Genomic DNA, 68,185 nt, shown 5'->3' with positions numbered 1-68,185 from the left:
CATTTAATTGATCAATCAAATATTTCAGACAGCCAAAAAAGGAGTTTGTACTGTTAAATTTAGTTACAAAATTGATCAATGAATATCTAAACGGGATAACTCGTTAAATCGTATCAACTAATCAAGACGTGCGGAGAGTGCCAAAATTTCAATCGAACGTTGTGCGATCTTTGGGGAACACTTGGAAAATCCCATTGCTCTGACTCTCATTAAATTTCAATCGAACTTTGTACGAGCAATCAGCAGTTGCAGGAATAAAGGGCAAAAAACTGCAGAAGACCGCAAGAGGTGCGCCTTAGCGGCGTTAATGCTCGCTTTTCCTGAACACTGGTGACTTATTTTGATGCCCAAAGTCCCAATTTAACACGACCTACATTGCTTTCCGAGAGGAGCGGTCAACTGAACCAATGTCGATATCTTTCGTATATATGTTCGTGAGAGCAAAGAGCAAAAGCACAAAGACAACTTGAGCACTCATGATTCCGAAGTGGCTGATGCTGTTACCAATTTCCATCCGGCTTCCTGTATTCCGGACCTAATAACGATAAAAACTGTCAGTAGGGTTTGCTAGAAAAGATTGTTCTGATGAGCAGTAAAATTATCAAAAAGACTGGGCAATGTATATCAGTAAATTTCTCCAACAATCCGATAAATATTTTCCAAAAAGAAAAGAGAAAGGACTTACAAAGATTAACGGAATTCTCACGTCGGACAGCTGTAAGTATATACCATCAAGTATGATACTTGACAACCTTTTCACCTTACTTGAGTAAATAAGTGTGTTTTCAACTAGTATCCAAGAGATGTGGAAAAGGATCGTAGCGATCCCGCACGATCGTAACCGTTCATCATATATTAAAAATTATTTTAAAATTTAAAATTTAAAATTAAATATAAATAGTAATTAACGAAAACGGATGTATGAATAATGGTTACGATCTCTACGATCCCAGGAATCCAAGAAATGTGGGAGCAAAACCGAGAAATGTGGAAGTAAGCCGGAACAAGAGACCATTCGCTTAAATAATGGAAGTATAAATATTAACCTAATAGGGAAGAGTTAAAACGCATACTAGGGATGGACCAATTTATGATCTGGTGCACAGCGAGTAGTTCCTGCTTCTCTGTTCTATGAGAGGTTGATATCGACACCTGTGCCTAATCTCTCCCCGCCTTCCGGTCTGAATCCCTAACACGCCGAGCTTCTCCTTCGCCTTGTTGAAGGGGGTGGAGGAGAGGAGGATGGAGGCGTCGCAGCCGTTGGCGAGGCAGTCGTGGAAGAAGAGGCGGGGAGTGGCGGCGGCGGTGGTGGGATTCATGATCTGCTTATTGGTGACGGTGTCTTGGACGATTTGGGCGAATCTCGGGCACGATTTTTGGTAGTAGTTGGTGTAGAGTCGGGATTCGGCGGCGGGGAGAGTGGTGAGAGCTAGTAGAGATGTGAGGAGGACAATGAGGAATGCCGCCATGCTTAGCTTCTCTCTGCGGCTGCTGCTGCTTCTGCAACTGCTTCAACTGGCGGGCGGTGGCTCGAAGGAAGAAATGAGCTTTTTGGAAGCTCGGAGGAGGAGGAAGACAGAGAGAGAGAGAGAGAGAGAGAGAAATAGAGAGTGAGGTCTCGTAGCAGAAGAGATGGATTTACCGGGGGGGAGTGACCACGCGGCACTCTATCCACCGTCAATCACGGGAATCGTGCTTAGGAGTAATCGACGGCCCACTTAAATTTTGGGTTGAACTTCGGATCAAGGCACATGGAATGACGGAAATGCCCCTATCTTATGGAGGTGAGTGAGGAGGACGACTTTTCTGCCCTTGAATACCCAACTGGGTCCTCTCCAGATGGTGCGAGAATTTTAGAGATATGTAAATCGTGTACGTTTATCGTATATTATGTGATCAATTATCAAGTACTGTTTGTATTTAATTTTAAATAAAAATATTTAAAATAATTTCTAACCGCACGATATACGATGAACGAATATAATTCACGAATCTCCGAGAATCTGATAAAGAAGATCCCGCCAGATTCAGATTTCTTCAATACCACTATGACTGTGACATTGTATAAAGTCAATCATACGTGGACCGAACCTAGTAGTGTAGACATCACTTGTAATTAAGTAAAGTATTAAATTAGTTATATAATTGACGAGTTAAGTGGGAAAGTAATTTATTATCACTTCATGTTATAGTTCAATTAATCACACCTAAACCCTAAAGTTATCTAACTGCATAAAAAAGATTATGCATTGCAATGTGAAAAGGTTCAATTTCAGGATTGTCACATGGTAGTGCTATTCACATACTTATTTTTAGTTTTTACACACTCTTCTTAATTTTTGGTTATCTCATCGAATGAATTGAAAAAAAAAAATCAATAGCCAAAACTTAACCAGGTATGTAGAAAGTAAAACTAGGTGTTAATAACATTATCCATATCACGGTACATATTGAGTGTAGCTAAGTGTTCTTTAAACTTGAGAGTAATGAGTATTTTTTGGTTTGAATGTCACATTGCCATGTGGTGTAATTATGTCGCTTTTGGTCTAACTCTATACCATATTTTATGAATCTGGATCCTCTTTGTGGGGATTCCAGGAATCCGTGAATCGTGTCCGTTCATCGTACCTCGTGTGATTAGTTTTTGTCAAATACTGTTTGTGTTCAATTTTAAATAATAAAATTTAAAATGATTTCTGACTGCATGATGTACAATAAATAGACACGATACACGGATCATCGGGATCCTCCCAAAGAGGATCCGGAGATGATCCTTATTCCTATTTTATGACTATCAGGCTTATGAGAGAAGACGATATGAAATGTCAAACTTTCGTCATTATTTGGTTAAGGGTAAAGGTGGAGATCAACACATTGAGTTGTTAATGAGTGCCCGTTAAGACTCGTTTAATTTGATATCATCATAATATAAAGGTGGGGTTTGTAATGGTGATAATGGTGTAAGGTGAAATCAAACTAAATGAGTCTTAATGAGTACCCATTAACAACCCAACGTGTTGATTTGCCACCTCTAGTTAAGAGTGTTGCTAACCTCTTTTTACCTTTCACACACAACTCTTAATTTTTTGTCATCGAATCGAATGAATTAAAGATGATCATATGACATAAATTAACAAAGAGTGTGTGATACTTAAAAGAAGGTGTGTAGACAATATCACTCTTTGGTTAATTCGAGTATTGAATCGACCGCACCTTCATCCCCCTCGACAAGGTCGAGCGTGACACCAATATCAACCTTTCCTTCCCTTAGCGAGGACTGACTTCCTCTAGTCTCTTACAACTTTGGTTCAACAACACGAAATCTTTTTTAAATCTGATTAAAATTATTTGACAGTGTGACAATCACACATAGATTTGTCCAGAATCACCTAAGTGTGGTCCATTTGGGAATATTTCTCAGAGTTCAGTCATCATTGTACGATTGTGGTTAATCCTGCACAGTTTTGTACACATTATAGAGTCGCAGATAACTTAGTTAAGAAAACCCCCCAACTATTAGCAAAAGATTGTAGATATTAAATTGACATTAAATGGAGGCTGAGATAATTAGGTGGATACTGGGTAGAAAGGTTAAAAGGTGCAACGTTGTATCTGGCACATATATTGTCCGTCGTGTGATGGATCATGCAGCGTTAAAGTTAAACAGCGCGCTGAAAGCTCATCACTATCACCAATCCAACAGTCCAACATCAACTTGGCTGTTTTATTAGGAAGGAAATGGGCCCCGTCCAACTCGGACTAGCGTTCCATTAAATCGTATAAATGGCGGTGATCCAGTTGTATTTTCAAATCCAGGGGCTAATTGTGTGCTATACCTGACTTAAAAAAGGACGATGTCGAGTTAATTTTAGAGAGCAATTTATATATAATGGTTTTGTTGTCATGTAGCACGGATTTGAATTCTATCTAAATCCAAATTGTAGGGATCTTACGGATCTTCATATCTTTCATTCATCGTGTATTATGCGGTTAAAAATCATTTGACTTTTTTCTATTTAAAATTAAAACACAAATAGTACTTGACGAAAACTGATCACATAATGTACGATGAACGATTATGATGTAGGGATCCCTAGGATCCCCACAAAATGGATCCAGAGAGGATCCTCTTCCGCGTAGCACCGTGATCAATTTAACTATATAATGTCACGTATTGAAAAATGTAAACATGTCATTGTTTGTTTGATTGGAACATTACGGTAGCTATAAATTTGTACCATATTATTAAGGGATGTTCGAAATTATTACAATAATTTAGAAAATTGGAGAGTTTTGAACACGGAACGCATAGGTAAAAACCTAATACTCTATTCATTAAAATATTGAACCACATACAAAAATTTAGATTTTTTCTCGATTTAGACGTGCTCCTCCTTGTTCATGCACACGTTAATGTATTTTGACCGTATAAACATTATAAGATTCATTTGAAAACCAAAAATTGAAAAGAAAATTCTGAAACCAATTTTAATTTTCGAAATAATAATAATAATAATAATAATGGGCAGTTAAACTCATAAAGTAAAGAGAAAAAACTGCTCCTTGCCCACCAAGCAAAAAGCACGAAAGTGGGAAACTGTTTGAATCAAAACATAAAGGTTTGTTGAAAATTATTGAGATTGATGACAACTGCATTTGCATTTGCATGTGCATGTGGGTCCCATATCTAAGCTGGGTTTTCTTCCCGTGTCCACACTCTACTTTTCTAATATTTGGCATGGCAAATTGACAATTACTTTAGTCTAAAGAAAGCATGGGAAATGGCACTGTAGAAATGAACAGTGAATTGAGAGTTATTTACAAAATTGCCACCGCCTCTTTATTCTTCGTTCGGTGAGCCGTGCTTCAGCCAAAACAGGTGCTCTCTCCATTTTTCATCTCTTCCATACTCAAACCCTAGCCGCTCCACTTCTCTCTCTCATCTCCCTTCGTTAGCTCTACCTACAACTCAAAACCTCGACAAAACACAATTCCCCTTCTGCAAAAGCTTTCTCTCTCGCTTTGTTGTCTATGTAAACCCGAGAGAAATTCCATGGAAACATCACGCCTGCAAACGAAGTTGCAGGCCCACACACAAGCAAACTCCATCTGAAAGCCGAAGAATCCAAAGGTAAATCCCTTCGAACTCTTCGATTATGAACGTCCATCGTCTTCCTCCTCATCTTCTTCTTCTGCTACTGCTTCGACCAGTAGGGATACTTGAGGCCCGAATCGAACGGTCAGGGTTTTGATGGAGGGTTTGGCGGGTCCGACGATCCCATTTTGCCAGCGCCGTCGGAGATGCTGCCTGAGGAGGGCTTCGCTCTCAGAGAATGGAGGAGGTAGGGTCTCGAATTCTGATTGTTTTCGATTGAACCGATAGTTCTGTATAGCAATTAAATTTTGACTCTTTTGTGCAATTTAGTTGAAAGTTGTTGGTTTTGATTTGGTTCTACTCTTTTAGTTGAAAGTAGTCATTTAAGAACATTTTAAATATTTTTCGGGTGGAGCAAAGGTCCAATTCGTACTAGAGGGTTGAGCAGGACTTTGGGGGTAGGGTTCTGAGGGAATGGGCCGCGGTGACAGGGAGAGTGCAATTCGAGGGACAGAAAGAGAGAGGGTTGTGTGGTCATCAGTCCTCTTTTACCTCCATGATCCATTAGCTTTTTCTCTTTTGTGCTTTTTTCATTGTCATAGACTCTAATCTCTCTCTAAATTGGTAAAAATAACTTCCATTTTTGTATTCATTGAACAAAACCCAGGGAGAATTTCTCTCTCAAATCAGTGTTCTTTGATTCATTTGGTAAAAACCCTTTTGGATTTAGAGGCAGATTAAGGGTTTTGAATTGGGCAGAAGCCATGGCAGCTCCAAAACCAGAAGAGATAAGCCATCCAGCAATGGACCAACTCCAAGGCTTAGGGTAAGGCATTGACTCAAATCCCTCTTAGGGTATGTTTATTTTTCACCTTTTCTCATTTATTATTCATCTTTTCTCAAACCCAAATCTCGACTTTTTTGTTGGGTTTTAAAATTTCCCCAATTTGGTTCTCATTTTTTGTTTTGAAAACAGGGGAAACAATTGCTTTGGGTTTCCAGCACTACATTTTGGCCTTGGGAACTGCTGTGATGATCCCCACATTCCGTGTTCCTTTGATGGGTGGTGATGATGTGAGTTGATTTTGTATACCACTTTCATTCAATTCTTATATCGTTGTGGCCTTTGTTCAATTGGAGACTAAATTCAAGTAAATTTTGTGTACTATTATGCTAATTTCTTAAAAAAGAATTAAGCGTCAGTTTCGCATAGCAAAAATGGTCAAGATTGAATTTTTTTTTTAATGTTTGCGTATTTTATATGGACTGATATGGATGATGAATGTGCTCCTTATTTGACCTAATTGATTAGGGTGACAAAGTGAGAATAGTGCAGACTCTGCTTTTTATTCAAGGAATCAGCACACTTCTACAAACATTATTTTGAACCCGATTACCAACCGTAATTGGAGGGTTTACACATTCGTGGTCTGAATAATATCCATAATTCATGATTCACGGTTGATGAAGATTGAGGACTATCATGCGGTATGTTCAATTTTTATGTCACTTATGCATTTAATTTGGCTTTGTGCAACTTGAATTGTGTTCTTTTGTTGACACTTGATAGAAACCAGGCTGAGTCCATTCTTTCCCTTGCACGAATGCATGAATAAATGTTTTAGATTTTAATCATTGTGACTGGGAACATGTGCGTCTGTATAGATGATTTATTGATGAATTTCATAGAGTTACTTTGTAAATCCTTGCCAAAATTTCGTTCAGCTACCAATTACTTAGTTTGCATTCCTTCATAATATTGTAGACGAAAGTTTCTCAAACAGCTTTAACAATCTACCTTACAACTAATCTGGTGGTTTCTGAGATATATGTTGGCAATATGCTGATTAGTATCTTTTGTTCTCTCCCCTTCCATCTCTAAGAATGAATGTTCATATATCTCAATTTCAATTTTCATTGTTCATATATCTCAATTTCAATTTTCATTTGTTTTTTTTTTACCCACACTTCATTTCATCTTCAAGTGCTTTCTTCAATTTTTATTTGCACTTTGTATCGAGTAACACAATTATTCATATTCCCATTAGATAAATTGTCAGCCATCACACTGAACAAAAAGGCTGGTTTCTTCAATTTTTCGTTTCTTTTTCCTTCGCTTTAGAACGGGAAATTGCATTGTCACTTGGGGTTCGCATTGTTAGTACTCAAAGACACACTGCAAACAATTTTACTTTTTATTGTAAGAAACTTGAGTTATTTTCAAATGTGAAAATAATATACATTCCCTTATATTCCAACGGGCAACAAGAGAATAATCTTTCTTACAGGAAAAAAATAAATCCTATGTTAGGAAGATACAAAGCTGGAGTATTTGCTAGACAAAATTGTGAGCATTCTTTTTTTTTTTTTTAATTTTCTGAGGGAGAATTCTTACCACTTCTTTTTATTCATAGAAAATTGTTGCTTATTTATTCTATGGAAATTATTTTTAAAGCCGAGTAAAGAAGAATGGCAGACAATAGTCAGTGAGTGAAAATTTTAAGCATTGAAGAAGCAGAAGAGGAAAGATTTAGACTTCAAAAACTCAAAGGGTTGCAAAATGTGGTGTCTTCCTTTCTCCTCCTTTTCTTTTGCTGTTTGGTACTTTTCTAGGTGATGGGTTGGTTTCGAATTTCTGAGTTTAAAGCGGAACAAATTTTATTTCTTGGGCCAATATAAATTTTAAATTTGATTTGAAGTTGTATTTTGGGTCAATGTTGATTTTAAATTTCAGTTTGAAGCTCAATTTTCTTGGGTTAATGTGAATAGGAACTATGAGCCTAGAACTGCATTGGTTGCTTTACTGAATGGAACAATACAATTAGTGGATGGTAACAACATCCTTTCCTACTTTCTAAAGCTCAGTATCTTTATTTTTGCTCAGACCGGCTCACTCCACTCTCTCTCTCTCTCTGTGTGATTCTCTCTTATTCTGGGTTCCATAATGCCATTTTTGCTTCTGAAGAAGCCTAATTGCAGGTTCCTTTTCCATTTCCAAGTTTCTGTTATGCTTTGTGCTGCTGTATTTTCTGTTGTTAATGAGGCTCGATTGAAATATGCATCATATTTTTGAAACTCTTTATCTCATTGTCTTTTGAGTAATTTTCTGGAAGTGAGGTTGAATACCAATTGTTGCTTCTTTTGGCTTGCATTGTATATAAATTAAGTTTATTCTGACTGTTGTCTTAGGTAAGGGGAAAAATAGTCTTGAGTAGATTGCTGAAAAGTAACCCACTGATAGCTTTCTTTTTTGTAAATTAGTTTGTGAGACTCAGTTAAAACTCATTTCAAAAAAGAGAGATTTTCTGCGCTACATATTTTCTTTGAATATGCATGTTGGATATGGTGTGCATTGTCTTGCTGTATATTGGTTTAGGTCGTGATGTCATTCCACGAGTGTGGAGGCGATGTCGGGGATGATGTACTTATCCCTCTTTCTCACTGGGTGACAGAAATGGGCCAAAAGAATCCTGATATATATATTTTACTAATAAAGAAGGGAAACGCAACACTGAATGTCTCACTTGGGGAATTGATAAAGAGCGGGTTTTAAGAGGCCGCACTGCTGTTGAGGTATAGTATTCTAGAATTACTTAGTTATGTTGGTCTTTTATTTCTATGGATTGTCATATCTCCTTTCCTATATTTGTCTTTTTTTACATGTTCCACTCATGTTTTAAAAGAAACTATTGCTAAACCTATTCCAACTTATATGTTCTATATTTCTAAGAATTTGTATGCTCTAAGAATCAGACCCTATGCATTCTTATTGTTTAATGCTGAGAGTTTCTATTTTGTTATATTATAATGGAACCAATGCAGGTTTACTTCGACCACTTGAGGAGCTTCAGAGTTGAATTTGATGAGTTTTTTGAGGAAGGAATAATATCAGAAATTGAAGTTGGATTAGGTCCGTGTGGAGAGCTACAATATCCTTCTTATCCTGAACAGCATGGTTGGAAATATCCTGGTATTGGTGAATTCCAGGTACCTTAATAAATGGTGATCCCTCCTTTCATTAGTGGCATGCATAATAGCTAGGGACTGACGGTTATTTCTAAATATTAAGTTAATAGCCCTTCATTCATCTGTGGTTATATTTTATTACGGAAATCTACTGGTTTATATTATTTGTAGTAGTCCCACAAGATCTGCTTGCAGTCAAATATTAGTATTGATTTTTCTTTTCTTTTATGCCAGAATGTGTGGTATAAATTCATTCTCGATTGGTTTGTATTGAAAGTTTGTAACTTTGATTTTTGTGTTTTAGGGTTTACTCATGTGTATTATGACCTAATAAATGGCCACTGTGCAGACGCAAATGTGCTTAAGTGTGTGGTTAACTGTTTTTTATATGCTTTGTGTTCTTAGGACTGGCATGTTTGGGGTTCTTGGGGTCAATCACTTTCATCGTTATTAGACTCCGGGGGGGGGGGGTTTATTTCATTGGAGAAAAAGAATACATGTGACTGCATGTACAAATTTAGAAATACATAAATTTTTTTATTGAGTGTAAGAAAACGGTGTTATTTGATTGAATAATGAACCCCTAACCGTAGGTTATCCTGTATTTTTCTTATCAATATTGTTCTCATGGCTTTATGTATTCTTGATATTATAGTGAAAAATTAAAGATATTGGATTGGGGGGAGGATAGCCGAAACTGCTGCTCTTCGGGCGTCGTTTCAGCAAGAGGTTGATGTTTGGCATAAGCTTGACCACCCAAATATCCCAAAGGTATAATTAATATATATTGGTTCTTCATCTCAGTGTGCATAAAGTCAAAATAGCTTCAGATGAAAACTTTGATACCGTTTGTTGTCCTAACAATATTTTGGTTATCAGCACTGCTAGGACATGCAATTGCATTTTAATTGTTCATGATGCAATAAAGCCAATAACTCACAAGCGTCTAATTGAAAAAGAGCTCGAGGGATTTGGCATAAGGTCAGTCAGCTATAGCTTTGTTTCTGGTCTGTAATTTGTATAGTTTTGTCATTTTGTTACTTCAGTTTAGCAGATCTTAAGGCAATTTATGCATTGTGTTGAATTTATTCAACTTAAATGTGATTCATTCATCCAAGGTGTTGGCTTCTGTTAGGGTTCTTCGAGATCTGATTTTAGAGAGCGATTCACCTCATATCATCATGACCATGCACGAACCACAGTTAATGAATTAGGTTCAATTCCGCTATTAAAATTTCATTGGCGTCTGTCAGGTTTTTTGATACAGAATGTAAGTGACCCCACTTCACGTACTCTGAAAGTATCTAAGCTTGGTAATGATTTTGACGGGCATGTCTGATGCCTTCTCAAACATGAATAGCCTGTGGGGTTTAAGATTGATATCAATTCCCAATTGTGGAATTGATATCAAAGGCAGATTGTAAAACTGATATCAAAGCCAATAGTAAGTGTCTGGGGGCTTCTTGGTATGATAGTTATGTCTGTTATGTGTTTGTTTTATTTCCGTCTGTTCTTAGAGCGTACTCCTTATCCTTTGATATGTAATTTGTGTTAGCTTAAATGAAAGGTTTGTCTCTTCTCAAAAAATGATGAATCCAACATGTTACTCTATGGTCTTTAAATCCCACGGTGTGTTCGAAGTGCTGGATGAGTTGTGCTTTTACAAACCCTAATAAAATTATATTTGAATCATGCTGTCTGATAACTCTGTTTTTCCTTTTTTCCTGTTTGTGGTTTTTAGTCTGTCATTTAATTGGTGTAGCTTTGCTAGGATCTCTGTTCCAACAGTGTGTGATTAGTGCTAATGGAATTTTAGCACTGTTTCTGAGCTATTGTTCGAATTATTGTATTATACATTCAATTGAGCCAATGAAGCATGTGTGCCAACGAATTTTTAAGAGTTTGGCTTCGTTTTCTCCCTTTGGTCTTTAATATTTAAGTGTGAGGCACCTGGTTGTTGACTAATTGAGTCCCTTCTCTAAGTTTTTTAGTAGATATTGTGTAATTTGCTTTTATGAGCACTTCTTTAAGCCGTCAAGTTCCCAAAATGTACAAGGAGATATCAAGTTTAACAAGTCACGAACTGTGATCAATCCAAATGCAGTGAAATTAGAGATTTTACATTTAAAAACTCAGTTAGCTTTAGACCATAGGATTAGCATTTTGCACATGTGAGTATCATTGACCTGCTCATTTTATTTTTCTAGATAAGAAACAAACTGTCATTCAAGGGAGAAGAAAGTGTACAAAAACAAAGTTTCTGTAAGCTTGCATTTATATGCCTAATATTTTAATTCCTTTTCTTGGCATTACCTATTGAAATGGTTGCCTACACTACAGGACACATTTGTGTGAACTACATGTTTCTTCTGTTTTTTAAGGAAACAAAACTATTTTGGAAACCATATATTTCTAATCAAAGACGTTCAGTTTCTTCCCACTCATTGTACAATGTGTTTGTATGCTAGCTCACTTGAATGTATATAAAAGCAAAACTGCTTATCTTATCGATCTCATTCACTCATGTATCCTTTCATAATTGTGTTGAATTTATTTAACTTAAATGTGTTTATATGCATTTTTTAGTTGAACTACTATATTTTTGTTCAATTGACTGCAACTCATGCCGCAGTTTGCTTCACAAACCTCTACGGTTAGCTTCCATACAATATGTTGCAAGTTTGAGGATATCTCTACATCTTAATTTTTGCTCTCTGGTTGCTTCAAGTTTGTAATTTTACGTGCTACATTGCCGTTTGATTTGATTATAAAAATGTAAAACAAAATCTGTCCATGATTTACAAATTTGTATTCAATTTTTGATGTTTTTCCAGTGTAAGGCATATGTTGCACAAGTGAGGTACGTAGATTGCAGGGCATATATTTTGCTGTCTTAACTGCAGGGGCAAAATATGTGTAAACTGTAGCTTGCATCTGTTTCTTCAGTTTGGTATGGAAACAAACCTTCTGCTTATTTTTGCCTTTGAAAAGTTGTGGTTACAAAATTAACTACTTGAACAAGTCCTCAACACTCTCTATTTTTAATTATCTGTTGAAATGGCCGTCTACACTGCATGACACATTATATATGTGAACTAAATGTTTCTTTTGTTTCTTAAGGAAACAGAACTTTTTTTGAAACCATCTCTTTCTAATCAAAGACGTTCAGTTTCTTCCCACTCATTGTACAATGTGTTTATATGTCAACTCACTTGAATGTATATAAAAGCAAAATTGCTTATTTTATCGATTTCATTCACTTATGTATCCCTTTGTTTGTTCATAATTGTGTTGAATTTATTCATTCGATTACGTCTGAAAAAGTTGGTTCCTGTGGCAACGCACGAGCCTAATTTCTAGTGTCTATCTAAATCACCACGTCATTTTAAGGGAAGGGCACCACATTAAATTTTAACGATTTGAATCGTGTATTTTTGAAGTTGCTTTTCATTGATTAATTTTGTAAAATATTAGTCAAATAAAAAATAGGGAACTTTAACGAAAAGCATTTGGTACTGTTCACTTTAACGAAAAATCATATTTTTACACTAAAAAGTCAATCCTGGTACTATTCACTTTACCCTTTATTTTGTCCTTATCATTAAAACTCAAAGTTTTCAAGCCTTTTTTATTAGTTTTCCTTAAAAAATATTTAAGGCATTATTGAACCTAAAAGGGATACTTTGGATGTAGTCTCTAATCCTTAATATTCTTTGACTAAAACCATAATGGTATTCAAAGTTTGATCAAAGTCCTTTGATTTTGTACACCTCATTATATTACAATTAATATTTATATTTTTATAGTTTTGACATTAATTGTTTGATATTTTATGAGATTTATAATCCTATAAATTTAAAATCCCTCATTATAATACTATTAGAAACAGTTACAATAAAAAAATTCAAACATTTTGATTGAAAATAAAAGGAAAATTAATGAAAAGGGCTTAAAAACTTTGAGTTTTAACGATAAGGACAAAATAAAGGCTAAAGTGAATAGTAGCAGGTTTGACTTTTTAGTGTAAAAATGTGGTTTTTCGTTAAAGTGAACAGTACCGTGGGCTTTTCGTTAAAACTCCCTTGAATAAATGGATAAAAACTATGTAAAAATAAGAAATAATAAATGGCAAAAGAATGTATCCATAATGTTAAAAAAATTGGTACATTTCACATATAACAAAGTGGTACATTAATAAAGAAGAATGGGTACATTATAAATAAATTAGGGTACATATAAAAGATTAAAAAATTACGAGTACAAATGAATTTTTAAATAATATAGGCACTAAAAGAAATTAATACATGGGTACAAAATAAAACTAAAAAGAAAATACTACAAATTTAAAAAAATGTTGCAAATTAAAAGTGGGTACAAACTAAAAATATAAATATATGATACAAAGTTTAGGCATAAAACATAAATATACCATATGTAGTTTTTCTATAATTGATTAAATATACAATGTCACGTGACGTTATAGACATGGGTACAAATACAAATAAAACTTTAAAAAAATATGGGCACATAAAGAAACTAATATATGGGTACAAATTAAAAATGAAAAGAAAATTGGGTACAAATTAAAAAGAGGTACAAACTAAAAATAAAAATATATGATAAAAAATTTAGCCATAAACATAAATATACTAATTTTAACATTTTTAACACTAAAGGAATATATTTAAAAATAAAAATATTTTATTATTCAAATGATTAATGATGTTATTAATACCCAATGACCTTGATCAAAAATTGAAAATGAATAGGATTTTAATCAATGGAGTAGCAAAAAGAAGGATGTGAACCTAATTTCTCCAACCTAAAAACTATCAAGCCTACGTGGCGCACAGGCCGAACAATTAAAAAGCTAACTACGTTCTTCGGTTGTGTGTAGGGCGTGCCAACTCGACGGCCGAGCTCGACCGGTGAGTAAAATGAGTTGATGTTGCGTTGGGCGTGTTGTTGACTTCTAAATCTCACGACTGTGGCCGAGAAAGGAACACGTCTCGGCCTTCGGGTTCTAGAGCCTGAAGGGCTGCTAGTTCTGCGAAGTTCAATATCAAATTCGGCTCTCAGGGTGCTAAATGTAGTAACTTGGTAACATCTCACTTCGTCGAGAAGGCTGATGAGATGACATCTGCCAATAAGGACTCGAAAATCCTTCTTGACCGAGACTTGGATAGGTAACCAGTCGGTCTCGGAGCAATGCTGTTTATCCAAACTGAAGGTGCTTCGCGGTCGAATGGTTCTATGGCACAGTGCTGTTTATCCAAACTGAAGATGTTCACCGGTTGCCTTCACAATGCTGTTTATTAAAATTTAAGATGTGTCAGCGGGAAAAAGAAAATAAAATCTCAAGGTTGTTGAAAGGTTTCACGTAAAGCAAGAGTTTGTACATGGCAGTTTGTGTGTTGAATTGGATGAGGACTTTTCATGTTGCCACTGCCTCTGTATTTATAGCAAGTCTTCTTGATCGCCAATCCAATAGAGGCCTTTTCCGAATGGGAGATTATATTCACACACCTCAAATTACTTCTCCCACACCCTTTTAATTTTTTAATATTTTTTTATCAAGTGTTAGTGGTGTGTAGAAAATATTAAAAAAATAAAAAGGTGTGGGAGAAGTAATTTGAGGTGTGTGAATATAATCTCTCTTTCCGAATATACTCTAAAAAACAATAACTGATATTATCTTTAATATATTTCGGCAAAAATCTCCCTAGTCTTCTTATGCTTGTGGACTTTTACAAGAGGAACAACAGGTGTCCCTTTGAAATCTCGAAGTGCCCTTTCACACGACAATCATACTGTGCTCACATCATCAATTCTTATCACTCCAAACTCATATGACAACGCCCATCACCATGCAAAAAAAGGCCTAGCCTACCTAAGTTTCTTATCTCATCATTATCCAAGACCATCAAATCCTAGGCTTATCACATCATATAATTCCATCACCTTTAAACCCATCCATGCATGCATCCTGATCAAATGAATTTCAAATTCATTTTTAGCTTCCAAGTGTCGTCAAACATCCCAAATCAATTCGAACTGTACTGCTTGCTTAGGATATAATTCGCATCCTATTTATCTGGTTTAAGAAGATGCAGATAATCCATATTAAAAGATAATTATTATGATAAAAATCATAATATTATCCTTCAACAATAACAAAATTATCTTCACTTTTCCATCCGATGGTTGGGAGCTATGCTCACTCAAAGGCCTTGATTGCATGGGCCAATGGTGTAAATTTGGATCCAAACAGGCATATAATTGAATTCAAAAAAATTGACGAACATTTTGTTCTAATAAAACATTCAAATTTTATCGTGATAATTAGTTTCGGACTTGAATTTTTGTAAGAATGATCTATGAATCAAAATTTACAAAATAGATGATTCGGATCGTTGAAGTTCGATGTGGAGTGAGTCTCACAACTAATTCCTATTTTTTGAAAAAAAATGGAGATCCTTCCCCTTAGGCCATGCCTCACCCATAGAGTACATACATGTAGTTGTAAAATATATATGTGCTTTGTCCCAGGCTGTACACTCCTTTCTTTGTTTCTTACGCTTCCCGTGACTACATTACGACCTAGTTTGGGAGTGAGGTGCTTAAAAAAAAGCACCTATGAAAAAAAGTTGTGAGGGTTTTAGGTGTTTGGTAAACTGAAAAAAAATGGCTTATTTTGGAAGCTGCTGTGAGAATAAGCTGAAATCAAAAGAAAAAGCTGAAGCTGCTATTTGCAGCTTTGGAAAACTGGCTTTTTTTCAAAGCACACGGAACTACAGTGCTCCTTTAATGAAAAGACCAACTATCAAACTGCTTTTTTTTTCAAAAGCACTTTTACAAAAAAGTTTACCAAACGCTCTGCTGATTTATTTCACAGCCGCTTATTCTTATAGCAGCTTTTTTTCAAAGCACAGCAATACCAAACCAGCCATACATCCAAGCTAATTTACTAGCACATGGGACTTACTTGTCTCGAGGTGTATACCTTTTTGTTCCTTTAGGGTGCGTTTGGTACGCAGACGGGACGGGACGGGACGGGACGGGACGGGACGGAACGGGACGGGACGGGACGGGACAGGACGGAACGAAGGTGTCATTTTTGAAAAAGACATGGGGTATATTTGTCTTAAAATGGTAAAACATTGTGTTCCACAGACGTGGAACAAACCCGTTCCAGGGGGGAGGTGGAACGCAAAAACACCCAAAACCTGTCCCGTGGAACAGCCCGTTCCATCCATTTTTGGCGCACTAAACGCGGGACGGAACGCCTCGTCCCGTTCCGTCCCGTCCCGTCCCACGTACCAAACGCACCCTTATCATACGTTGCGTGCTGTGTGAAAACGCACTAGAAGGGTATACACAATGGGATACGTAAGTATTTTGCTTTAGCATTGAATCCTAATTCCACTCTTCACATTGCTAGAATATGTATTTACAAGATTAAGCTTTTGTACTTTATAGGTTCATATGAAGATTAATACAACACAAACCACGACAAAAGTAAGTCTCACTTTATTACAAATACTAATTAGGTAGTACTTATCACACTTAGTAAAATCAAAATACAACGAGCGTCATTACTTTTATGAAGTGGAAATTACAACATTATAATTGAAACAATACCCCCACACATTATTTTTCTTATAGATGCTCGAGCCCAAAACAAAAAGAAACCACAAACAAAAATATTGAAACGTAGTAGCACCAACAAGTACTGCCCGTCTCTCTGTGAAGATCATGAGCGATACAGCAAAACTAATCTTGCTTTATCTGATTTAATTGCTTGCTTAAAACTTAATTATCTTGGCTTATAGACCAGCAAGAACCGAGACCCCATCTGCATAATTGCGATAAGTGCGACGCCTCATGACGTCTGTGAGTTCCGAGGAGTAGCTACTTCCCACAATATCTTTATACTTGTTCCACCATTGCATGAAGCTGCTTTGCGGCAAGAAAATATCAGGTGTCACTGCGAAATTCTTGAGCGTATCCAGCACGTAACGCTCAAATTCGATCAGCTTTTGCCTGCCATCTGGATTCCTCGCTAGTTCGTTGCACAAGATAAGCGCTTCCTCGACGTGCACCCAAAAACAAGAATCATCATTCAGACTTGTAGCCACACTCGTCGCTTTTGAGTTGGACTTGCTTGCGCTGCGTGGTTGCGGGTTCTCCCTTTCTTCCCTCTCTCTCTTTTCCTTCTTCTTTTTCTCCTCTTCATCGAACCATTGCTCCAAAAGAACGAAATGTCGAGGCCTTTTCTCTTTGTAATTTTTTCCACCTTCCTTGTAGTACTCAGCAATGTGAAGCGGTTCGATCATCCTTCTGTAATTCGTTCCACCATAAAGAAAACGGATACGCATTGTGGCTCCTTCTTTCTGGGGCTTGCTTTCAGCTTCTGTAACCGTGTCATGCCAATAAATTGAGAGCTTCTTCGTGAACTCTTCGGCAATAACGTCACTCCGGTAACGCTTGTTTCTGTACCTGTCATAGTATCCAATTTCCATGTCTTTGGACTCCTTCTTGTACCATTCCATGTTGGCCATGTACTTTTTATTCTCATTCAATTTCAGGAAAGAACTGTAAACCATCGTCTTCTGGACCGCTAGTTTACGTTCGTGAGCGACCATCTTTTTCACCAGACTCTCGAATTCTATGTTGGGTTGTTGCTGCTGCAATGACTTTTACAAAAGGAGTTGAGAGAAAAGTTAGTAACTAGAAGTAAACGTGGGATGTGATTTCCGCAAACTCATATTCTCTCCTTGCACACCCGTGTTTATTTCCAGTCTTTGGATTAAATAAATCAAAGAAGAATCAAGAGATGGAAATAAACAGGTTTGTGCGGAAACCATTTCCCTAAATCATCATCAAATTAGATATTTGTGTTGAAAGTTTGATACCTGTGAGCTGAGAACTCCTAATATTGCTGCCAACTGTGTTTTAATTCCAGCTTTAAGTGGAACTCTATCCTCTTCAACCAACTCAAAGACATCTCTAGACAATGCCTTAGTCTTGAGATCATTCAAAATCTTTCCGTAATCAAACAACTGAGTCCCTGAATTCGGAACTGGATTTTGAACACACTGAGAGCTGGTTTCCACCAATAGTTGCAAAATGGCATCAGCGTCCTCAATGCAAGAACCACCCGAAGAGGAGCACAGTAGGAATGTTCCGAAAGGCTTATAACCACTCCCTTGCGAAGTTAGGAAGACTTTAGGTACAGGATCATTGATGGAGGCTACATTCAAGAAGCAAGAACTCCATGTTGAGAATTCCAACACACATTGTCGGAGTTGTTCGTCACCGATCAAGGGTGAACCGAAAGTGATGCAAAGGAGGCGTTTCGCTTTCAACAAGTCAAGGCTTTGTAGCAGCCATAAGGTGAAAAGGGTAGCCACAGCACCTCCAAAAGAATGTCCAGTGATAACTATCCGTGAGGATTTGCTGCTTTCTAACATTTCTACCAGCTGAAATATTACATAAAAGTTAGTCAATTACTGAATTTCTATATAATCAATTCGGAGAAGTCTTTACAAATAAGTTCCTCAAACTTCTTTCATAGTAAAAGAAAAAACACTTAAACTCGGTTTTGTAAGCGTTTTTCGTTAACATTAACAGTTTGTCAAAGAATCCAAACTAATTAAGTGAAAAGTAATCTAGCAATATAATTATGATTTTTTAACTGTTTCTCACTATTAAGAGTTGTCAAAACGATTAAACATTATCAGTTACCAGAGAGACAATAATACGCACCTTTTTTCGCCAAATATCGAGGTTTTTCAGGTTCAATTTGAAGAAATTGATTGCCAATTCATTGACGGAGAAACTTGGGATGTTTTTGCCGCACAAAAACTCAAAGAGAGAAAAATCTGCATTCTTGAGAGTCAACGATGAAACCATCGTTTGTTGATCGTGAAGCGTGACGGGTGAAGTAAGAAAAGATATGATGGCGGTGTTTGAGTGCTTGGTTTCATTAATGTCTAAGGCCATTTTTTGGTTCGGATCAGCTGCTGGGGGGAGCTTTTGCATCTGATCAAGAACCGCGTCCCATGACTGCTGCAGGGGAGGAGAAGTCACCAGCACATTTGCTAGTTCAAGCCCAGCACTGCTAATTCTGTCATCACCAACAAAAAATTGAAGCAAAGTTAAATCGAGGGTGTAAGCAAATAGCATCCAACTATAATAACAAACATGCTTGAAACTTCTGTTGAAACTTTTGCGTCTAACAAAAACTGACCGCATGATGTACGATGAACGGATGTGATTGAAGGATTCCCGTAATCCTCACAAAGAGGATCCGGCGAGGATCCTCTCTCGTGTATGACAAGTAAAAATAAATGCGTAGATAATACTACCTATTTCTAACGAAGCCACTTTAGCAAAATACTTGTAAGAATGAAATTGCAATTTGGTAAACTATAAGGACGATTATTAAGCTAATGTATTTCGTAAGATTCACTTTACTCATAAGCACTTATCTTTTACTATGAACATATAGAAATGTTTATTAAATACTCAAGTGCTATTCGAAAAAGCACTTGAAAATATAGAAGTGCTTGTAGAGGGCGGACATAGCACATGCTTCTCCGAAAAGAGCTTATACCGTCTATCTAAAAGCGTTTTGCAAGTTTTTTTTGCCAGATTCAACCATAAGAACTTTTGATAGTTGAAAAACACACTTTTAGCCATTCCAGACCATTTTCCGCTCAATCAAGACAACACAAGAAAAATCATGGCAAAGGATTCAAAGAAAAACAAGGATCGGAGAAGTTTGAAGTCGAAGTTGACTTACCGGTCGTTCATCTTCAAGCTTTTGCCGATCTGCTTAAAACACACAGTAGATGGAGAGAAGAGGATACCGGAATGGTCAATATATCTCTCTTTATATAGAATACGAATCAATCCTATCGTTATTAAATATTATGGACGTCTTTGTCTCACCAATCAAAAGGCCGCACGACGAAGCTTCCCCCCAAGTCGACGATGCACAGCAAAGTCTAGGTCGTCGTCCACGCAACTTATTCCTGAAAGTTTCTCGGAGAAAAAGGGAGGGCCCTAGACCTCGAAGCTTTTCCTTGTCTTCTTTTGTACGTTTACGTGTTAAAATTCAGGTTAATTATTCCCACTTGCATTATTTATTCCCTCTTGCTCCCTGCAATGAATATTTGGAGCAGGTTAATACATTGCTGATTTTAACGACTGAACGTTCCGGAAGGATGCAAAGAAATTTACAAAGTAATCTAACTAGTGAATCTGAGGGCTCGGGTATGGCCGTCGACCGTTCTGTTTCTTTCCCAGTTCACCTACCAGCAGTACAATATGGTCGTCTTTTTCTATTCTTTGCTTTTACAATTACAAGGGGCAATCCTTGAGTTCGGAAGCTCGCACGCGCGCAAGGGGCGCAGGGTGGGACCATCGGCAAGAATGGGTGTTTTGTGCGTGCAATTAGAGCATCTTCAATGTTTGTTCCTATACTTGTTCTTACCACCATATATCCTTAAAGTTAAGAACTTGGTGACTTCCGGTGGATCGGAACTCCAATCCCTATAATATAGGGACTGCCCGGAGACCGCCAAAATTACCTTACAATTAAGGATTGTATATGGATGTATTAAAAGTAAAATAAGTATGTAGATAACATTACTCTTGGTTTTATAGTAGATTACCATCTTTCTTCGGGGAAAGTCCCTAGCACGTGAGCACGTGATGGAACTCTAAAATACTGTGCAGCTTCCAATGGGGCAGGTCCCGTTACTTTTCTCTTTGGTTTGATGAGAAAACAACGGTTGTGAAAGTTATTTTAGGTTTCTCATTGTGAAATTAACAATGATTTTTTAATTCGTAGTATCTAAATTTAAAGATTATACTATAAGACACTCCATTGGAACTAATTTTCTTTTGGGAACAAGTATATTCCCTTTAAGTTCGTAAATGATTCTTCAAAAATAGTGCTGGGACTCCGGTTAAAGATGCTCTTAAACAACCATGTAGTCTGGTCGTTCGCAGCCAATAATTTGTCCCAATATAGGGCCAACTTTTATTGTTTCGAGATGGAAGATAGTAACATTTAATCTACGACCAATCAAATATTTCAGACAGCCAAAAGTGGAGTATGTACTGGTTAAATGTAGTTACAAAATCGATCAATGAATAACTAAATGGGATAACTGGTTAAATCGTATCAACTAATCAAGAGATGTGAGAAGAGTGCCAAAATTTCAATCGAACGTTGTGAGATCTTTGGGGAACACTTGGAAAATCCCATTGCTCTGACTCTCATTAAATTTCAATCGAACTTTGTACGAGCAATCAGCAGTTGCAGGAATAAAGGGCAAAAAATTGCAGAAGACCGCAAGAGGTGTGCCTTAGCAGCGTTAATGCCCAGGAAAGTTCAACCTTCACTTACACTGAAGACGGTAATGAACCGATACACTGATGAAATCCCAAAACTTGCAATACTCGCAAAGTTTCCCGTTCCAAAGAAAGCAACGTTGAATAAAACCATCTAAAGCCACAAAAGACATCCGAGAGTATCTACCATCAAGTATGACGTTATCCTCCATATCGCTAAAGGAACTTGACAACCTTTTCACCTTACTTGAGTAAATAAGTGTGTTTTCAACTAGTACCCACGAGATGAGTACAAGGGCCAGTGCACCGTTAAAATTTAAAATTAAATATAAATAGTACTTAACGAAATTTAACCGAAGATATAGGATGAACGGTTACGATTTTGGGATCCCTACAATCCCAGGAATCCAAGAAATGTGGGAGCAAAACCGAGAAATATGGAAGTAAGCCGGGACAAGAGACCATTTGCTGAAAATAATGGAAGTATAAATATTAACCTAATAGGGAAGAGTTAAAACGCATACCAGCGATGGACCAATTTATGAACTGGTGCACAGCGAGTAGTTCCTGCTTCTCTGTTCTTTGAGAGGTTGATATCGACACCTGTGCCTAATCTCTCTCCGCCTTCCGGTCTGAATCCCTAACACGCCGAGCTTCTCCATCGCCTTGTTGAAGGGGGTGGAGGAGAGGAGGATGGAGGCCTCGCAGCCGTTGGCGAGGCAGTCGTGGAAGAAGAGGCGGAGAATGGCGGCGGCGGTGGTAGGATTCATGATCTGCTTATTTGTGACGGTGTCTTGGACGATTTGAGCGAATCTCGAGCACGATTTTTGGTAGTAGTTGGTGTAGAGTCGGGATTCGGCGCCGGGGAGGGTGGTGAGAGCTAGTAGAGAGATGTGAGGAGGACAATGAGGAATGCCGCCATGCTCAGCTTCTCTCTGTGGCTGCTGCTGCTTCTGCAACTGCTTCAGCTGGCGGGCGGTAGCCGGAAGGAAGAAATGAGCATTTTGGAAGCTCAGAGGAGGAAAGACAGAGAGAGAGAAATAGAGAGTGAGGTCTCGTGCCCTCGTAGAAGAGATGGATTTACCGGGGGTAGACAGAGTGGGGAAGGGAGTAACCACGCGGCACTCTATCCACCGTCAATCACGGGAATCGTGCTTAGGAGTAATCGACGGCCCACTTAAATTTTGGGTTGAACTTCGGATCAAGGCACATGGAATGACGGAAATACCCCTACTTTATGGAGCGGGTGAGGACGACTTTTCTGCCCTTCAATACCCAACTTGGTCATCTCCGGAGGACTCAGATCCTCTCCGGATCATTTCCGTAAGGATCCTCTTGACCGATTGATATCAACCGTTGGGACAAATCCAACGGCCAAATTATTTTCACCTCTTTCTCTCTCTCTTCCCTCGACTCTTCATCTTTCTCCTCTCACTTAGAAGCACCCACCAACGCCACACCAGCATCTTCTCAATCTTCTTCAGCCCCAGCCCACCCCAATTAAATTCCTTGTTAACTTTTGTATTTCTTATCTCTGAATCTTTAATTTTTGCAGTACGTTTAGTGATATTTTTGTAGGTCCTTTGAATTCGGACTTTATTCAATTTGCAGCAGGGGAGGTTGGGGGTTGCTGGGTTGGAAGACCATAGTCACGATCAGAATATAAATGGAAGTTTTCCGGGGAATTTTGGGATGCTGGTTCAAATCCAGTTCGTAACATGGTGGCAGCGGGTCGGGTGCTTCGAATTGAGGGAGAATGAAGGGTTGAGGGGAAGAGCGTAAGGGAGAAAAGAGAGAAAAGACGCGAAACTCATTTGGCCGTTGGATTAGTATCAACGGATGAGATTAATAGGTCAGAAGGATCCCCACGGAAATGATCCGGAGAGGATCTGAGTCCATCTCCGGATCATTTCGGTAAGGTTAATGGAAATCTGTAAATCGTGTCCGTTAATCGTACATTGTGCAGTTAGTTTTTGTCAGATACTGTTTGTATTTAATTTTAAATAAAAATATTTAAAATAATTTATGACCGCACGATATACAATGAATGGATATGATTCACAGATCTTCAAGCTCCTTACAAAGAAAATCCGGTGAGGATCCGAATTCCTTCAATACCACTATGACTGTGACATTGTATAAAGTCAATCATACATTGACCGAGCCTAGTACTGTAGACGTCACTTGCATTTAAGTAAAGTATTAAATTAGTTGTATAATTGACGAGTTAAGTGGATAAGTAATTCATTATCACCTCATGTTATAGTTCAATTAATCACACGTAAACCCTAAAGTTATCTAACTGCATAAAAAGACTAATTATGCATTGCAATGTGGAAAAGTTTAATTTCAGGATTGTCACATGGTAGTGCTATTCACATATTTATTTTTACTTTTCACCCATCATTCTTAATTTTCTGTTATGAATTGAAAAAAAAAATCAATGACCAAAACTTAACCAAGGTATGTAGAAAGTAAAAATAGGTGTGAAAAACATTATCCATGTCACGATACAGATTGAGTGTAGCTAAGTGTTCTTTAGACTTGAGAGTAATGAGTATTTTTTCAATTTGAATGTCACATTGTCGTGTAGTGTAATTACCTCGCTTTTGGTCTAACACATATCTATACAATATTTTATGAATCTGAAGCCTCTTCATGAGGATTTCTAAAATTTGTGAATCGTGTTCGTTCATCGTACATCTTGCGGCCAGTTTTTGTTAAATACTGTTTGTGTTCAATTTTAAATAATAAAATTTAAAATGATTTCTGATTGCACGATGTACGATGAATGGACACAGTTCATGAATCCTCGGGATCCTCACAAAGATAATTCGAAGAGGATCCTTATTTCTATTTTATGACTATCAAGCTTATGAAAGAAGACGATATGAAATGTCAACCTTTCGTCATTATTTGGTTAAGTGTTGTTTGTACCATACTTGATCAATCTCGAAACTACCAAGCACTGGTCAACGTTATACCATCAAGGACCCAGAAGAGTTTCCCTCAAACTAGGAGGCCAATCACAGCGTAACACGTGTCAACACCAAGAGGCCAATCACAGGACGACACGTGTCAACATCAAAGGCCAATCATAGCATGACATGTGTCAAGGCCAGAACAAAACTAGAAACTCTCTTCTATAAAAGGAGATCATTCTCCCATAATAATCCCTAATGTCATTTGTACTAAATCATTCACTAGTACTCACTAAATGAGAGCTTGAACCTATGTACTTGTGTAAATCTTTCACAATTAAAGAGAACTCATATACTTCGTGGACGTAGCGAATCTGGATGAACCACGTACATCTTGAGTTTGATTCCTTGTCTCTATCCATTTACATACTTATCCACACTAGTGACCGGAGCAATCTAGCTAAGGTCACAAACTTAACACTTTCTGTTGTACCACAGTCCTCACTGATTTTGTGCATCAACATTTGGCGCCGTCTGTGGGAAACGACACGAAAAGCTATGTTGGTTCTCTTTCATTTTTTCATCAAACCTCACAACCTCCACCGTGAATCTGTAGAAACCTAAGAACCAAAAACCTGCACAATCACTGCAAAACCCATGTCTTCTGTTCCAGCTCCCCATCACGGCAGCAACGATGGAAACATAGCCACCACCGCATCTCTCTCTCTCTATCTCTCTACATTTTCTGTGCAGATCTTGAGAGCTAAATTAGAACATAAGCATCACTGTTACAAACTAAACCTGCATGAGAAAATAGAGCCTCAGTGTTTCTCAGCCGTTGGATCCATAGCGAAGTTCACCAACTTCACCATTCTGCTCACCTTCTTGCTTTCCTGCTTCACTTTTACTTATACACAAACTCAAAATCCCAAATGGGTTTCAAGCTCCAAGCTTTGATGTGCCTTGTAGCTCTTCACGAGGACATGTACCCACTATCCCATTGAAAAAAACCCACGGGAAAACCAGGAAAAAGATAAGCTTGCTTATAATAATTTTATTATTATCCCCCTTTGATATTGTCGGCCATGAAAGAAACCCATCATTATGTTTTCTCAATGTCATTGTCTATTAATATTTTATATTATTATGTAATGTTTATTACAAGACCACTTGTCCTTAGTCTTGCCAGCTTTAATCATTCATGAACACTGAATTCATTATTTAAATATTTTATTTATTTTCAACATGACTACTGATCAAATCCACCTAAAACCCTCTTTATTCTTTACACCCACTATACCACATACCTTTATTTTTATTATTTTATCACCCCACAATTACTATAGCTAGTGGCATGGTCTGACCAAATTAGATATCCTCATTATTTGAATGAAAATATATTTATATAATATATTGTGTGTCTTCCCATTGTCATTATATTAAGATTACATGCTACAATAGTCACGTATGCTCAGTACGCTTTCTATCATATTTCACTAATGACCTACATATTTAGGCAATTACTTATGCAATATTTATTCATTGCCTAGTGATACTGTGATGTCATTAACTATGTCACATATGAAACAAGTCATTTACCACACAATTTGCATAGTATGACATTATACTTTTGCCAAACTCTGTGATTGATTTATTAATTATGCATTCATGCTTATACTATTATTTATTGCCAGGACTCCGTTGATCAACATTGTTACTGATCAACTTATAGATCGATGAGCCACATGCTTATGGTGACAAAGATTTAGTTCGAACGATGATCTCTTGTCTGACCGGACACCCACTTGCTTAGACACTCGCTCGTTTAGACACCCACTTGCTCAGACGCTCGCTCATTTGGACACCTATGTGCTTGGACACCCATTCATTCGGGCACTTACGAGATTGGACACCTTTGAGCTCGAACCTCGACTTACGGACCCAACTCAAAGACCCTACGGATGGCCCCGACTCAAAGACCCGACTTATAGACCTGATCCGCGGACTTGACACATAGACCCAATATGCGAACTCGACAAGTGGACCCGAGTCATGTCGAAAGTTAACTCATAATGAGCACACACTGACATTTAGTGCATACTCGCAATGAAGAATGCCACAAGTTGAGCTGTCTCGTAACCAGCACCGCCTCCAGCCAAGCAACCGCCTCGCCGCGAGCATTGCCTCTAGTCGAGCAGCCTCGCAACGTGTGCTACCTCTAGCTGATTATTGCTTCATGTTAAGCACCGTCTTATGTCGAGTACTAGTTCTGAACGACATCTAGTCATTTCAGCCTGCACATGGATTGAATTTGAAGTCTCCAGCCAAAAGACTCTCTTGACTGAAGACTTGGGGGACTTATGTTGTACCATATATTGGGTCTCAGTATTTGGGCTTCATTACTTAGCCCATGATTCATGTAAGATGGGAGGAAACCCTTATTTTATAAAATGGCTCCCTCACACTCACTTAAAGAGAAATGGAAACAGACAGAGGGGAAACGAGAAAGCAAACAGAATAGCAAAGAGAGTAAACACTGCCTCTATAGCCTCCATGTATATTCAACATTCATTTACATAGTGAAACGGAATCAACACCAGTGTGGACGTAGCCTCAACTTGAGGTGAACCACGATATATCTTTGTGTTCTTGTGCGTTTATGTGATTCACGGTCGGATTTACGTTGGTCCAAGATCGACCCGATTTTGTGCATCAACAAGTGTAAAGGTGGAGATAAACACATTTAGTTGTTAATGAGTACCCGTTAAGACTCGTTTAATTTGATATCATCATAATATAGAGGTAGGGTTTGTGATGGTGATAATGGTGTAAGCTGAAATCAAACTAAATGAGTCTTAATGAGTAACCATTAACAACCCAACATGTTGATTTACCACCTCTAGTTAAGGGTGTTGCTAACCTCTTTTTATCTTTCACACACAACTCTCAATAATTGGTCATCGAATCTAATGAATTAAAGATGATCATGTGACATAAATTAACAAGGAGTGTGTGAGACTTAAAAGAAGGTGTGCAGATAACATCACTCTTTGGTTAATTCGAGTATTAAACCTACCGCACCTTCATCCCCCTCGACAAGGTCGAGCGTGACACCAATATCAACTTTTCCCTCCTTTAACGAGGACTTTCTTCCTCCAGTATAGCTGTGGTTCGACAACACTAATTTTTTTATTATTAAACCTGATTAACATTATTTGACAGTGTGACAATTGCACCTAAATTTCTCCAGAATCACCTAAGTGTGGTCCACTTTGGGAACTCAGAGTTCAGTCATCATTGTACGGTTGTGGTTAATCTTGTACAATTTTGTATACATTAGAGAGTCACAAACATCTTAGTTAAGAAAACCCCCCAACTATTAGCAAAAGATTGTAGATATTAAATTGTCATAAAATGGAGGCTGAGATAATTAGGTGGATAATGGGGAGAAAGGTTAAAAGTTACAACGTTGTATCTGGCGCGTATATTGTTCGTCACGTGATGGATCATATGCAACGTTAAAGCTAAATAGCGCACTAAAAGCTCATCAACGTCGCTAATCCAACAGTCCAACATCAACGTGGCTATTTTATTGGAAAGGAAATGGGCCCCACTCCAATTTGGACTAGTGTTCCATTAAATCGTATAAATGACGACGATCCAATTGTATTTTCGAATCCAAGGGCTAATTGTGTGTTGTATCCAACTTAAAAAAGGACGATGTCGACCTAATTTTAGAGAGCAATTTATATAGAACAATTTTATCGTCATGTAGTACGGATTTGGATTCTATCCGGATCCTAAGGATCCTCATATCTTAGTCATTCATCGTGTGTGGTCAGAAATCATTTGACTTTTTTTATTTAAAATTAAACACAAATAGTACACGACGAAAATTGACAAGCACGATGTACGATGAATGGCTATGATGTGAGAATCCCTAGGATTCCCACAAAATGGATTTGGAGATGATCATCTTCCACATAGCACCTTGATCAATTTAACTATACAATGTCAGTGTCACGTATTGAAAAATGTACACATGTCATTGTTTTGTTTGATTGGAATATTACGGTAGCAATAAATTCGTACCATATTATTAGGAGATGTTCAAATTATTATAATAATTTAAAAAATGGGAGGATTTCAAATCCAGAATGCATGGGTAGAAATCTAACGCTTCATTCACTAAGATATTGAACCACATAAAAAAATTTAGACTTTTTCTCGGTTTCGACGTGCTCCTCTTTGTTCATGCACACGTTAATGTATTTTGCCCATATAAACATCATAAGATTCGTTTGAAAATCAAAAATTGAAAAGAAAATTCTGAAAACCAATTTTAATTTTCAAAAAAAAATTATTTTTTTAATGGGCGGTTAAACTTATAAAGTAAAGAGTAAAAATTGCTCCTTGCCCTCCGAGCAAAAAGCACGAAAGGACAATTGCAGTAGGACTGGAAGAATCGAAAGTGGGAGACTGTTCGAATCAAAACATAAGCGCAAGTCCACCCCTAAGGACCTTGTGCCAGCACCCAGCCCATTTATCCACTTCAGTGAACAGTAATATACTCCAATGAACAGTAATAGGCCAATGCATCTCCACCCCTAAAACAATGCGCTGGCACAAACGATCTCCACCCCTACAAAATGCGCTGGCACCCAGCCCATTTAAAATATTTTTAAATTTTTTCTAAAAGAATACAAAAATAAAATAGTTTTATTTCGGATGGGATTTTTAACCAATCTCGTCACGCCACGTGTCATTATCCGAACGTACTATTTTGTGAATAGATTTCCGCTAAGGTGGAAGATGAGGGTTAGGTATTTATAGAAAGTGTAGAAAGTGTAGAAAATATTGAAATGTGGTGTAAGGTGGAAGATGAGGGTTAGGTATTTATAGAAAAAAAATACTTTTTAATTTTTTTTAATTAATTTTAATGTAGTTAATTAATCTGGACCGTTGGATTTGAAAAATATTCAAATCCAAGAGCCCATGATCTGCCACGTGGCCAACGGCTATAAATCTGACCGTTTGACCCTTTTTTTGGGGAGGGGGATAAAACGTGGACCGTTGATCTGTGATCGAAAGGTCCAGTTTAAAAGTAAAATTTAAATTTTTGTTACCGTTGGAAATCCAACGGCTCTAAGCGAGCCACGTTGCTGCAGCACAAGTGGGCTAACAGCGCCTGCCGGCTTGTCTTCTACTCGCTGCCAAGCGCGCATGCAGTCCACGCGCCAGCCAAATAGGCCGGCTCTTGGGTCTGTCAAAAATGGGCTAATTTGTTGACTGGCATGGGTTGTGTGCCAGGCAGCCCGACGAGCTGAAGTGAATTCCCTGTCCCTCAGCTTGTTATTTGGACAGGGTGCTGGGCAAAAACCACTCCGGTGGACTTGCTCTAAAGGTTTGTTGAAAATTATTGAGATCGATGAGAACTGCATGTGCCTGTGGGTCCCATATCTAAGCTGGGTTTTCTTCCCATGTCTACACTCTACTTTCCTAATATTTGGCATGGCAAATTGACATGGTCTATCTAAATCACTACCTCATTTTAAGGGAAAGGCACCATATCAAATTTTAAAGATTTGAATTGTGTATTTTTTTTAAGTTTCATTTCATAGATTATGTAAGATCCCATATCGGTGGGGTGAAGGTTGGTCATTGGCCTTATATGTACATGCTCGTCTCTTCCTAGCATGAAACGTTTTGGATGGAAGCCCAAGAACAAATCCATGAAGGGTGGCCCAAAGCAGACAATATTTTGTTACGGTGAAGGCGAGATGTGACAATTTGGAATCAGAGCCAGACTCACCGTCTGCTTGGATGTGCCGACGAGGATATCGGTCTCCCTAAGGGGGTGGGTTGTAAGATCCCACATCGGTTGGGTGAAGGTTGGTCCCTGGCTTTATATGTACATGCTCATCTCTTCTTAGCATGATGCGTTTTGGGTGGAAGCCCAAGAACAAATCCGTGAGGGCATGACCCAAAGCGAACAATATTTTGCTATGGTGGAGGCAGGATGTGCCAGATTAATTTTGTAAAATATTAGCCAAATCGAAAATATTTAAGGCATCTAATTGAGTTCAAAGAGCTGACGAACGTTTTGTTCTAATAAAACATTAAAATTTTATCGTGATAATTAAATTAGCAAATGGTTTCGGACTTGAATTTTTGCAAGAATGATCTATAAATCAAGATTTAAAAAGGGAGACTTTGGATGCGGCCCTTAATTATGAATATTCTTTGATTGAAACCTTATTAGTTTTTAATTTTTTATCTAGGTCCCTGAAATTAATATGATAATTTATTTCTATGTATGTTACTATATTTTTTAAATTAAAAATTAGAAATTTTAGTTGTTTATATAAATGAGATTTTAAATAAAAAAACCATAATTTGTGGGATTAAAAATATTAAAATATAAATATACTATTGTGTGTGTGTATATATATAAACATGGGTACATTCATCAAAATTAACCAAAAAATTTATTGTATCAAAACATGGGTACATTCTTCAAAATCATAAAAAAAAAAAAAGATATTAGGCTTAATAACATTAGTAAATTTCTTCGATTAAACTTGACATGGATACATTTTAAAATCAAAGAAAAAAGAATGTACCCATATAAGTTTAAAAATAGATTAGAAAAAAATTGAATAAATTTTATATATATAAAAAAGGTACATTTTACATATAACAAATTGGTATATTTAAGAATGAGTACATTTTAAGATTAAAAAGTTTTACATGAATGGGTACATATAATTAGCATGGGTACATTTAGCAAAATAAAAAGTACAAATAAAAAAAATATATGGGTACAAATACAAATAAACTTTAAAAAATATGGGCACAAAAAGAAATTAATATATGGGTACAAATTAAAACTGAAAAGAAAATTGGTACAAATTAAAAAAGAATTACAAATTAAAAATGGGTACAAACTAAAACTAAAAATATATGGTAAAAACTTTAGTCATAAATATAAATATACTAATTGTAACATTTTTAACATTAAATGAATATATTAAGAAATAAAAAAATATTTTATTATTGAAATAATTAATGATGTTATTAATACCCAAGGACTTTGATCAAAAATTGAAAAAAAATAGGATTTTAATTAATGGAGTAGCAAAAGGAATGATGATAACCTAATTTCTTCTTAATAAATAAACGGTTCAGACCGTTGAAGCTCGATGTGGAGTGAGTCTCACAACTAATTCCTATTTTTTGAAAAAAAAATGGAGATCCCTCTTGGCCGGCCTCACCCAAAGCATACATACATGTAGTTTTACTATATATATGTACTGTGTCCCAAGCTGTACACTCATTTCTTCGTTTCTTACTCGTCACGTGACTACATTACATCAAGCTAATTTACTAGCTGATGGACTTACCTATCTCGAGGTGTATACCATTTTGTTCCTTAATCACACGTTGCGTGCTATGTGAAAAGCCATCAGAAGGTATACATTATGGGATACATAAGTAATTCTACTTTAGCTTTGAATCCCAGTTCCACACTTAGTCACTTGGCTAAAATATGTATTTACTGCTTTTGTACTTGATAGGTTTATATGAAGAGTAATACAACGTAAACCACGACAAACGTAAATTTCAACTTATTATAAATGCTGATTAGGGTAGTTCTCAAACTTAGTGAAATCAAAATACAACAAACGTCATTACTTTTATGAAGTGGAAATTACAACAATATAACTGAAACAACTCCCCCACACATTATTTTTCTTACAAGAGAGCTAGATGCTAGAGCCCAAAACAAAAAGAAACCACAAACAAAAATATTCAAACGTAGTAGCACCAACAAGTCCTGCAAGTACTGCACGTCTCTCTCTATGAAGATCGTGATGAATACAGCAAAACTTATCTTGCTTTATCTGATTTAATTGATTGCTTAAAACTTAATTATCTTGGATTATAGACCAGCAAGAACTGAGACCCCATCGGCATACCTGCGATAAGTGTGACGCTTCATGACTTCTGTGAGTTCTGAGGAGTAGCTACTTCCCACAATCTCTTTATACTTGTTCCACCATCGCATGAAGCTGCTCTGCGGCAAGAAAATATCAGGTGTCACTGCGAAATTCTTGAGCGTATCCAGCACGTAACACTCAAATTCGATCAGCTTTTGCTTGGCATGTGGATTACTCGCTAGTTCGTCGCACAAGATAAGTGCTTCCTCGACGTGCACCCAAAAACAAGAATCATCATTCAGACTAGAAGCCACACTGTTCGCTTTTGGGTTGGACTTGCTTGCGCTGCGCTGTTGCGGGTTCTCCCTTTCTTCCCTCTCTTTCTTTTCCCTCTTCTTTTTCTCCTCCTCATTGAACCATTGCTCCAAAAGAACAAAATGTCGAGGCCTTTTCTCTTTGTAATTTTTTCCACCTTCCCTGTAGTACTCAGCAATGTGAAGCGGTTCGATCATCCTTCTGTAATTCGTTCCACCATAAAGAAAACGGATACGCATTGCGCCTCCTTCTTTCTGTGGTTTGCTCTCAGCTTCAGTAACCGTGTCATGCCAATAAATTGACAGCCTCTTCTTGAACTCATCGGCATTAATGTCACTCGGGTAACGCGTGTTTCTGTACCTGTCATAGTATCCAATTCCCATGTCTTTGGACTCCTTCTTGTACCATTCCATGTTGGCCATGTACTTTTTAACCTCATTCAATTTCAAGAAGGAGCTGTAATCCTTCGTCTTCTGCATCGCTAGTCTACGTTCGTGATTGACCATCTTTTTTATCAGACTCTCGAATTTTATGTGGGGTTGTTGCTGCTGCAATGACTTTTACAAAAGGAGTTGAGAGAAAAGTTAGTAGCTAGAAGTAAACATGGGATGTGATTTCCGCAAAATCATATTCTCCCCCTGCACACCCGTGTTTATTTCTAGTCTTTGGATTAAATAAATCAAAGGAGAATCAAGAGATAGAAATACACAGGTTTGTGCGGAAACCATTTCCCAAAATCTATCATCAAATCAGATATTCATGTTGAAAGTTTGATACCTGTGAGCTGAGAACGCCTAATATTGCTGCCAACTGTGTTTTAATTCCAGCATTAAGTGGAACTCTATCCTCTTCAACCAACTCAAAGACATCTCTAAACAATGCCTTGGTCTTGAGATCATTCAAAATCTTTCCGTAATCAAACAACTGAGTCCCTGAATTCGGAACTGGATTTTGAACACACTGAGAGCTGGTTTCCACCAATAGTTGCAAAATGGCATCAGCGTCCTCAATGCAAGAACCACCCGAAGAGGAGCACAGTAGGAATGTTCCGAAAGGCTTATAACCACTCCCTTGCGAAGTTAGGAAGACTTTAGGTACAGGATCATTGATGGAGGCTACATTCAAGAAGCAAGAACTCCATGTTGAGAATTCCAACACACATTTTCGGAGTTGTTCGTCACCGATCAAGGGTGAACCGAAAGTGATGCAAAGGGGGCGTTTCGCTTTCGACAAGTCAAGGCTTTGCAGCAGCCATAGGGTGAAAAGGGTAGCCACAGCACCTCCAAAAGAATGTCCAGTGATAACTATCCGTGAGGATTTGCTGCTTTCTACCAGCTGAAATATTACATAAAAGTTGGTCAATTACTGAACTTCTATATAATCAATTCGGAGACGTCTTTATAAATAAGTTCCTCAAACTACATTCATAGTAAAAAAAACAAAAAAAAACTTAAACTCGGTTTTGAAACAAACAAAGAAAGGACTCCACTGTTAATATATCCGGCTTTTATAACTCTATAAATGAGGGATTTGTAAGCATTTTTTGTTAACATAAACAGTTTGTCAAAGAAGCCAAACTAAATAAGTGAAAAGTAATCTAGCAATATAAATATGATTTTTAACTGTTTCTCACTAACATTAAGAGTCGTCAAAGCGGTTAAACATTATCAGTTATCAGAAAGACAATAATACTCACCTTTTTTCGCCAAATATCGAGGTTTGTGAGGTTCAATTTGAAGAAGTTGATTGCCAATTCATTGATGGAGAAACTTGGGGTGTTTTTGCCGCACAAAAACTCAAAGAGAGAAAAATCTGCGTTCTTGGGAGTAAACGAAACCATCGCTTGTTGATCGTGAAGCGTGACGGGTGAAGTAAGAAAAGATATGATGGTGGTGTTTGAGTGCTTGGTTTCACTAATGTCCAAGGCCATTTTTTGGTTTGGATCAGCAGCTGGGGGGAGCTTTTGCTTCTGATCAAGAACCGCGTTCCATGACTGGTGCAGGGGAAGAGAAGTCACCAGCACATTTGCTAGTTCAAGCCCAGCACTGCTAATGCTGTCATCACCAACAAAAAATTGAAGCAAAGTTAAATGGAGGGTGTAAGCAAATAGCATCCAACTATAATAACAAACATGCTTGAAACATCTGTTGAAATAGCTGAAAATGTCAGTCTAACCACCAAAAGTATTTTTAATTGCATTTCGTTTGAAAATGGTTTTAAAATAATTAAAAACGTTTTTAAAGAAAATATTTTTAGATTCCAAAAACACTTATAAGAAGCGTTTAAAGTGCTTCCTTCAAAAAACACTAGTTACGTGCTTTTTGCAAGGAAGCACTGCATGTGCTTTTCCAAGCTTTTTTTTCATTTGTACTAAAAATTGGTTTAAAAAATATTTCAAACAAGCTAGTTTTCTATAGAAATTTCGTTATATTTCTAGCAAAGTGTTATTCTCCAACCCATTTTGCACCTCTCACACAACCTTGTTAATTATTGTTCATTGATCTTCCTCACTTCATTTGATCTGACGATCCGAAAATTAAGAGGTGTATGACCCAAGAGGATCCTCCAATCACTTCCGTTCATCGTATATCGTGCGGTCATAAATCACTTTAGCAAAATACTTGTAAGAATGAAATTGCACTTTGGTAAACTATAAGGACGATTATTAAGCTATTGTATTTCGTAAGATTCACTTCACTCATAAGCACTTATCTTTTACCATGAACATATAGAAATGTTAATTAAATACTCAAGTGCTATTCGAAAAAGCACTTGAAAATATAGAAGTGCTTGTAGAAGGCGGACATAGCACACGCTTCTCCGAAAAGAGCTTATACCGTCTATCTAAAAGCGTTTTGCAAGTTTTTTTTGCCAGATTTAACCGCAAGAACTTTTGATAGTTGCAAAACACACTTTTAGCCATTCCAGACCATTTTCCGCTTAATCAAGACAACACAAGAAAAATCATGGCAAAGGATTCAAAGAAAAACAAGGATCGGAGGAGTTTGAAGTCGAAGTTGACTTACTGGTCGTTCATCTTCAAGCTTTTGCCGATCTGCTTAGAACACACAGTAGATGGAGAGAAGAGGATACCGGAATGGTCAATATGTCTCTCTTTATATAGAATACGAATCAATCCTATCGTTATTAAATATTATGGACGTCTTTGTCTCACCAATCAAAAGGCCCCACGACGAAACTTCCCACCAAGTCGACGATGCACAGCAAAGTCTAGGTCGTCGTCCACGCAACTTGTTCCTGAAAGTTTCTCGGAGGAAAAGGGAGGGCCCTAGACCTTTGCCTCGTAGCTTTTCCTTGTCTTCTTTTGTACGTTTGCGTGTTAAAATTCAGGTTAATTATTCCCACTTGCATTATTTATTCCCTCTTGCTTCCTGCAATGAATATTTAATACATTGCTGATTTTAACGACTGAACGTTCGCGGAAGGATGCAAAGAAATTTACAAAGGAATCTAACTAGTGAATCTGAGAGCTCGGGTATGGCCGTTGACCGTTCTGTTTCTTTCCCAGTTCACCTACCAGCAATACCATATGGTCGTCTTTTTCTATTATTTGCTTTTACAATTACAAGGGGCAATCCTTGAGTACGAACGCTCGCATGCGCGCAAGGGGCGCAGGGTGGGACCATCGGCAAGAATGGGTGTTTTGTGCGTGCAATTAGAGCATCTCCAATGTTTGTTTCTATACTTGGTGACTTCCAGTGGATCGCAATTACCTTACAATTACTTTACAATTAAGGATTGTATAGGGATGTTTTAAAAGTAAAATAAGTATGTAGATAACGTTACTTTTGATTTTATAGTAGATTACCATCTTTCTTCGAGGAAAGTCCCCAGCACGCGAGCACGTGATGGAACTCTAAAATACTGGGCAGCTTCCAACGGGGCAGGTCCTGTTACTTTTCTCTTTTGTTTGATGAGAAAACAACGGTTGTGAAAGTTTTTTAAGGTTTCTCCTTGTGAAATTAACAATGATTTTTTAATTCATAGTCCTTAAATTTAAAGATTATACTATAAGACACTCCATTGGAACTAATTTTCTTTTAGGAACAAGTATATTCCCTTTAAGTTCGTAAATGATTCTTCAAAAATAGTGATGGGACTCTGGTTAAAGATGCTCTTAAACAACCATGTGGTCTGGTCGTTCGTAGCCAAGAATTTCTCCCAATATAAGGCCGACTTTTATTGTTTCGAGATGGAAGATAGTATCTACGATCAATCAAATATTTCAGACAGCCAAAAGAGGAGTATGTACTGGTTAAATGTAGTTACAAAATTGATCAATGAATAACTAAATGGGATAACTGGTTAAATCGTATCAACTAATCAAGACATGTGAGGAGAGTGCCAAAATTTCAATCGAACGTTGTGGGATCTTTGGGGAACACTTGGAAAATCGCATTGCTCTGACTCTCATTAAATTTCAATCGAACTTTGTACGAGCAATCAGCAGTTGCAGGAATAAACGGCAAAAAATTGCAGAAGACCGCAAGACGTGTGCCTTAGCAGCGTTAATGCTCGCTTTTCCTGAACACTGGTGACTTATTTTGATGCCCAAAGTCCCAATTTAACACGACCTACATTGCTTTCCGAGAGGAGCAGTCCACTGAACCAATGTCGATATCTTTCGTGTATATGTTCGTGAGAGCAAAGAGCAAAAGCACAAAGACAACTTGAGCACTCATGATTCCGAAGTGGCTGATGCTGTTACCAATTTCCATCCAGCTTCCTGTATTCCGGACCTAACAACGATAAAAACTGTCAGTAGGGTTTGCTAGAAACGATTGTTCTGATGCTGTATGATAAGAAGCATTCGTCCATGCATGTGTAGTATGTATAGTGTGGTTACTTTATTGGGTACTCTCGTATTGTTACAAGAGACAGGTGCGGTGAGAAAAATTTACGAGTCCAAAATCTGAAGAGTATAGTAACTTACCAGGAAGAAAAAATGCATAGTCATTACGTCTGAAAATAGTATAACGAGAAAATAGCATGCCAACCGTGGAAGTCGGTTTAGCTTTGTTATTGCACTGAATACACATCTGCAAGTCAGTCGAACACAAATTATATGAGAACCCAATTGCTTACAATTTCTTATGGCTTAAAAGAAGGATGTTTCAACAGCTTGCAACCACGTATCACACACAAAATTGTAACTGTACTTACATGACTAGCAGGAACGGAATGAATAACTTGAAGATAAGTAAGGCGGCCATGAGAAACGGCTGCAATTAGAACCAAATAATATCAGGTAAGTAATAGCGACTAATCTGATAAATACTGAGGAAAGTTCACCCTTCACTTACACTGAAGACAGTAATGAACCGATACACTGATGAAATCTCAAAACTTGCAATACTCGCAAAGTTTCCCGTTCCAAAGAAAGCAACGTTGAATAAAACCATCTAAAACCACAAAAGACATCGGAGATTACCATGATGAGCAGTAAAATTATCAAAAAGAGTGGGCAATGTATATCATTAAATTTCTCCAACAATCAGATAAATATTTTCCAAAAAGAAAAGAGAAAGGACTTACAAAGATTAACGGAATTCTCACGTCAGACAGCTGTAAGTATCTACCATCAAGTATGACATTATCCTCCATATCGCTAAAGGAACTTGACAACCTTTTCACCTTACTTGAGTAAATAAGTGTGTTTTCAACTAGTATCCAAGAGATGAGTACAAGGGCCAGAGCACCGTAGAAAACAGCTTCATATCTGCATATGTTTTGAGAATGAAGGAAAAGATCAAAAAAATCATCCTAACATTATGCATATTAAAAAAACTGTTAAATGAAGGCAACCATAAAAGTTAGCATATGGATGGACTGTACCCGATAGATAATAGAAGAAATGTGGGAGCAAAACCGAGAAATATGGAAGTAAGCCGGGACAAGAGACCATTTGCTGAAAATAATGGAAGTACCATCGAGAAACCTATGACCCGACAAATTAAAGATCAATATCAATAGACATGTAATTTGCAGTTATAAACTTTTCAGGCATTAAATACCTGTCAACTGACATATCAATTATAAAGAGAAAATAACTTACAAGCCGGATATGTTAAAAGGCCCGAATAGAAGTATAAATATTAACCTAATAGGGAAGAGTTGGAATGCATACCAGCGATGGACCAATTTATGATCTGGTGCACAGCGAGTAGTTCCTGCTTCTCTGTTCTATGAGAGGTTGATATCGACACCATCATGGATGACAATCCAACCAAAAGAGCCTAATTCACAAAGGTCCAAAAATCTAAAATTTATCTCCAGACTTGTTAAGTTACTTTATATTCTTTCCAAACCAACCAAGTACAGAGATAGGTTAAGCACCTGTAACTGGAAGAGCATGGGAAATTTAGGTTTCTTCTTGTCATGATTACAGATACTTAGCCAATACTTTCCTTCAGTGCGCAGATCTAGCAGTCTGGCAGCTACTCCGATCATAATAATCATAACTCCACTCCAAATCCTGCAAACATGATTCGTCACAAAAGCTTCATAATTAGCTTAATCTTTATTGATTAATCAAATGTGCATTCAATTCATTTCTTAATTTTACACAAACATAACAAACACAATTATCAAAGCTGATTCGAGTTCCTGCAAATAGTAATATTGGCACGTGCTGGGTTTGTGCTTTGAACACATACCAGGTTTACCCTCCTAGAAAGAAGGAAATCTCAACAAAGCCCAGCCTTCCCATACAAAGATGTGAGCACAATAAAGGTATTGGTTGAATTAGAGATTGTGCTAACAATTCTGAAGTTCCTTACATTTACAATGAAGTCATAACTATTTGAAAAATTAACCCCCGACCCAACACATGCACACACCTGAAAGAAACATTCAGGAATTAAGATGACTTACACTAGACGATTATTATCTGGAATTTCTGCTGGCATCAAAGTAAATACAGACAAGAACCAACATGCAGCACAAACAAAGATTGGTATGCCAGATCTCCATGGAATTGATTTTAAGAGATAGAGAAAGGATATGACTCCGGAAACTAGGAAACACCAAGTGTATAGCTTCCTCTCAGTAAAGCTATTAACCTGCAGGAATCACCAAAAGACGCTGTTCAGGATTGTAGGGTACAATAATCCCATGGCTTGCAGTGTGAAAAATTACAGTTCTGATTCAATACCAGGAATTCAAGAATGAATACTGAGAAAGCACCAGTGGCTAGAATTTTCACAAAGTAATTGATTCTTCTTCCATATAAATCTTTCCATAATGCTTTGATGAACCAATATTCACTAAATATTTGTGTCCATAGAAATACTGTCATTGACGTGTATGTGTGGTAAAGAGGAGGAGAACGCTCCATAAACAGTACTATACTAAGTAGTCCCAGAAAAAGGCATCCACAAAGTTGTACCTACAGAAAATAATGAGATTTATGGGTTACATTACAGGGTGAATATTAACACTTCTAGATGTTCAAATTTCATATATAATATAGTCACAAACGTCTTTTATTTTTTATTTTTTATTTTTTTTTAACAAAAAACATAGGTTTTTTTAGAATTACGTCCTTCAATTTAGAAATCGCTATCAAAGCTTACAAGAGGTCAAGCTTACACAAACATTACTTTTCTGGTATTATCTGTCCGGTGATCTGCTTGCTCCTTTCTAAACATATACCCTGCCAATGAAGTATAAGATTGCAACACATGGAGAAGAATATAGGTCATCCAACCGATATACCCAAGAATAATTACTGTCATGAGCATCAGCCAATCGTAAGTTTGGAAATAGTGTAGTCCTTTCAAAGCCAAATCCCTGAGATCTTCAGACAGCTTCCTTGCAGCTTCATAGTCTGTATTAGATATTAGATCCTCAATCTGATCCAATAGGGAGGAATAATCGGCCAGTGGTTTGAAAGGCTTAAAATTTAATGAATTTGCCTCCTTTGTTTCTAATTTTGTCAAGAAATCCAAGATCAATAAAAAGGACGTGTCTACCTCCTTTCGCTCCTCAAAACTCCAGTAGAATCAGATATAACAACAGTTTTAAACTTAATATGCTATTTCATTAAACGAATTGGATATGTTATGATTAAAGGAAGTGATGCCTTGTTGTCATCTATAGCGCATAAATATGTGTGTGTGTGTGTGTGTGTGTGTGTGTAATCAGATAACAAAAGGATACGTGACTTCCTAAGAAACTGGTTGAGAATTTGCTTTGAGTTTGCAACCACAGCTTCAGCTTCATCTTCCTGGAAAATTAAACGAAAAGAGAAAATTCAGCTGTCTACCAAATAACCAGAAAACTCATCGAATAGAATATGCATATGCAGGCAAAGATAAAAGTGATAACATTTTACATCCTTTACAACGAAAAGATAAAGTCGTCAATCAAACTGGTTGACTATACCTTTGTCATGTCTATGTAATCAAGAGGTAAACTTCCAACTGAGTTTACAGGACCAGGCAAACCAAGAAGAGTTGACTGCCAGAAAACTCAATCAGCAAATAAGAGTGATTAAACTTGAAAGGTAGTTTAAAGGGGAAAAAAGTTGGGAAAGCAAATTGTACAACCATGAGAGGTGCAATATCAGCTTGATTAACATCCACCCTTTCAATGCCATGAAGGCCCCATTCTTTAGGTGTTGGCGCATCATGCATATGATCATCAACAAAACGAAAACTGCAATCAGAATGGTTGGAGACTGGCTTGGGATGTTTAACACCTGCTCCCCAAACAACTAGGGGAGTATCAGTGTTTGAAGGATGTCCATCTCCATGGCTGCCTATCAGTAAAATTATAACACGTAAGAACTGTTACAAGGGGGAAAAAATGATGAAGATAAAAACTTATAACAATTCAGTGAAAAAAGAAGAGCAAAAAATTTCTATATAAGTGAATGAATTAATTCCAACCTTTATCATGCATTCCATGATCAGCGGTAAATACATATGCAGTACAATTGTCCTTGTAATAATCTTCAAGAAGATTATAAACCCTTTCAGCTATACTGTCAACAACCGCAACATTATTGAGATATATGGACGAAAAGGGCCTATGCGCATGACCATTTGAATCACAGCCAAGTAAGTGCAAAAACACAACAAGATTATCCTGTAAGAGTAACTCCTTCAACTTCTGGTCTTCTTTGGACCGATTCAGAAGGCTCTGAAATTGATCAAAAGACCACTCATCCAGAAAGGAAGCATCTGCATTAACACATACATATTGATAAAAGAAAGCATCATACGCAATTACCAAATATTTAAACTTCACCAGTAGCAATGTGCTAAAAGACTGAAAACAATCCAGTAAACCGAAAACGAAAACAGACATAACAAGTTGTAACTGAAACAATGTGATGAAAGTTTGAAATCAAACCAGTAGCAAAGTCTTCAAATTCATGAGGGTAACTATTCCAGGTGCTGTGAGGCAATGCAGCGCAGAAAATCGGAACTATATCCGGACTACCATAAGAAAAAGTATGCCGGCTTCGATTAAAAACCGAATCGAATTCAACAGGGTTAGCTTTCCACCCTGAAAACACGATTTGGGTTTCTTCAGGAAGCCAAATTTCATCTGTATAAATGCTGAAAAAATTAAAAAATTAAAAAAAAAGATTAAACCTTTCGTAACAGCACTGGGATCCTCATAGAACCCAGCAATGATAGCAACATGTCCAGGCCTCGACTCCGTCGGCGGACGAGCGTGCGACACTCCCCACCGACCTTTCTCTCTCATAACACTTCTCAAAAACGGTGCTCTGAAGTTCCCGTCGGAATCCGACTCGAAGAATTTGTCGGCTCGCAGCCCATCAGCTGCAGCAGAAGCTCCAAACTTTCATAGCACACTCGAATAAGAAGACAGAGGAATTTTACCGGGAAAATTGGACGTACCGACGAGCAAAACGAGGCGTTTTGCAGGAGCGGAGAAGCGGGGGGTGACGGGATCCATGCCGTGGACAATGGGGGACTTGAAGTAGATGTCAAAGATGCTGAGCATGTAAACAGCGTGGAGAACTACGCCCAGTACTACCAGCCATTTCTCTTTTCTCTTCAGCCATATCCGTCGTCTTCTCCGCGTGCTTGCTATGGCGTTGCTTCCTTCCGCCGCATCTCTGCCGTCCGCCATTTTAACTCCGCCAATTTTCTTCCCGATCGTCACAGTCGTTGTTCAACACTTTCGCTCCTTTTTTCTCTTTCTTGCAGTCTTACTCTTCTTTCAGGAAATATTGTGGGCCCATTGGGCCTATATTTTAGGAGATGATATTGTTGAATGGGCCGAGGCCTAGAAGCTCAGTGTCAGAATGTGTAATATTAATTTTCTTTTTTGTCAAACCATAGATTTTTTATATTAAATGTTAGATTAGGAAGCCGACAGAGTTTGAACTTACGCAGTGGTGTAATATTATTTAGGACAATGTTATCCACACACTCCTTTTTACTTCTCGCACCTCTTCTTAATTTTCGGCCTTTAGATCGAATGAATTGGAGAATATCAAAGGGAAAAAATTAACAAATGGTGTGTGAAAAATAAAAATGAGTACGTGGATAGCACCACCTTATTATTTATTTTTGGATTATCATGAATTATTTGATTTTATAGTTAATTTAGTCAAATTTGGAAAGTTTGGGGAGGAATTTCAGCTGAGCTACTACCTAACTTTGGCTAACTTGTGCTGCTTCCCTACATTGAAGGAGAGAAAATGCCTTCTTATTCTCCTCTGCCGTTGTCTTTTGCGACACAAATGATCTGCTACAAACCGATTTCTAAACTACTTTAATTTGGAAACCAGAAAATTTAATACAAAAGGGTGAAACGTCATACGTTCAATTAGCAGAAGCTACATCTTTTGTTTGTTGAGAGCTTTATTTGAAAGCATATATTTTCATTTTTCAGCTTTTATTTTTTGCAAAGCATGCATTAATAAATTATTTACGATAATGAATGGCCTCAATATTTCATAGTATGAGTAGACGATGAGTTTATACTTTAATGTTATATCCATAAGGTTTTCATTGATTATGCCACACCATGTACTAACACGACACAATAATAATACAATCTTTCTCGTGATCGAGTGGAATGTTGCAACAAATTAAGGGAAAACCATATATATGAAATATCCAAGCAAAGCTGTTACAACTTACAAGCACTATTAATACAGAACTTAACCATGTATATGACATATTTGGGGATTGGCATGCACATCATAAGAGCCAACAGCAACCAAACATGATATTCTAGCCTAATCCAAAAGGCTTAGCGTACATATTGTACTAATCAAAAGAGATAAATTATGAACCCCAAAAAACCAATCAGCATTGACACTGGAAATGCTGTAATTAGAGCAGTTGGTGCTGCGGATGGGGCAGGGGCTGGAGTGCTAACTTCTGCAGAAACAGTCAGCACCAAGCTAGCAATTGCAACCCAAACGAACAACATGGCTGCAACCTTGTGATTCTGGAAAGCCATTTTGTATATACTGTTGATGCACGAAAGTTGGACCAACAAAGAGTCGATAATTGGTTTTGCATTTGTTGTACTTGTTCTCACCTATTTATGCATGCAATTTCGTAGATTCTTCTGTGTGTACTTATGTATGTGTTACTTTCATTGGAGCTGATTTCAATGAAACAATTCTTGTTCTTTTGGATAAAACAAGCACCAGATTGCAGATGAGACTTGTACCAATGTGTTTAGCTGGACTGCAAGGGTGACGATCCCAAAGAGTGCTAAAACTAAAGATAAATGCTAATATGTTTAGCTGGACTGCGAGGGACTCTTAAAGTGAAACTTTTCATGGATTCTTTATCATCTTACAGTTTAACGTCAATTCTCATGTCAAGATTATAAAACATAAGAAAGCATAGAGTCCATGAAGAGTCCTTTGGAATATCTCAAATCTAAAACCATACAATCCATATATTTAATTAAAAGGATGTATTATTTATTCATAGACTTCATTAATTGTTATACTAAGTTTATGCCATTGACATTGGACAATTGAATATAATTCTACTATTGAAGTTTCGAAGTTTAAACGAACAATAATTACTATTGAAATATGGGACGCGTAGGCCATATAAATACCATATATATATAATTATATATATTGGCCTTTTATTTTTTGTCCTTTACGATCAATCCTCATAATACTTAATAATTATCTCGACTTCATGCTTAATTAGTTGATTAATTACAAGATTAATATATAGGTCAAGGGCACTTGTGTCCGTGATACTGTATATCAGTACTATAGCATTTGCCACACTTGTCCATGTTGGTGCCGTAGTCTCCCGGCGGAACACATTTGCAGCGGGCACAGCATAACATGCACGATTTCCTGCAGATCTTCTTGTTCTTTTCGATTTTGCACCTCACGTCACACAACTTGAAGCAATCTCCAAGCCCACAGAATTTTTTGTAGTTAATCAGCAACCACACATATAGTATTTAATATTAATTGAATATATATATATATATATATATATATTATTCACATTAATCATGAAACTAGAGTTACGTGTATATATATACCTGAGCTGGTATTCGCCGATGGTGGTGGAGTTGCATCGGAAGTGGGTGGCGTGGCCTCCATTACTATGGGAGCCTCCGGTTTATACAGTGGACGTTTTGGTTGATATGGATCCCTGAATGCTGGGCTCCAAAATGGAATGCGTGGATATATCCAAATATTAAATAAACTACGGCGTTCACTCTGATTCTGTTCGTAATTAAAATTAGTAATGTATAAGCTAATATGATCAACGGAACAGGACAGTAAAGTGCACTTAAATAATCAACAATATGGTTTTAAAATAAAGATATACATGATTAATACCTTTATCTTGAGTTCCTGATCATGAGTAGATGAGACCTAGAAAGTTACAGTATCATTGAATATTTCAGAAACATAAGAAAAATTAAAGATATAACATGTAAAGAAATCATCATGCAAATTTTCCATTCATAATTAAATACCTTTGTAGTAAGTAAGAGAATGGAGGCAAACAGAAGGATCACAGCTTTGAAATCCATATTAATTGTATAGATATTCAGTAGCTGAGACCGATTACTCTAGCTAGCATAACTAGAATGTGGTATAAATAGTGTTGAAATTAGGTACAGAGATGGATTTTCGAAGGTTATTAGCTTTTAGAGAATTAAAAGGAAATGATTTTAGTGTTGAAGAATTATTCAATCTCACATCAGAAAACTTGACATAGTATATTATTACCCTAAATGAATGGTTCCACTACAAATAGCGCTAAGGCTTTTTATGATAAAAACCAACACCTAAAGGTAAAGAACTGTGATGTGATAACATTTGAACAATGTATCAGTGTGATTAGCACTGAAATTTTAATGTTTCACACACCATTTTTCTCTTTTGCACCACTCTTATTTAGTTTGTTTTTTATTCAATTTTAAAGCCAAAAAACAAAAAACAAGGAACGTGCCTAAAGAAAAAAACGAATGCATGGAAATCACATGTGACAGCTTCACCCGATCAGTGAGACATAAGTAATGGCCTTGCTGTCCAATTTCTGACTTTAGAGTCCAAACCTTCCTTCACCAAGGACCGTGGCCATGCAGTAAACTACTATATATCCATTTCTCATCAGTCTTCACAGTATGTCCTTTCACACGAGGTTTGTCTTACCAAAGTTGCAAGACAAAGCTAATGAAGTTTCATGAATTCGTAGTTCGTATTACTTGCATCTCAGACCAACCTGGTTTGGACTTCGCTTTTTTTTTTTTTTACAAAAATATTTATATTATTAAGGAAGGAAAGAGGATTCAGAACTGTTACATTAATTTATTTATATTATACATATTGACTTGCAAATTAAGAGAAGTTACACATCTCTTATGATTGATTTGTATATGAAGAATGCTTTCTTGCATATAGGTATAAGGGGGGTGTATTGTATACAGTGTGATGGAGTTTCATAGAGTTATGAACACATGGATTTTGAGAGAGTTACTTGACTTCTGTAGGATTCATGCATATTTTAATTGAATTACACAAGGATTTTAAAAGAGTTTGTGAGACTTTTATCATGAACTTTAATAGAATTATACGGATTGTTATAGACAACAATTTATAATATGTTTTTTTTTTAATATTTGAAATAGTGATTATGACCATGATAAAGTGGTCGTATAAGGTTGTGATGGCAATGATGAAATATTTTTGTTTTTGGGTGTGTGTTTTAAGTCGAAAGATGCTAGCTTTCGTAAGAACTGTGGATGGAACTTTATACCGAAGGAATAAATTTTTTTGCCTACAATGACATTATTTCACTATTTTGATTTAATATCAAGAACCCTACTCACCATCTTCACTAGACAACTGATGCAAAATCAAGGGATTAATTCTTATTTTATAGTCTATTATATTTTTTATTTATTTTCCATACTTACTTATTAGACAAGGAAATTAAGTATTTTTATTATGTGTTATTCCTTGTTAAGGCTCTAGGTTATTTTCTCTATTTTTTAAGCACAATGTAATATAGGGTTCAGGATACTTTTAGAATATTATTATAGAATATTGCTCTTTGAGCGGTATGGGTTCCTAGCGTTTTATCTCTTTCTCGTGTGTCCGTGTGGTTGCTGTTGATGTGTGCCCTTCCGAATCTGCATCAGTTGGTATCAGGGACAATTGTATGTGGAGTGGAATACGTGGAGTGGAATTTCATTGCTTACAACATGTGATATCAGGGACAAACAGATAGAAGTTCATCAACATGGTTACTAAATAAAGTTGAGGTTCCACCATAAAAAAACTAATTGGCAATATGTGGAGTAGTCCAACTTACTTATAAGCCTATGCAAGGTCGGACTCATTCTCAAGAGTTACCCGTGTGACATGGAAGAGATTAAGAGAATGCTTTGGCAGCTTAACAAACAAATCTCTCACATCGAAAATCAACGAAAGATGTTGTGGTTGTCGACGGGGAGGGAGGCGTTTGTTCCCAACATGTTACTCGCATCGAAACTCCAAGTCAAGATCTCGTGGCTTCCGACGGAGAGGGGGACATTGTTGACCTCTAAGTGAGTGGGCTCCGTTGCGTGAGGTGGCTGAAGGACATTTTGATTGCGGGTTTTACAACCTTTTTCACACTACTACAAAACCATTTATTAGTGTCGCTATCATAACCGACAAAAAACATATATTACTGTCGGATATTAAGCAAAATCCAACAGAAAATGGATGCAGTGACGGATATCATAAGCGACAGAATTGCTAGCGTCAGAAAATACTCTAAAACCAACAGAAATTGTGTCGGATATAACCGACAGAGCACTATCTGTCGGATAAAACTGACAGAAAATACTATAAAACCGACATAACTTAGGCATGTTGGAACCGACAGAAATTTTATAATATCCGCTAGTAATTATCCGTCAGAAATTTATGTCAGATATAACCGACATGATTTTTCTAATATCCATCACTAATTAAATAATGTGTCGGATATAATTTATCCGACAGTATTTTTCTAAATCCGTCACTATCATCCGCCACCTAAAGCTAATATTGTAGTAGTGATACCCTTCCAGTACTCTCCCTTTAACATTTCCTCATCCAATATGTTGCAAATATAATGCAGTATATGCATGCAATCCTTTGTACTTGATACCAAAGCATCGCTTCATGATGCCGTTCTCCTCATTTACTATTTAATTTGCCAATGCTTCAAGTTATATTATAATTGAAATCGATTTACCTAATTATGTAATAAAAATATGTCGTTCATTTGTATGTTTGTCGTTCATTTGTATGTTTTGTTATCTCAAATATCAAGGATATATAAGAACCAGAAAGCTATAACTGAGGAGAGATGCCAGGATCCAACATGCCTAATGTATTTAAATCATACCAGCAGTAACATGATCATGCATGGTTGCGCTCCGTGGTGGAGTCAACTGAAGGAGATTTTTGTTCAGAATTTTACAACAAAAGCGGCACCACACATGATCAGTTTCAATTATTTTAATTCGAGTTGCCTGGTTGATAATTATGAGGAATCAAATTTATTGAATTAAATCTACCTCCGAAGTTTGATCTTTGTTTGGATGATTGTGAAACTTGTTGTAATCGTGTTTTGGAATTTGTAACACAAGAAATGTTAATGAGACACTCTGCCATCTCATAATTTTTGCATAATGATTTTAATGTTGGTTCAAAAATTGACGTTAAAATATGATGTGTCACATAGTCTATGGAGAGTCCCACTTTAAAAAAATTCTCATAGCATTTCTCTGAATCTGGTGAGGAGTTGTTCGATGAGGTTGACACAATTTGGTCAACACCAATGTTAGAGAAGAAGATGATGAACAAATAACCAGGGCAAAATGCCAAAAATAGTATTCATGATATTACTTTTGAATGTATTGATTTTATTGGGATTAATGCGTTTAATTGGAAGCTTCCCAAGATTTAGCTGATCAAATAAATCAAATGAAGATTTGCTCGAAGAAATTATGTTACATCGAATTGGAAAGTCGAGGATTTCAAGATACTCCAAATATCTCTTTGGTTGGATGGGAAGAATTCAACTTCAAGATTATAACGGAGTCAACGAAGACTTAGACTCGAGAATGAGTCTTTTATAATAAAGTGTGAGAATGTGAAGGTAAAAGATTCTCATATTTGTGAAATGAGAAATCTTACAAGGACTTATAAGAGGTTGAGCTACTCTCCGTATTGTTATTTGCTTGTTTCGTCGGGCTACTCTCTGTATTGCCATTTGCTCATTTTGTCGTGACAGTTTCTTAGCTTTGATACCATAAAGGAGAAATATTCACACATAAGTTACTGATGCTCAACTTAGAAGTTTGTATGTTTGTATTTATAGAGACAGTTTACATCAATGAGTTACAAGAAAAACTTATCACAAATAACAATTCTATAAATCCCCAAATATTGGAGATAATACAAGAGAGTATATTAGAGCAGTGGCATCTTTAGTGAAGGAGTCATAGCAAACAACCTTGAGGACAAGGATTGGAAACTTAGGCCATCTCCAACTGAATGAGGGCCGAAAGGCTCCCTTTAACCTTATAGACCAGCAAGAAATTATATTTTAATGAACAGTGTCATACCATATTTTATACCATCTCCAACCGAGGGGGCCAAACATAGCCTTTGACAAAAAACAATCTCCAACAAAAGGGGCCAAAGGGCCGTAGACCAAACATAATTTATTATTTTAATTAAATTAATATGGTAACTTAAATTAAATTACCATATTAAAATAAGGTTTTCGGACATATGGTTACTTAAATTAAATTTTCATATTAAAATAAGGTTTTCGGACATATTTTAAGTGTCACTTGTTGCCAAATGAATAAATCTCTGGATTTCTTATCTTTATATAATCTCAAAAAAAATTTGGATAAGATTTCGAGTGACCCGTGTCGCCAACATGAGTAACTTTTCAGATTTCTTATCTTTATGTAATCTTAATAATTTTTCGGATAAGATTTCAAGTAATTGTCAACATGAGTAACTTTTCAGATTTCTTATCCTTTCAATTAATTGTTTATTTGATTTTCTTCCGATTTTGTGGTTAGTAATATGTGACTTGTCAAATCGAAGTGGACCATTTATCATACATAGATCTTTTATTAATTGGGAATTTTAAAAAAAAAAAAAAACTAGGGTTATTTAATTACTATTGAAATATATGTCATCCCTTACATGAAGATTGAGCAGTTGAATAAACATTATTGAATTATACAATATAACATTTTATTGCCTTTCTTGTATGTATACTCCCATTAGATTTAGCTTTGGCTACCATTTGTTGGTCGCTCACCGTCCGACGATGAACCTGAATATTTATACTTTTGCCCCTGCAACCAGAACATAATATTAAAAGTTAATTTCCATTGCCAATTTGCCATGCATATATAAAGACCATATGAATATAATACAGTAAATAAGGGCGACCCCAACTAAAAAAGCTATCCGCTTTGCAAAAAAGCTGTTTCCTGTTTCTACAACTAAAACAACTAATTTTTTAGTTACAAAGACAAAACAACCCTCACCATGTATATAACACAGTAATAAATTAAATTGTAACTTACCATGATTTTCTTGTCTTCATGAGATGAGACCTGCAAATACAAGGACAAATATGTACCAATTAGTTCATCTACACACATACCATGCATGCAAACTAAAAGAACTCTCTGCTGCAAGAAAACAACATCAATAATCACAGACATGCCATGTCAGTAGTGCATATATGCATGCAGTGTCTGACCTTAGATACGGAAAGTGGCGGAGTGACCGGCTCATCCTCCGGAATGTCATCAGAGTATGTATCATCATCAGTTGACGGTGGTGCACCTGGTGGCGACTTGCCGGGCTTTGCCGGTGACTTGGGTGATTTGGGGGGTGATTTTGGTGGTGATTTGGGTCCTTTTGATGATGGCGACTTGGGTGCTTTTGGTGATGGCTTGGGTTTCGTAGGTGATGGCTGAAACCATATATTAAATAAATGCTCAATATTCCTCCAATAATTAGTTTCCATAGAGAAGTGCAACACAAATACATCACAAAACTAAAACTACATCTAAACCCAATTATTTATTTCAAGATACATGATCTGATTCAGTTTTTGGTGCGTAAGTTATTTTTAGTTTGAGTCTACTATTATTTGAACTATATTTACTAATTATATTGTTGATCAACTTTTTAAACATAAGACATGGTCAATACACACACACACACACACACTCCAAAGGGATTCTCAACTTTTAGTAAAACTAGGAACTGGTTGTGGTGTTCATCATACATTGAGCTTCAATGATCCGAACGATTTATTTTTTATGTCTTCATTCATAGATCATTTTTGCAAAAATATCAATTCAATCCGAAATCATTTACTCATTTGATTGTGGTGATGAAACTTTATTGTTTCTTGGAACACTTAGTGTCAATTTCTTCGAACTCAATTAAACTCCTCAAACATTTTTTTGCTAATATTTTGCAAAATAATCTATAAAACGCAACTTGAAAAATATATGATTTGAGTCGTTGACGTTAGATATGAAGTGAGCCCAACAACAAGCCCTCATTTAAAAAAAATTAATTTGTACCTTCTTTGCCTTGAGATCGTCGATACCATCATCGTCCTGAGATGAAACCTACAAAGAGAAGCATGTCAAATTAAGAGTTTGCCAATATAATTACAAAATCAGTGCATAAAACCAGTGTAGATATGGTTAATTACCATTGTAGAAACCAGGAGAACAGTGACGAACAGGAGGAAGATAACTTTGATAGCCATTTTGTTTAGTGAACAGCAGCTCTATGAAGAAACTATAAGGGAGTGAGATGCTTGCAGGAGAGCTACGATGGGGGGGTATAAATAGTGTTCTGAAAGGGTGGAGGGGGAAAATTTTCCATGTCCTTCACTGGTACTGTTTCTCATATTCTTACACATGCATGTGGTGTCACGTGCAATGCCACGAAACCCTAGTCAAATGAAGTCAGTTTCAAGTTTTTATTTTATTTTTTTTAATGATATTATTTAGATTAAGGGAGAAAGGGTAGGCTTAACCTCATAATGGATTAGCAATAATGTGGTTCAAATTTTCTTTTGGCAAAAATCAAATTTAAGTTCTTTCACTTATAAGAAGAGAAATATCAGTAAACCGTAATATTAAGCGGTTTAGTTATCAATAAAATTAGTCCAAAAGCCCATAGAGGAATTGAGGGCCCACCAATTATCCGACGGGCCCGAGTGAAAATTCCACCAGGCCCAAATCTTAAAGCCCTTCGAGACGTTTTTTTAAAAAGAAAAGTCCAATATTTCATTCATTAAAAAAAGGCATTACAACTAAATATCATAAATAACTTGGCTTACAAAGAGTTCTTACAGATTATATCTAAAAATATTATGATAAAATATCACCAATCGCTCAATAATGAGTAGACTTTAAACACTCAGTCTTTATAAATTGTATCTATGATTTTATGATACAACACTTTTTTTTAATTAATATTTATACAAAAATATTGGATATGGAGAAATAGCCTAAATCACACAATTATTCTATCATAATTTAGTACAGAACTCATCATAGAAAATCGAAAATATAAAGATTTTCCGGTCACTATAAATAGGCAAACTGAAGAGAAAAGTATAATGAGTTAAGACTAGGAACAGATCAATTTCTTCTCATATAACCAAAACACAAAAAATTAGTAGTAAGATTCCCTCCCCTCGATATTCTCATCATCTTCCCTCCTCCTTTCTCACATTTTATTTTGTCTTATAATCTTTATAAAAAATTAATATAAAATATTGACGAAACTTAATCGTAAGCTTTTAAGTAGGAGAAAAGGAAAAAAAAATTAGGTGGAGAGAAAAACATTCTCCAAAAATTAGATAGTTGGATAGGGTGGGCATCCGACAAGCACGACATGTTATTCATTAGAGTAATTAAGCACTATAAATATTGTTACCAAATCTTCAAAAGTACAGTAATATATAATATCATCCGCTACATGACATTTGAAATTTAAAACCCTAGGGCCATACTAGTACTAATAATAAATAATTATCCAATCCATTACACATGCGGTAAGCAGTAGAAATTAGAAAGGACAGGAAGAAAACCATTTATTTTCCTCTCTCTCTCTCTCTCTCTCTATTAAATTCAAGGGCACTTGCTTCTGTTGCCATGGGTGACCATATCGGTGTAGCACTTGCCGCATCTTTCCCGGTTGCCGAATGTTCCCGGAGGAACGCAGCGGCAGCGGTCGCAGCACGTCGTGCAAGCTCTCATGCACACCCTCTTCCTTGAATGCAGCATGCACCTCTTGTCACACAGTGGGATGCAATCTGCCCACCAAAATGACAAAACAATTTTAATCACAAATTAACCGACATTTAGGGTTTTCAATTACATTATAGTCCGTGAAAAAGTTCACGAGTTATATTTTTGTCCGTGAACTTGTTTACGAGTTACATGTGACGTCTTAAAGTTCTACCTTAAATTAAATTCAGTCGAGGGACCAAAATATAATGGGGAATATAGAACGTATATCATTTTGTAATGAGTATAAGGTTAAGGGTTTACTTAGATTAGTAATGGACATAAATTTCACTTCTCTATGGCAGTGAGAAGAATATTTACCTGCTTTGGACCTAACCGGGGGAAGCGGTGGATAAGTGGGTGGCTTCACTGGGGGACTGACAGGACTTGGTGGATTCACTGGGGGGATGACCGGAGTTGGTGGCTTCACTGGTGGGATGACAGGAGTTGGCTTGGTATACGGAGGAGATGGTGGCTTGGCAAGCGGAGGAGATGGTGGCTTGGTAAGTGGAGGAGCAGGTGGCTTGTAAATTGGTGGTGATGGCTTGGTAAGTGGTGGAGTTGGTGGCTTGGTAAGTGGTGGAGTTGGTGGCTTGGCAAGGGGAGGAGTAGGGAGCTTGTGAATTGGTGGTGATGGCTTGGTAAGTGGTGGAGTTGGTGGCTTGGTAAGTGGTGGAGTTGGTGGCTTGGCAAGGGGAGGAGTAGGGAGCTTGTGAATTGGTGGTGATGGCTTGGTAAGTGGTGGAGTTGGCGGCTTGGCAATTGGTGGAGTGGGTGGTTTGGCCACAAGAGGCGGCGGCGCTGGAGCCTTGGATAGAGGTGGTGGAGCTGTTGCCTTGACATAATTAATCTGAAATTAATTAATTTCACAACAATTAAGGTCATAATTTCTACCAAAGATTGAACTCTTTGGTTAGTTCCAGTCCCTGTAGATGTAAAAATTAGTTTTTACCACACTGTTTAAAGTATATAATTAAAAGTACCTTAATCTTGAGTTCGTCATGATGATCAAGTGATGAAGCCTACAAGACCAAGGGTACCATTCCAATTTAGACACCCAAATAAATGGGAAATTAAACCAAATAATAATACTAATTAATAAAAATGAAGATAATTACGTACCCTCGCAGTGAAAAGGAGAATGGTTGCAAAGAGAAGGAGCATGCCTTTGGAAGCCATTGCAAAACAGCTGGAAAAGTCAAGAGCTAGAAGGAAAGTACCGGGGCAGTGATGATTCTAGGAGCAGGGATATGGTATAAATAGTTTTGAAATGTAGGGACTGGTCCACTGCAGGAGGCAGCAGAGAAACACTTACCTACTACATCAGATGAGTTACTGTATCGATATCTCAAGTTAATAACGCAATATCACATGTGAAAATTGAAATTTATAAATATTATATCATTGGTTAAGAATGTCATATTTCCAAGCATCTCCCAAACAAAAAGAGAGGCAAAAAGAACCGCGTTCATTAGGGTTTATCTTAAATCTTACAAGCTCTTGTATGCCTTAATAGTTTGGGATTATGTCTCATCAATAGAACGAGTACATCATTATATATGTATCTCAATTATACATTATTATTTAAAATAACAATAATACGTAATTAATTTAAAATACTGTCATAATATATCGAGTTTGAAATACTGTAATAATATATCGAGAATATAATAGGTAAATATCTATTGCTAGATTGGACAAGGCCATGATATGCCAGCTGCATGATGAAATGTGATCACATTTTCACAGCGAGCCAAGTTAGCTTGCTGTCCCGAAATCTGACTCGAGAGTTCGACCCACCTTCCCCTGTCCACTAAAGTACTATTATGTACCTATATCTATTTTTACATTTTTTTTCGTCTTCTCACATCACAGTGTGCGTCATCCCAAGTCAATGGTTTAATATTTTATATAATGATTTGAATAAAAAATTTAAATATCAACTGTTAATTTACAAAATAAAATTTAAATATATAATATCTTTAGCAACCATAAATTAATATCCTCCACACAAGGCCTGCACATAAAAACTTGAAACGAAAATTGCGTGGTATTGTTTTTACGAATGTAACCTTCATACAATATTTTTAGCATGTTAAATACCTCTTTTTATTTATTGTCATTGGATTTAATAAGTTAAAAACAAAGTCGATGGTCAAAATTACATATAGTGCGTGAGAGACTAAAAAAATATGTAAAAATTATTTTTTTTAGGGAACTTTAACGAAAAGTTTCAAATATTGTTTACTTTAACGAAAATCATATTTTTATACTAAAAAGTCAATCATAGTACTATTCACTTTATCCTTTATTTTGTTCTTATCGTTAAAACTCAAAGTTTTCAAACTCTTTTATTTAATTTTCCATTTTTTTTTATAGTCTGTCGGAGACTTGGAGTATGACCTTGACATGTTTTAAAACAGTCAATAATACAAATTTGAAAATCTAACTGTTAGAAATTTCAAATTGTAAGCAGATCCTATATTAATAGGCAGATGATACAAAATGTGATTTCAAAAATAGGAAAACTAATGAAAAAAATTTAAAAACTTTAAGTTCTAACGATAAAGACAAAATAAAAGGTAAAATGAATAGTACTAAGATTGATTTTTTAGTGTAAAAATATGATTTTTTATTAAAATAAACAGTACCGAAAGCTTTTCGTTAAAATTCTTATAAAAAATATGAGATAAAAATAGTATTACTCAGTTAATCTAAATCTAAAATTTGATACTTGAACTTGTTAGGTTTAATTGAAAGAACACAGTTGGTTTTCTTTTCTTTTTTGGGCTCGTAACTTTCTTTTGAGCACAGCTGGTTTTGTTAAAAAGATCCAACGATCGAATTGACCGATCACAGTAAAATTGATTCAACAACTCTAGGAATCATGGATTACAACTGGTTTCATTTAGACCAATTGATGACAACAACAGGTTTCAAGTGCAGGCGACTGAGAATATATTATTTCGCTTATGGTATGTTATTTAAACTAGAGATTTTTTTTTTCATAAACGATATTATTTACACCAAAAAATATGGAAAAGTGTGTTAAACTTCATATTGAACTAACCATAATAATATAGTTCAAATTCGCTTCCGACGAAAATCGAACCTAAGATCTTTCATTTACAAGTGAAGAGAAATATCATTAGACTGTAGTACTAAGTGATGTCCCGAGCTATTAATTCAATGCCATGTATTTGACTATCTCTATATTTTATTTTTATTTTTAAACAATCAATATTGTCCATACTAAGAGGATGAGGGAGTGATTTAAGTCTTATATTGGACTAGTTATAATAATGTAGTTCAAACTCACATTACATTATAATTGAATTTAAAATATCACTTACAAGTAAAAAAGAATATCATTAAATTGTAATACTAAATGGCATTTCTATATATGCTTATACTAATGTTGAAAAATATTATAACAACGGTGAACTCATTCTATTTAAATTTTTTCAGTAGCATAAAAGCATGCACTGTACAAGACTAAACCCGAAACCGAATTAGGTTTCACAGCAACGTGTATTGGAGGGCCCTCATATATATGTGCATGCTAAAAGAACCCTAATTATTATTAGGAAAATTAATGAAAAATGGTTGAAAATTTTGAGCTTTAAGGAACAAAATAAAAGGTAAAGTGAATAGTATCATAATTGATTTTTTAATGTAAAAATATGATTTTTCGTTAAAGTAAACAATACCAAGAGCTTTTCGTTAAAGTTCCATTATTATTTGATCTTTTTCGTAAGATCTCTGAAAATGTTAGCCAAGTTGCATATGTAAACAAAGACATGGTGTTTCCCAAAAAAAAAAACGTGGTAATCGATGTTATCTGCAAGGTAATGCATGCAGTCCACTTGGAGAAAGTTTTAATTGTGATATGAATACGGATGATATATCATGTGTTTTTATGTAAATGATAAAATATTTTATTTTTTAAGTTATTAATTTTTTAACACACATATTTTATCATTTGTATAATTACACGTGATATACTATGTCGTCTAACAATCACACTGAAAAATCTCTGAACTCCTCGAACGAAACGTTAATGGCTACACGCAACATAGAAGGTTAATGGACCAACTATTCACCTTCTGCAAACATCACACACGATTTAAAACCCTAGACAGTTAAACCCAGCTGTATACTGTAGGGACAATTACTTTTCTTTTTACATTTGGCAGAGAGGATAGCGTTATAAAATTATAATTATATCACACTTCCCAAAAACTTTGAATTCATATAGAATTGATGGTAATTCTCTGCCGATGGATTTTTCTTGTCAATAGGAACTTCACTCCGAAAAAGAAATGCCAAAAGACCCATCATCATCGTCAATCATGCATGCATGTTCATGCAGCACTTCAGGAAATGACATGACATCTCTCTATCAATCAAAATTGACATGATCTCTCTCTCTCTCTCTGTGTCGGCATTGCAGGTGCAGTAGTGCACAGTTCATAATCTAGGGCCAACCTGTAAAACGCAAACATACAAATATGTACGGATGAAATTATTATGTGAAAACGGCCTTGCCTGTACGTAAAGTAGGTAAAGTGGAAGACTCCAACTCAACGAGCGTGCGTGGTTTAAGTCCATATGTTTTTCCAGAAATTCTTAGTTGCTTCGGAATATGAAATAACTTGTGTCTTTAACCGTCAAGTTTTGATATTCCGTAAATGGGATACTCCGTAAAAAATCTCATGTTTTACATATGGAGAGCTCAGGGGTCAGAACTGAAAGTGCAAGTAATCCATGTCGTGCATAAGTTCATAACACGAAACAAGCTAAACGGGTTAATACAGACAACCAAAATGAATCATGTGTGCTTGCCTTGGAATATCTTGGTTATAACCGGGGTAAGCATTTCACGCTCATGTTGTATGCAGGGGCTACACGAATGCAATTCAGCAATTGTCTGTCCTACATCTGAATATATCACTTAGGGGTGGTTTGGGAGTGAGGTACTGAAAAAAAAAGCACTCATGAAAAAAAGCTGTGAGGGTTTTAGGTGTTTGGTAAACTGAAAAAAAAAAGGCTTATTTTGGAAGCTGCTGTGAGAATAAGCTGAAATCAAAGGAAAAAGCTGAAGCTACTATTTGCAGCTTTGGAAAACTGGCTTTTTTTCAAAGTACACAGAGCTACAGTACTCCTTTAATGAAAAGATCCACTATCAGATTGCTTTTTTTTTTTCCAAAAACACTTTTACAAAAAAGTTTACCAAACACTCTGCTGATTTATTTCACAGCCACTTATTCTCACAGCACATCCACTTATTCTCACAGCAGCTTTTTTTCAAAGCACAGCAATACCAAACCAGCCCTTAGTGTGTTGAGGGAAATGGTAGTCAGTTTTGGAAATTTTTTTTTTTTTTTTTTTAACATTTGGTTATTTAGTTTGGAAGAAGGGATAAGCTAGTAGCTTTGCTACAGTAACCTATATTTTTGAAGGTCGAAAAGACTTGTGGAAACATTTAATTGTTAAATAATCAAAATAAAACCGAAATCTGAATTATAAGCCGCATTTCACATTGCTCTCTAAGTTTTATTTGGATTATATGATCCTCTTGAACTTTCATTTCATGGTAGTGTCCCTTTAGTCCATTCAATTAGTTCGTCAAATTTATGGACCGTTTTTCGTCATTTTGGACAATTGTAAGTGTTTCAATTTCTTGAATTTGTTCGGGTACATTAGCACGAACTGAAAATTCAATGAAACCTGCAATCAAATAGAAATTTAGAAGGCAAAGTATAACAAAGTCTACAATTCAAGGGGCATTGCTTAGTTTTTTCCTAAGCTCTTAGGGTCAGTAGGGTATGTCCGGCCCTAAACGGACGGGTAACAAATCACCTTGCGTGATCAAAACAAGAACAATGATTTTTTTATTTTTTTTTTGGTTTTTTGGAGGTTCCAAAAAATGTTGTTTATCCAACCTTTCAAAAATACAATTTCCATCCTTCTTCACTAACTACAAAAGTACAAAATATGGATCCGAGTAAAGAGCTTCAACAATATATTTTTCTCGTTTTTTTTTCTTTTTACCTCAAATTTCTGAAATCCTAAATAAGCGGCGTTACAAGATTCAGACAGCTGCAGCAACTTCTTCTTCTTCATCAAAGCTCAAATTTAACGTTTGTAGCTTAAACCCCGAACTCTGTATGGTCTCCACCAAACTCGAAGCCACCCCGGTAGCTTGTACCGTCGTTTGTTTCGTCAACTGGAAACAAGAGAAAAAATTATTAACCTATAATCCGCATTACAACCCAATTGCATCTCACAGAAACTAAAACTCCCCGAAAACGGATACAAAGTGTTCAAAGTACATAGAAATTTGATGAAAATAAAGCACTGAGCCGATGGTAAACATTATCTTTGGCAAGTCGATGTATAATAATATACTAATCTAATCTATGGTCATGGGAAAGCAGATTTGAACTTGTTTGTTACAAGACCCAAGATGGGAATTTTCATACGCACCTCAACAGTTGCAATACCCTCAATGACTTCAACCTTTAAGTTGGTAATACCTTGAGTTTCCTGCGACAAAATCCATGACTTGTAAGAAATTACGAAGACGAATCCGGCATCTGATTCAGAATTTCGACATCTGCATTACAAAAAAAATGTAGCTACCTCAAAGGCTTTGCTTACTGATGGGATAGCTGCATCACTCAGTGTTACATCAACGTTTGAATCTTGCTCTCTTCCCATATTAGGGTTCGTTTGAAAGGGCTTTTAAAATGATTAAAAGTGTTTTTAGTGAAATTGATTTTGGATCCAAAAAACGCTTTCAGTCATTTTAAAAAACACTTCCAAAAGAGCCCTTAAATTATAAATACACATATAACAAAATCGCATATGAGCAAAAGTGCTTCCAACATCAGCACTCTCAAACGAGCCTTATATTAGCAATAAGTTTTGGGTTCCAAAATGAGCACTGAAAACTTTACATCAAGGAGTGCTTTGTTCCATGAGAAGTTCGAAACATCTTTTACCCAACAGAATCTGATTGCATATGTTTAAACAAGTTCGAATCTAATGGACTAATTCTTTCGGCTTACAAAACGACGCCTTCCCCTTCCCAGCATTTTGTTTGAGCTACTTCCCATTCCAATCCACTTCAACTTGTCCATCTGTTCAAGCATAAGATCCAAGCAGTTCGAATAAATGAAACCATAAACCATCAAAACCTGACGAATTTGGTACATTTGGAAGCCACTCACCTCGAAGATTTATTGCTCGGTTTGCTTGAACATCAGCCTCAGAATTGTATTCCTGCAACAAATAGCAGAACGCGTCACTTTCGAAAGAGCAATTTTTCATCCGTTCTCATGTTCTCCTCAAAAACGAGTTCTTCGACTAGTGAAGATTTATCACATAAGTATTACTTTACACAATTTTCTTCTACCATGACTGAACTTACCCTAAGAACATGATTGATCTCAAATGACATAAACTTGTCTTTGAGCTCCTTGGCCACTTCACACAGGTCAGCCATGTTCTGATTTTTCGTTTTCCAGAGACCTTGAACCTGTTTTATCAGAGACAGAAAGCATCGTAAAGCTTAAGGACACACAAATATGAAATAATTAAGGAAACAGGGTAAGGCGAAGAAAACGAAGAACTTTAAAAACTCATAGTGCTATAACATCCACCAAGCTACGAACCTGCATGCAGACAAGTTTAGAGTCTCCTTTAACACGAATGTGTTTATATCCTTTCTCAAGAGCATATTTCAATCCCAGAATTACAGCTCGATATTCTGCAACGTTATTTGTTGCAATTCCCACCCCTTCACGCAAACGGTACACCTATAAAACCCAACCATATAATTAAAGGGCTAGAATTTACAAAAAATATGCTGCAAAAGGAACTAAATTGTTTCAATGAAGTGCATACAGCGCTTCCGTCTTCAGCTCGTAGGACAGCCCCTGCACCAGCTAGTCCAGGATTTCCTTTTGAAGCACCATCAAACTCAAGTATACAGGTTTGCTGAAAAAAGACAGGTCACAAACATTTTTCAAATCTTCACTTATAATAACCCACAACAATGTGATACGACACATTTGAATTCACAAATAAAACTTACACAAAAAGAAGAAATTCCAAGATTTTCAATGTGGTTATCCGGTGTGAAATGCCTCCTCTGAGATATCGGGAATGGAGTAGATCCAATCATGTCCTGCAATCTCTTAGGTGGTGAGTCCTTGGCAGCTGATTTTACTATAGAAGAATCTGGCTGCTGAAAAATTATGAATATGCACAAGTAGAAACATAGGTAGATTAAGTTTACTATAAAGTATTACTGGATGCGATCGATGGAAACTTACACAACTAGATGAATTTGCAACAGCTTCAGTTTGAATATCAGATTTGAAATGCTTTCTCTGAGTCTGAGAGTTCGGGAATGCAGTAGCCCCAACCGCCTCATGTGATCTCTTTGGCGGTGAGTCATTGGCAGGCGAATCTGGCTGCTGAAATTTATGAACATGCCCAATTACACAATCAGTGACCAAATACAAGATTGTCTACGATAAGATACCCATATCCACGCCACCACATGCCATGGAAAAAAGAAGAGCAAATCATCAAACATTCAAACCTGGATAGGGCAAGCAACGAGTTTTCCGAAAAGAGCGTCATCTTTCACATCACTGGCACTGATAGTATAAGAAGCATTCTTAAGGCCGTGGGAGACAAGGTACTCCTCAGCCTCCTTCGGCAAACAGTGGCCTTCGAACACACTTACAGAAGGATTGCATACCTAAAAAGCAAAACAAAACCTCATATGCATAGTAACTTCTTACAAAAGCACTTTTTTATTAATCTCTAGAAGCATATTTACACCACAAACCGTAACTAGAAGCAGAAATCTCTCACTACCACCAGAAAGCACAAGACTTTTAACAAAAGATACACCATAACCAAACAATGCAGCAACAAATTACGGTTATTTTAACAAATTAAAGAAAACCCAATTGAAAAATCAACTAGGTTAGCCAAAATTGATCACAAATTGGGAAAAATCAAAGAAAAATCAGCACAAGCTTTCTATAACATTGATAAAAGGGTGGTAAAAATTTACCGAAGAACCGGCTTGGTTTTGGCAATCCGTGAAGTTTTTGTAAATGCCAATAACGTCGCCTTTCCGAACAACGTAAAAAGCATCACCTTCTTCCGCCATTGAAGCTCCAACTTCTAGCTTTCAAAACCCACCACCGCAATTTCCCCTCAAAAAGTTCAAGAATTTAGACAATGCAAACAACGACGATGAAAACCCTAAATATTAATAAGGGAAAATGCTGAGTTGCGGAGCATGAATTTGCTTTGAGGCGAAGGAAAGTTTGAATTTTGAAAAATCGAATGATGGAGACGCCTCCACACGTCGAGTCTGGTAGTGACTCTTTCGGTAAAGTTTACTTGAAAGTAGAAAGGAAGAAACGCCAATGGGCCTCATGGGTCGAGCTATGGCTGAGGACACGGGCTTAGGGCCCAACGTGATTTTTCCTCGGTACTGAGTTTTTTTTGTCAGACGATATATTTTGATAGATTAAATGTTAGGTTAGCCATTGGTATGGAGTTCAAACTAATGCCGTGGTGCAAAGGAAAATGAAGGGAATGTACGAAATAAAAACTTGAAAATGAAAAAAAAAAATCTTGATAATTTGATGATCAAGGTTTGTCAAACGAGCTCTAAAGACTAAAACAAAACAATATCAAACGACTCTAAATTGATTGAATATTGACCATTAGTTTGATTATTTGAAATGAAAAGTACTTACCACTTCTAGAGTGTAATTCTTCTACGTAAATAAATCAAAGATTTGAGTATATAGAAACTTACATGTGGTCCAATATCTAGTGAATAGGGGGTTGATTTATTTGATATATTTGGATGACTAAACGATAACTAATCCAAATGATTTTTGTAAAGATAGTCTTCAAATAAATATTAAGAGATTGAACAGTCCCGATTATGAAAAATCTACATTAAATATACGTTATTTGCAAGTGGGGGAATGAGCTTATCCCCCATGAAGGGAACGTAAGCATTATCCTTTTAGTTATTTACTTTTGTATATATGTCCGACTTCGATTAATAGAAATTTAGAAACTAATGAAACAAAAATTATTCACCAGCAGGTGAAATAACCTGACCTAATAAGAAAATCTCAACTCACTATGTCCTTTGATACAATCAAATAGATTGCTACAAGAACATTTAATTCGTATCGTAAGGAGTCGAGCAGTGTCAATTTGAAATAACTCCAAACTAGGTAGGACTGTTCACTGTAGGAGGATGACCGAGGTGTCTCAATTCTTAGCTGTGGGCACGTCAAGTGTTCTCACAGATTCATTTTAGTTGCCACCAGATGCAGACATGTTAACATGTCACATCTGCACATGTTCCCCTTGATTGCCTGCACCTCCTACATATCCGTCTACATCTAACAGCTAATACAGTGCTCAATCTGTGCACAGATGGCATATAAACGTTTCAGAAATGAACATCGTCTTGGTTTCGAATCTCCGTTATAATTTACGCAACATAAATCCGATTCTGGCTCGAATTTAGGTAACACAATATGTTTCTTTTATAAACTACTATGTTTGGTACATTTTGTTTCTCGGTTGTTTGTTGAGCTGGTTAAGTTTAGTGTGTGTTTTTAAAGTTTTAGTGATGATTTTCGCTCCCTTTCCTTTATGCTTTCGTAAATCAATAAATCAGAAAGCGGAACGTATATGAGCAAGAAGAGGAAGTGTAAACGGACGCAAAGAGAGTGTTAAAAGCGGAGATTCATAAAACAATAAAAAATAACTGAGTTGTTTATACTTGATTGTCAATACTTCATACACCGGTGACATATACCATTGTACAATTAACTCATTTCTTATACCTTCTAACAAAACGGAAAATATTTCTACATGTAAAAATGAATTCAACTTTTACACACCATCTAATGCAGCGATCCGTCCCACACAATAATTTCTCATTTGTAATTAGGGTTCATCATAGCTGTAAAAAAAAATAACTATGGGAAAAAAATATTGCACTTGTTTTAGGTTTTTTTAGCCCATCTGCTCACCTATTAAGTCCAACCCTACAGCAAGAAATGACAAGCCTTGGAAAAGCAAGAAGTAGAAGTGAACTCCATGAGCAGATAAGAAGCTTCTGGCTGCTGCAGTGAGCAGCAAGAAAGCAAGAGCAAGCTCTTTCCTGTATATCCCGTTCTTCTTCTTTTTCTTCGGAGCTACTACTTCTTGTTCCTTGAGTTTGCTTAACAATGCTAGACCCGACTCGGAGTTCCTCCTCAGGATCTTCTCTTCGCTCGCAGACATCGATTCCCTCTCAGCATAGGCTAGCAAATCCGACTCAGATGATCTTCCGGTCTTCTTTGTCACCACCCACTCGTAAGAACTTCCGAGCTGAAATAGCCCCGAGACCATGGCGTTGAATTTTGTGACGGACATTGTGTTCTCGAAGAGCAGGTAGGGGACCAAGAAAGGGAAGGATTTCGGGGACGGGAGGATGTTTAGAAAGGACATGAAAATCGGAATGTAGCAGATTACCCAAAGAGGAAGTTCAGCCTCGGGTAAGAACATGGTCAGTGGAAGTATGATACAAAACAATGTGAATGAGTAGAAGGGAAGAATTAGCTTCCTCAACAGAAAGAAAAGAAATATCAAGTTTGATTTCTTCCAAATCGATATCTGCACGAAATTCACATAATTTAGGAAGATTAGAACGCGATACATAAACATACAATTCAAGCGTTTCTTTGGAAGCAATCAATCGAACAAAGTTGAACGATGAAATCTGTACCTTGGAAGTCAAGATAGCAGGAAGACACAATCTGAAGAGCTGCATTGGCCCCGAATGCCAACGGTGCTGCTGCTTCTTATAAGTTTCATAAGACTCTGGCAATTCACAGAGGACTCTGACATCATTGAGGAAGATCATTTTCCATCCGTTCAAGTGTGCTCGAACGGCAATGTCCATGTCCTCAACGGTTGTTCTCTCCAGCCAGCCTCCTGATTCTTCCAAAGCCTTGATTCTCCAAACTCCCGCAGTCCCATTGAATCCAAAGAAATTGAGAAACACTCCATTCACTTGCTGTTCCACTTCAAAATGGAAGCACAAATTGATGTTTTGAAGCCTTGTGAGTAAGTTCTCGTCCTTGTTCACGAAAGACCATCGAGCCTGGACAAGTCCTAGTTCCGGATTTCCCTGTGACAAAGTCTCAGGATCGTTAGTCCAAAGTTCGACCCCCTTCAATGTAACAATAAAAACAAGATCAATAAGGAAGATGTCCTCACCTTGAAATGAGGAACTGTAAGCTTAAGGTAATCAGAATTCGGAGTGAAATCAGCATCGAAAATTGCCACAAACTCATAGTCTTTGACATAATCACAACCCATAGCGGACTTAAGGTTGCCGGCTTTGTAGCCTGTTCTGATCAACCGATGTCTGTAGATTATGTTTACACCTTTCTGATGCCACAACGAGACTTCGTCTTTGATCAAATTCTGCAAATTTATATCATCTGAGTCATCTAGAACCTGAATCAAAAGTCTGTCTCTTGGCCAATCCATCTGGCATGCAGATGCAATTGCTTGCTCATACACCTACAAGTTAGGAAAGATATAGATAAGCAATAGAAGAAGGCTTCAAATAATTGGAATTGAACGAAAGCAGAATACCAAAAGGTAATATAAAGTTGAGGCAGAACCAATGGCAGAATGGATCGAAGAACAGCTTGAAAGACGTTAGTCCATAAACATCAAAATCGAGGCTTTGCAAGTTCAACCCGCAAAGCCTAAATTTTGATATTCCTTAAGTTATGCCCATCAAATAGTTCTTCGATCCATTCCGTCATCTGTTCTAACAACAAATGTCAATTGACTTGGAAATACAACCCAAAAAAGGTATATTGAGTTTTTCGCAGAACAAGTGGCCGAATGAGTTGAGAGCAACTTGACATGCATAAGTTCATAACAAGCAAAACCCGGGCTTTGAAGGTTCGAGGTCCGAGCTTGGAATTGGGCCCCATAATCCACTATCAACCTGCAATGCCTAAATTTTGTTGTTTCTAAACTTACGCCTATCAAGTATCAAGTTGCTCTTCAATTCACTCCGTTATCTGATCTAAATCCGATAACAAATGCCAATTGCCAACAGACAGAAAAAGTAAGAAGTGAAAAGAAATTCAATGAGCTAGATTGCTCTGTTACCTCTCTCTCATTGCACATAGGGATCTGAATAAGCACCATTGGAAAACTAGAAGGATCTTCAATGTCAAAAGCATCTTCTGCAATTGTTGGCTTTATCTTCTTGTACTTGATCCAGAAGCATCCAACACACAAAACCAATCGATCAAAAGATTGAATCAGAAAAAGCACAACGCAGAAGTTGGACATCATGATAGCCGTAGGGGCAATATAGTCAACTCTGAAAGTCAACCAAACCATGTAGCACCACTGCACCAGACCCTGCACCTCCCATGGCTGATACAAATTCAAATTCCAGTTCTTGTAATGCGCAACTACTTCCATGACTAGAGCCAAAATCGACAACCCGAGGAAGACTTTGATGAATTTGTACAGCCTTCCTCGGGTTTTTGGCTCTTCGTCGGTCAAGTCAGACCGCGAAATGCGCTTTTTAAGCGAAAGGAACATTCCACTCAGCGCCATTGGCAGCCATGAGAGGCAGGCGAATACTCTGTTCACTTTAAGGAGAAGAACCCATGTGAATTGCTTGGTGCTCACGGCTTTCTGTTTCTCCAGAAAGGCTGAGGAATCCAAAAGATTGTGCTTCAATGACGGGTTTTCGGGCTTTTCGATTGTGACCACGACTGTGCTCGGAGCCATTGCTTGGGAATCCGATTCCCACAGAAAAAAAACAGAGGAACAGGAAACAAATACTCTGCCAATGAGTCAAAGATCAAATTTTTAAGCTGAAGATTTATTGGGTTTTCAGATATGGGAAGAACCCATGAAAGTTTTCAACTTTTTATGCAGTTTCCACTGAAATCTGGATCTTCGAAATATTGAATTCTAGAGAGAGGTGAGAGAGTATGAACTCTCCTGAGCTGCTGTGAATAACAAAGGAACCAGGAGAGAGAGATATAAATTCCTTTTGATCAATAAGAAATGGAACGTTCAGGCTAGTTTCTTAATTATATATTTATATCGCCAATGATAGTCAAGCACAGTAAATTAAGCTTAGTCAATGTAAATTGGCACCCAAACCTTTGAAATTTTTTTTTAAGATGTTTGAATCTCGTTTAATTTGGTTTTATGAGGAACAATAAGTCCTGACGCGCAAGAATCTTGGGTTGTCCGTTTATGATGACAGCCAGGTTACAACCAGATGGCAGATCACAACCCCCCGCCCCACATAGAAAGTGGTTCTTGTCTGCTTATTTTCGAGCGAAAGAGATCATCTCCTAATTTTTTCCACTAAGATTACCTAATCAAGTGATTTGAACTCTTGAATTTTGATCAAACAGCTAAAAACATAAATTTTAATAATTTTAACTGTTGGATCAAATTTCAAGGACCCGGATCACTTGATTTGATGGCATTAGAAGAGAATCTCTTTCCATTTTCGAGCGGAAAAGAATCATCGCTAGATCCTTTTTCTGAGGATTTGAGGGATCTCGTGATCGTAACCGTTCATCGTATGTCGTGTGATTAGTTTTCACACGATATACGATGAATTGTCA

The 68,185-nt window shown here is 36.8% G+C and overlaps 8 protein-coding genes and 2 long non-coding RNA genes across 25 annotated transcripts in view; 1 reads left to right on the top strand and 9 right to left on the bottom strand.

Annotated features, from left to right (window-relative positions):
- Positions 1 to 1,686, bottom strand: part of LOC114826900 (uncharacterized) — a 1,715-nt gene extending 29 nt beyond the window's left edge. The window contains exons 1-2 of the long non-coding RNA XR_003775910.2: positions 1,074 to 1,686; positions 1 to 535 (exon numbers count right to left, since the gene is read on the bottom strand). The exon at positions 1 to 535 is cut by the window's left edge and continues 29 nt beyond it. This is a non-coding gene — a long non-coding RNA (uncharacterized lncRNA). The remainder of the gene's footprint in view (positions 536 to 1,073) is intronic.
- A 3,525-nt stretch (positions 1,687 to 5,211) lies between these two features.
- Positions 5,212 to 12,035, top strand: LOC103421484 (uncharacterized). Of its 5 annotated transcripts, none has more exons than XR_011571407.1 (8): positions 5,212 to 5,342; positions 5,867 to 5,950; positions 6,072 to 6,169; positions 6,408 to 6,583; positions 8,548 to 8,668; positions 8,972 to 9,082; positions 9,717 to 9,832; positions 9,941 to 10,154. It is a non-coding gene; the product is annotated as an uncharacterized lncRNA (long non-coding RNA). The 5 variants fall into 5 exon arrangements; XR_011571408.1 differs by lacking the exon at positions 5,212 to 5,342 and adding an exon at positions 11,896 to 12,035 and having other exon boundaries at positions 5,764 to 5,950; positions 9,941 to 10,042; XR_011571409.1 differs by lacking the exon at positions 5,212 to 5,342 and adding an exon at positions 11,694 to 11,894 and having other exon boundaries at positions 5,764 to 5,950; positions 9,941 to 10,042.
- A 4,541-nt stretch (positions 12,036 to 16,576) lies between these two features.
- Positions 16,577 to 22,479, bottom strand: LOC103429025 (senescence-associated carboxylesterase 101-like). Of its 5 annotated transcripts, none has more exons than XM_070805254.1 (6): positions 21,952 to 22,477; positions 20,018 to 20,228; positions 19,869 to 19,897; positions 18,830 to 19,190; positions 17,977 to 18,543; positions 16,577 to 17,757 (listed from the first exon to the last, which is right to left on the bottom strand). In XM_070805254.1, the coding sequence occupies exons 3-6, from the start codon at positions 19,877 to 19,879 to the stop codon at positions 16,888 to 16,890; spliced, it is 1,809 nt and encodes a 602-aa protein (XP_070661355.1). In that variant the 5' UTR covers positions 19,880 to 19,897; positions 20,018 to 20,228; positions 21,952 to 22,477; the 3' UTR covers positions 16,577 to 16,887. The 5 variants fall into 5 exon arrangements, with proteins under 5 accessions (XP_070661355.1, XP_070661357.1, XP_070661356.1 ...); XM_070805256.1 differs by lacking the exon at positions 21,952 to 22,477 and adding an exon at positions 20,322 to 20,387; XM_070805255.1 differs by lacking the exon at positions 21,952 to 22,477 and adding an exon at positions 20,309 to 20,383.
- Positions 22,480 to 31,961: 9,482 nt separating this feature from the next.
- On the bottom strand, positions 31,962 to 36,139 carry LOC103428588 (senescence-associated carboxylesterase 101-like). Its single transcript, XM_029107775.2, has 4 exons — positions 35,630 to 36,139; positions 34,300 to 34,657; positions 33,381 to 33,938; positions 31,962 to 33,160 (listed from the first exon to the last, which is right to left on the bottom strand). The coding sequence occupies exons 1-4, from the start codon at positions 35,638 to 35,640 to the stop codon at positions 32,291 to 32,293; spliced, it is 1,797 nt and encodes a 598-aa protein (XP_028963608.2). The 5' UTR covers positions 35,641 to 36,139; the 3' UTR covers positions 31,962 to 32,290.
- Positions 36,140 to 36,831: 692 nt separating this feature from the next.
- Positions 36,832 to 42,823, bottom strand: LOC103411176 (uncharacterized). The gene is made up of 18 exons (XM_008349819.4): positions 42,497 to 42,823; positions 42,227 to 42,418; positions 41,982 to 42,137; positions 41,516 to 41,809; positions 41,174 to 41,385; positions 41,010 to 41,084; positions 40,785 to 40,851; positions 40,226 to 40,551; positions 39,778 to 40,011; positions 39,498 to 39,685; positions 38,961 to 39,099; positions 38,752 to 38,860; positions 38,460 to 38,562; positions 38,160 to 38,343; positions 37,928 to 38,026; positions 37,788 to 37,846; positions 37,558 to 37,663; positions 36,832 to 37,363 (listed from the first exon to the last, which is right to left on the bottom strand). Exons 1-18 carry the CDS (start codon positions 42,729 to 42,731, stop codon positions 37,199 to 37,201), a joined length of 2,943 nt encoding a protein of 980 aa, XP_008348041.2. The 5' UTR covers positions 42,732 to 42,823; the 3' UTR covers positions 36,832 to 37,198.
- A 1,705-nt stretch (positions 42,824 to 44,528) lies between these two features.
- Positions 44,529 to 45,971, bottom strand: LOC103442286 (gibberellin-regulated protein 14-like). The gene is made up of 4 exons (XM_008381065.3): positions 45,585 to 45,971; positions 45,445 to 45,480; positions 45,141 to 45,327; positions 44,529 to 45,004 (listed from the first exon to the last, which is right to left on the bottom strand). The coding sequence occupies exons 1-4, from the start codon at positions 45,639 to 45,641 to the stop codon at positions 44,820 to 44,822; spliced, it is 465 nt and encodes a 154-aa protein (XP_008379287.2). The 5' UTR covers positions 45,642 to 45,971; the 3' UTR covers positions 44,529 to 44,819.
- A 4,293-nt stretch (positions 45,972 to 50,264) lies between these two features.
- On the bottom strand, positions 50,265 to 51,996 carry LOC103442285 (alpha carbonic anhydrase 8-like). The gene is made up of 5 exons (XM_008381064.3): positions 51,857 to 51,996; positions 51,723 to 51,770; positions 50,885 to 51,100; positions 50,706 to 50,735; positions 50,265 to 50,471 (listed from the first exon to the last, which is right to left on the bottom strand). The coding sequence occupies exons 1-5, from the start codon at positions 51,911 to 51,913 to the stop codon at positions 50,403 to 50,405; spliced, it is 420 nt and encodes a 139-aa protein (XP_008379286.2). The 5' UTR covers positions 51,914 to 51,996; the 3' UTR covers positions 50,265 to 50,402.
- Positions 51,997 to 53,037: 1,041 nt separating this feature from the next.
- Positions 53,038 to 54,960, bottom strand: LOC103442284 (gibberellin-regulated protein 14-like). Of its 3 annotated transcripts, XM_070804802.1 has the most exons (5): positions 54,570 to 54,960; positions 54,431 to 54,469; positions 54,153 to 54,297; positions 53,769 to 54,035; positions 53,038 to 53,473 (listed from the first exon to the last, which is right to left on the bottom strand). In XM_070804802.1, exons 1-5 carry the CDS (start codon positions 54,624 to 54,626, stop codon positions 53,289 to 53,291), a joined length of 693 nt encoding a protein of 230 aa, XP_070660903.1. In that variant the 5' UTR covers positions 54,627 to 54,960; the 3' UTR covers positions 53,038 to 53,288. The 3 variants fall into 3 exon arrangements, with proteins under 3 accessions (XP_070660903.1, XP_070660901.1, XP_070660902.1); XM_070804800.1 differs by having other exon boundaries at positions 53,769 to 54,297; XM_070804801.1 differs by having other exon boundaries at positions 53,769 to 54,282.
- A 5,358-nt stretch (positions 54,961 to 60,318) lies between these two features.
- On the bottom strand, positions 60,319 to 62,895 carry LOC103442281 (uncharacterized). Of its 6 annotated transcripts, none has more exons than XM_008381058.4 (9): positions 62,545 to 62,895; positions 62,062 to 62,223; positions 61,790 to 61,933; positions 61,549 to 61,641; positions 61,359 to 61,451; positions 61,127 to 61,270; positions 60,883 to 60,990; positions 60,683 to 60,734; positions 60,319 to 60,592 (listed from the first exon to the last, which is right to left on the bottom strand). In XM_008381058.4, exons 1-9 carry the CDS (start codon positions 62,641 to 62,643, stop codon positions 60,558 to 60,560), a joined length of 930 nt encoding a protein of 309 aa, XP_008379280.2. In that variant the 5' UTR covers positions 62,644 to 62,895; the 3' UTR covers positions 60,319 to 60,557. The 6 variants fall into 6 exon arrangements, with proteins under 6 accessions (XP_008379280.2, XP_070661353.1, XP_008379278.2 ...); XM_070805252.1 differs by having other exon boundaries at positions 61,790 to 61,930; positions 62,545 to 62,862; XM_008381056.4 differs by having other exon boundaries at positions 61,549 to 61,701; positions 62,545 to 62,852.
- Positions 62,896 to 64,268: 1,373 nt separating this feature from the next.
- LOC103442280 (xyloglucan glycosyltransferase 4-like) lies at positions 64,269 to 67,781 on the bottom strand. Its single transcript, XM_008381055.4, has 4 exons — positions 66,693 to 67,781; positions 65,778 to 66,086; positions 65,284 to 65,688; positions 64,269 to 65,171 (listed from the first exon to the last, which is right to left on the bottom strand). The coding sequence occupies exons 1-4, from the start codon at positions 67,326 to 67,328 to the stop codon at positions 64,530 to 64,532; spliced, it is 1,992 nt and encodes a 663-aa protein (XP_008379277.2). The 5' UTR covers positions 67,329 to 67,781; the 3' UTR covers positions 64,269 to 64,529.
- Between the last annotated feature and the right edge of the window lie 404 nt (positions 67,782 to 68,185).

Source organism: Malus domestica, chromosome 09, assembly GCF_042453785.1.
Source record: "Malus domestica chromosome 09, GDT2T_hap1".
NCBI lineage: Eukaryota > Viridiplantae > Streptophyta > Magnoliopsida > Rosales > Rosaceae > Malus > Malus domestica.
This window is presented reverse-complemented; position numbering and strand designations above follow the sequence as displayed.

Bases quoted from the DNA above. Each gene is read 5' to 3' on its own strand.
- LOC103442281 (XM_008381056.4), bottom strand. From the start codon at position 62,643: ATGGCGGAAGAAGGTGATGCTTTTTACGTTGTTCGGAAAGGCGACGTT. The intron at 61,271-61,358 runs GTATGCACTTCA...TGGGTTTTATAG, and splicing joins GAGCTGAAGACGGAAGCGCT to GTGTACCGTTTGCGTGAAGG. The intron at 60,593-60,682 runs GTGAGTGGCTTC...ATGCTTGAACAG, and splicing joins CCGAGCAATAAATCTTCGAG to ATGGACAAGTTGAAGTGGAT.
- LOC103442285 (XM_008381064.3), bottom strand. From the start codon at position 51,913: ATGGCTATCAAAGTTATCTTCCTCCTGTTCGTCACTGTTCTCCTGGTT. The intron at 50,736-50,884 runs GTCAGACACTGC...TTGTATTTGCAG, and splicing joins CGCCACTTTCCGTATCTAAG to GTCTCATCTCATGAAGACAA. The intron at 50,472-50,705 runs GTAAGTTACAAT...TTCTGGTTGCAG, and splicing joins ATGAAGACAAGAAAATCATG to GGGCAAAAGTATAAATATTC.
- LOC103442284 (XM_070804800.1), bottom strand. From the start codon at position 54,626: ATGGCTTCCAAAGGCATGCTCCTTCTCTTTGCAACCATTCTCCTTTTC. The intron at 54,298-54,430 runs GTACTTTTAATT...AATTAATTTCAG, and splicing joins ATGACGAACTCAAGATTAAG to ATTAATTATGTCAAGGCAAC. The intron at 53,474-53,768 runs GTAAATATTCTT...TTTGGTGGGCAG, and splicing joins CCCGGTTAGGTCCAAAGCAG to ATTGCATCCCACTGTGTGAC.
- LOC103428588 (XM_029107775.2), bottom strand. The intron at 33,939-34,299 runs GTGAGTATTATT...GTAATATTTCAG, and splicing joins TCGATATTTGGCGAAAAAAG to CTGGTAGAAAGCAGCAAATC. The intron at 33,161-33,380 runs GTATCAAACTTT...CTTTTGTAAAAG, and splicing joins TAGGCGTTCTCAGCTCACAG to TCATTGCAGCAGCAACAACC.
- LOC103442280 (XM_008381055.4), bottom strand. From the start codon at position 67,328: ATGGCTCCGAGCACAGTCGTGGTCACAATCGAAAAGCCCGAAAACCCG. The intron at 66,087-66,692 runs GTAACAGAGCAA...CCTAACTTGTAG, and splicing joins CTATGTGCAATGAGAGAGAG to GTGTATGAGCAAGCAATTGC. The intron at 65,689-65,777 runs GTGAGGACATCT...ACTTTGTCACAG, and splicing joins TTACAGTTCCTCATTTCAAG to GGAAATCCGGAACTAGGACT.
- LOC103442286 (XM_008381065.3), bottom strand. From the start codon at position 45,641: ATGGATTTCAAAGCTGTGATCCTTCTGTTTGCCTCCATTCTCTTACTT. The intron at 45,481-45,584 runs GTATTTAATTAT...GTAACTTTCTAG, and splicing joins TTCTCTTACTTACTACAAAG to GTCTCATCTACTCATGATCA. The intron at 45,005-45,140 runs GTATATATATAC...GTGGGCTTGGAG, and splicing joins ATCGGCGAATACCAGCTCAG to ATTGCTTCAAGTTGTGTGAC.
- LOC103411176 (XM_008349819.4), bottom strand. From the start codon at position 42,731: ATGGCGGACGGCAGAGATGCGGCGGAAGGAAGCAACGCCATAGCAAGC. The intron at 41,386-41,515 runs GTTGGAATTAAT...TTTTACTGATAG, and splicing joins TCATGGAATGCATGATAAAG to GCAGCCATGGAGATGGACAT. The intron at 40,552-40,784 runs GTATCCTTTTGT...TGACAAAATTAG, and splicing joins CCAGTTTCTTAGGAAGTCAC to AAACAAAGGAGGCAAATTCA.
- LOC103429025 (XM_008367165.4), bottom strand. The intron at 18,544-18,829 runs GTGCGTATTATT...GTAATATTTCAG, and splicing joins TCGATATTTGGCGAAAAAAG to CTGGTAGAAATGTTAGAAAG. The intron at 17,758-17,976 runs GTATCAAACTTT...CTTTTGTAAAAG, and splicing joins TAGGAGTTCTCAGCTCACAG to TCATTGCAGCAGCAACAACC.